Raw genomic sequence first — 72,089 nt, 5'->3', positions numbered from 1 at the left:
TTCTCGATGTTTTCAGGCGTTTTCACCATTTTTGGACGACCGACATTGCCAATACTGTCATCACGAACACTACCCGTTTTCTCAAACTTCGGAATCAATTTCTTAATTGTTACCACACTTGGACCGGTTATCTGCAGCTTGAACTTATTTACTCCTTAATGAAATTTGTCCTAAATAATATATCTCTATTTCCAACATACAGCTCAGTTCATACATACAATACCAGGAACAAAAATGATCTGCACAAGGACTTAAAAAGCACTTACTTTAGTTCAAAAATGGGTCCACTACTCAGGAACACTCATCTTCAATAATTTGCCAGCACACATAAAAAATTTAGTTACAAATAAAGATCAGTTTAAAAGGAGCCTGGAAGACTTACTAGTGGCCAACTCCTTCTACTCCATTGACGAATTTTTTAATAGAAACAAATGATGTATACACTCCTGGAAATTGAAATAAGAACACCGTGAATTCATTGTCCCAGGAAGGGGAAACTTTATTGACACATTCCTGGGGTCAGATACATCACATGATCACACTGACAGAACCACACGCACATAGACACAGGCAACAGAGCATGCACAATGTCGGCACTAGTACAGTGTATATCCACCTTTCGCAGCAATGCAGGCTGCTATTCTCCCATGGAGACGATCGTAGAGATGCTGGATGTAGTCCTGTGGAACGGCTTGCCATGCCATTTTCACCTGGCGCCTCAGTTGGACCAGCGTTCGTGCTGGACGTGCAGACCGCGTGAGACGACGCTTCATCCAGTCCCAAACATGCTCAATGGGGGACAGATCCGGAGATCTTGCTGGCCAGGGTAGTTGACTTACACCTTCTAGAGCACGTTGGGTGGCACGGGATACATGCGGACGTGCATTGTCCTGTTGGAACAGCAAGTTCCCTTGCCGGTCTAGGAATGGTAGAACGATGGGTTCGATGACGGTTTGGATGTACCGTGCACTATTCAGTGTCCCCTCGACGATCACCAGTGGTGTACGGCCAGTGTAGGAGATCGCTCCCCACACCATGATGCCGGGTGTTGGCCCTGTGTGCCTCGGTCGTATGCAGTCCTGATTGTGGCGCTCACCTGCACGGCGCCAAACACGCATACGACCATCATTGGCACCAAGGCAGAAGCGACTCTCATCGCTGAAGACGACACGTCTCCATTCGTCCCTCCATTCACGCCTGTCGCGACACCACTGGAGGCGGGCTGCACGATGTTGGGGCGTGAGCGGAAGACGGCCTAACGGTGTGCGGGACCGTAGCCCAGCTTCATGGAGACGGTTCCGAATGGTCCTCGCCGATACTCCAGGAGCAACAGTGTCCCTAATTTGCTGGGAAGTGGCGGTGCGGTCCCCTACGGCACTGCGCAGGATCCTACGGTCTTGGCGTGCATCCGTGCGTCGCTGCGGTCCGGTCCCAGGTCGACGGGCACGTGCACCTTCCGCCGACCACTGGCGACAACATCGATGTACTGTGGAGACCTCACGCCCCACGTGTTGAGCAATTCGGCGGTACGTCCACCCGGCCTCCCGCATGCCCACTATACGCCCTCGCTCAAAGTCCGTCAACTGCACATACGGTTCACGTCCACGCTGTCGCGGCATGCTACCAGTGTTAAAGACTGCGATGGAGCTCCGTATGCCACGGCAAACTGGCTGACACTGACGGCGGCGGTGCACAAATGCTGCGCAGCTAGCGCCATTCGACGGCCAACACCGCGGTTCCTGGTGTGTCCGCTGTGCCGTGCGTGTGATCATTGCTTGTACAGCCCTCTCGCAGTTTCCGGAGCAAGTATGGTGGGTCTGACACACCGGTGTCAATGTGTTCTTTTTTCCATTTCCAGGAGTGTATATTCATACTATTAGTATTGTTATTTCAACTTAAAAAAAAAAAAAAAAAGAAAGTGACATGTTCCACATCCACGAGGATCTCCTCAACACGGATCTATGGAACGAAAAACTAATCTAATCCAATCAAACTCGGTCGCAAACTTCCTCTGAGCCGCAGTAGGGCTGTTACTGCTCGCATAGTAGGCCTTTACAAGCGCTATACGTATAGATCAGGCACGCTGTAGCGCGACATTTTCACGTGCAAATGGCCGACAACAACAACAACAACAACAACAACAAATGTTCAAATGTGTGTGAAATCTTATGGGACTTAACTGCTAAGGTCATCAGTCCCTAAGCTTACACACTACTTAACCTAAACTATCCTAAGGACAAACACACACACCCATGCCCGAGGGAGAACTCGAACCTCCGCCGGGACAACAACAAGACGCGTGCGCATGCGCATACTAATTCCCATCACGCCCCGCGGCCAACTATGCAGTTTGAACGTCGTTCCGAAAACCGTTCAGGAGTTATGACAACTTTATTTCACGTAGTTGAATAATTGTCACCCGATACGTAAACATAATGCAGCAAATGATACAGTATGCGAAAGACAAACCTTCAAAGATTTTATTGAACGTGGATTTGGCAATTAGTTCGTGTGTCTAACAGTTCTCTATGGACCCTTCATCTTCGCCCAGAGAACTGACGAAGGTACCACCTATCTCGACATGCTGCAGTTGTGCCTTATGCCACAGCCTGAAACTGACAGCAGACATTTCGTTATACTTCTACATTTCCACAACTGTGTACGTGATTAACCGAATGAGACGCTGCGACGTCGCTGAATGAGTCGTGTTGCGGCCGCTGCCGTGGCGCAACCCGAGTGGCGAACATGTTCGCCCGACTTGACACCCTGCGATTTTTTCTTGTGCAGTTACGTTAAGGACAGTGTTTATGTTCCACCTTTACTACAGATTCTCGAAGACACCGCATCACAGCAGCTGCTCTTACCGTCACCCCAGATATCCTGGGTCAGGTATAGGCAAAATTGGATTATCGATGGATTAGATGTGCGCCGTTTGATGAAGAGTGGACACACTGAACATTTCTAAACATTTCAAAAAACAGTGAGCTTGTGTTTCACGCAATGTATCATTTGTTGAACTCTTCTTCACCATTTATCTGTACCTGTCGGCCGGCCACGGTGGCCGAGCGGTTCTAGGCGCTTCAGTCAGGAACCGCGCGACCGCTACGGTCGCAGGTTCGAATCCTGCCTCGGGCATGGATGTGTATGATGTCCTTAGGTTAGTTAGGTTTAAGTAGTTCTAAGTTCTAGGGGACTGATGACCTAAGATGTTAAGTCCCATAGTGCTCAGTGCCATTTGAACCATTTTTTTTGTACCTGTCGTTTTATAATTTTCCTAGACAGAAGAATGAAAACAGTGTTAAGACAACCACGGGGAAATTCAGTTTGGGTTCTGGAAAAATGGAAGAAGACACTAGGCAGTACACACTCTACGTATGTTGATTTAACGAAAGTTTTTGGCAATGTTCACTGGTATACATTATATGAAATTCTGTTATGAAATCCTGTAAGTAGTAGACAGCGCTGTCAGCGAAAGATTACGCACAACTTGTACAGAAACCAGTTGCTATTAAGGATGCGAAAGGGAGGGACGTCAATGTGCACATTGAGAAAGCTATGAAGGAAACCTAGGAGAAATTTGTGAAAAGTATCAAAGTCCAGCGACAAGAAAGTACAACTCTGCGGTTTTCCGATGGCATTACAATTCTATCAGAGACGGTAAAGAATTCGGAAGAGCAGTTGAAGAGCATATAATGTCTTCAGAAAACATGAATATGAACAAAAATAAAACATTGTGAACTGAATCAGGCGATGACGAGGGGATTACGTTAGGTAATGAGACACTGAAATTAGTGGATGAGTTCTGCTGTTTGGACAGCAAAATAACTAAGGCCGAAACAGGGGCAGAATGGCAATGGAAAGAAAAAATTGTTAACATTTACTGTAAAATTTCCTTCTGGAGGTATTTGTCAGGACGGTTGATTTACACACAGTTGAAACGTGGTTGGTAAACAGTTCAGAAAACAAGAGTGTTGTAACTTTTCAGATGTGGTGTTAGAGAAGAATGATGAAGATTAGGTGGACAGGACGGGATAACTAATGAGGAGGTACTGAGTAAAATTAAGGAGAAAGGGAATTTATAACACAACTTGACTAAGAGTAGGGATCGCTTAGTATGACGCAACCTGAGTCGTTAATGAATGCTAAACCTGGAAGAGGAGGAGAGTAGGGCAGGTGAAGGGGATTTATTTATTTATTATCAATTAAAGACCCGCTGCCTGTTGTTGTATAGCAGGTCGTACATTGTGATTTTACTTGTTAGATCACACAATTTCAGTTTTAGTACTAGTATATTTTTTTGAGAATTTTACAAAAGTATTGTAATAAAAGTAACAAATAAAAATATATATAAAGCACGAATGTACACCTACAATGTTGTTTAAACTTGTAGCTAACTTAGGTAATGATAATAAATGAGATACATAATAGATTGTGGATTATTTTAAATTAAAATAAAAGTTTATTTAATGGAAGAAACAAGAGATGGCGATTTGACTAAGATATGATGTGACCGTTCTTCTCTTTATACATTCTATGTGTATGATTACATCTGTCACATACGCTTTGACTGTGGTAATATTTAATTTATAATGTATTTATTAATTAGGGGAGGGGAACGGGGAGAGATTGTAGATGGAGATTAAGGCTTCAGTAGTTATGCAGAGAACAAGACGTTTGCTCAAAATAGGCTAGCATGCAGATCTGCATCAACCACTTTCTGAACCCAAGACGACTGCATCAACAGTTTTAAATTCGATCCCATATATTCACAATTCATTATGTCTACCGTAGATATTTAATTTTAAACCCCTTAAGAAAAATGTCTGAGTTTTTAAAATCACAGTACTGAATGATTTTGTATAGGTGAAGGGAGTGATGATCATTCTTTACGGCTGGCAGTAGGACCATCTTTGGCCTCGGAGATATGTGAGATTTTCGTACTCTCACAGTGTGTTTGTGACCGGGAGTTAGTTGTTCGGCACTATCTGAAAGCTAATAGCTGCTCTGCGATGGTCGCGCCTTTCAACTAGTCGTGTCCGCATCGAGTAACTCGCCACCAGCCCAAACAGACAAACTGTACTGACATTGCAAATAACTGTTATATACAATGACCTAGGTTTCGACACCTACTAAGAATGTCTTCATAGAATGAAATTTTGATAAATCGTAAAATTACATTGCTAAAAAGCAATGGTCAGAATTTAGAGCAGCTATGCTCATGTCAAAGGTTGTTGTTCCTACATTTGGCAAAGACTGGGACGTTTTACTTCACTTTTGATTTGAGCATAGCTGCTCCAAATTCTGACCATTGCCTTTTAGCAACGTAATTTTACGATTTATTGAGATTTCATTCTGATGATTCTTAGTAGGTGTTGAAACCTAGGTCAACGTATCTAACAGTTATTTGCAACCGGTTGGCTGTATAATACTATGTTGAAACTAGTATACTGTTGCTGAGTAACAGCCGTGAAAACTGTAATATTGACTAATTTTCAAATAGCTCTAAGCACTATGGGACTTAAACATCTGAGGTCATCAGTCCCCTAGACTTAGAACTACTTAAACCTAACTAAGCTACGGACATGACACACATCCATGCCCGAGGTAGGATTCGAACCTGCGACCGTAGCAGCATCGCGGTTCCGGACTGAAGCGCTTAGAACTGCTCGGCCACAGGGGCCGGCTGTAATACTGACAGTGAGTGGACATTTGCGAATGCACTCTGCAGAAAATCGATGCTAGGCACATAGAGTGTACAAAACTTTGTTCTCAGATGTTTGATATTTACTCGTAGTTCCTATATATTGTACACCGTAATTGAATCCTAATGTAACTAATGCTCTATCGGCACGCTCAGTGATTGGTTGTGGATCGCAGTGGGCCTACACCACTTGTTGCGGCGTCAATAGGAGAAGGCCGTACTTATTACGTATCAGTTATTTAGTTGTTATTCTAGTGTGTATGGCATAATGAGGGATACTAAAGCAATGTTTTTGTCAATTACCGTTTTAAATATTTAACTCATGTTAACTTGTTTCAAGTATCATTGGACAGTCGTACTCTTGCGCTCATGTGGTTCCAGGTGCTGTAAAAATGTGGGGAGTACGCAGTTTATTTTCGTTCTGTTTTTCTTCGCGAGCACCTAATACATCAACAATGAGTCTTCAGCAAACTCGGATGTTATTTCTGAAACCTGTTGGATCGGTAACGCTGTTTTTCAACGCTTTCCCGCGCTGTAGGTTCTCGAAATTTGTTGCGAGTAATAATGCTGACAGAGGTATTGCCAGGGGGCGGGCGGAAAAGCGCTAAAAAGCAGGGGGATTGTGCTTATTATGTCTGAGAAGGTTTTAAAAATTCCGTGGCTACCGATATCACAGATATCAGAAATAACATTTCAGTCTACCAGATTCTCGGAAAGACAAATAGAACTAAGTACATCGTCTCCGGTGACCGTCGTGTGTATTAGTGAGATTTGACGATTTTGTAAAATCTGCTGTCCGGTCGAAGGTGCATCCGATAATTGGTTCGCTTCGTGATGCTGCTGTTGATCGTCTCCTCATCGGTGTAGTTGACGGCAGTTCCAATTGTGACCTGGATTTCTAAAATTCTGCTATGGAAGGAGTTGAGAGATTACCCGACAACTGGCTGTATTGTCTCCTATTTCTGCAGTATTTGGTTGTACGGTGAAATCGCGACGGTACGATTTTGCAAAACAGTGCACATGTTGTTGCTGTTGTTGTGGTCTTCAGTCTTGAGACTGGTTTGATGCAGCTCTCACAGTGCACATATTTCACAGAAATGAAATACGCTATGTCTGCGACAGGTTTTTCTCCCGCTCATTATCGCTCGTATCTTTCACTTTCGCGCTTGACCCAAGGAGTAGAGTATTACGGAGTTCTGCCATATATTGATTCATTGTTCTGACAAACTGTACTAAATGTGATTTCCTGCTGTTCATCGTTTTTACGAATCACATACACAGGGAATTTGTCATTACTTGTTTGGCTGTTATGACACGTTAATGATGCACCTTGTAATGGTCGCCTAGTCGTAGATATTGCTAATTGCTATAATCGCACTATTTCACTCCAATTTACGGAGCTTGTTAGCACTTGATGTTAGGTTGGCGCCATTAAAATGCATTGTAGTAATCGCTGCTGCTTGCTGGATCGCTGCTGAGTCTCGATGCTGATGCTGGCTCTAAATCTGGTTGTCTAGGGTAAAAACATGAGGTCCCGTGTTTTTTTATGTGCTTTTGATGATAAAGAACGAGCGAAACCAACAAATATGTAAACATCAAATATTTATTACTCTGGTGGCCATCTTAATTCCACTGTCCACCAAAGACCATGACAACACAAAGTAGTACTTCCTTTACATGTTCTTTGCATTGTTTATCCACCTCAAACAAGAACACAGAAACACACTTTACCAAAGTGACATTCCGACTGCCTCCGACCCTTCTTGCTGCTTGTATTTATAACATTGTCAAAGAACTACTAAAAAGAGATATAGTTTATAAGTCACATGTACGTCTGTTATCATAATTTGTGCAGAAAAGTTATTAATTTGCATCGAGTGACATAATTTAACATGTTATTAAAATGACAGACAGATTTGTTGACTTGACAGAATAATTCTTTGTTACAAAAAGGCCGTTTTTTAGAAGTTTGTCAATTGACTTCTCTAATTTACAGAAATAAGTAAATAAAATGAATTATTAAGAATTACATTGGTTTTCGTCTAAAACAGGATTGATTACATGAATATTGAGTGAAAACGCTCCTAGTGAACAAATAGGTTTCACTGGGTGATTTTTATTTAAGGAGATCCAAAATACCTAAGTTGGCCACTATTTTTCGTACTTCATATTAATTATTTAAGATGAACTTAGTGTTTTTACATTATGACATTTGCTGTATCAGTGATCAAGTGATATTAACTTTTATGTGGGTCAGTTATTCAGTATAATTTAATGGGTTGACTGTTTATGGAGACATGTTGTGCAATCATTGTTAACATACACAATAACTTTTCTATAATCATAAATACTCGTTAAACTGGTTGAATTTGGAGGGTATCGCATACTTCATTAAAGTAAAGCCTTTAATATGTTCCGTTACAACCTGTAGCGCAATAATCCTAAATCGACTCTGACGACTGGAAAATTTCCGAGTAGTGTTATGTGCAAACAAACTCCGGACGAGCACCGTTCTCGCCAGGAACTGAGAGTAGCGGTCAAGTTACTGGTTCGAATTTCGCTGGTAAGCTGTACTTACTTTTATGTATTTTTATTTAAATTCCAATCTCTTCTGTTTGGTCTAACCAAACGCAAGGGTGTAGCGGCAACATATGCGGTAAGCCCGTTGGCAACATGTCCCTACGAAGCTCTGACTGGCGCATGGTGACTTGTTTGCTGCAAGCCCATCCCGGTCAAGCTCTTAATCTGGTCTATCCACCGTAATAGTGCGCGTCCTTTACTTCTTCGGCCGTCCACCTTTCCCTCTATCACTTTTCTTTCCATAACCTCTTGCCTTCTTGCAAGACAAAACTATTGTAACTTATTTTCGTTGACAAAAATCGACAGTCTTGTTCTGATGCCGAATTGCCTCATGATAGATTCATCAGTTCGATATGTTGTCCATGGTATTTCTGTATACAGAAATAAAAGCAACGTTATAGTTTATTTCAGCAAAAACATGACCTGTATGAGGCAATACAATCAGTAATTTGTTGCTTATATTGATAATAAGTAAATAAAATCGTTACAAGTTAGGAAATAGTTGCGTATGATCATGTTTCCAGAATCTCTGTTGGTCTCTATCCTGAGTGAAACCGTATAGCACAGTACGTGTTTCAACTCGATACGTAAACCTGTCACCATGCGCTAGTCGTACCGAAATAAAATATCTCTTGCGGTTAGCTCTTATACTGAATCCGCGAATTAATCCGCAGATTTCAGTATAATATCCCATATCATATTTATTTGTTTTGTTTTGGAAGAGATGAATGTCAATTCTGAGACGCACTGGTTTCCTCATTTTGTTTTTATTTTATTCTGGACAAAATTGTAGAACTTACTATACATAGCCCCACAGACAGAAATCAATGAAAATTTTGTTTTTAACAATTTTTGCGTTTATTAGAAACGGAGACTGAACAAACTTGTTTCTCAGTAATACGACTTAAAATTGAAATTCATACTGACTTTTTAGAATATTTCAAACGCCGGCCATGTGTGGCCGTGCGGTTCTAGGCGCTTCAGTCTGGAACCGCGTGACCGCTACGGTCGCAGGTTCTAATCCTGCCTCGGCCATGGATGTGTGTGATGTCCTTAGGTTAGTTAGGTTTAAGTAGTTCTAATTTCTAGGGGAATGATGACCACAGATGTTAAGTCCCATAGTGCTCAGAGCCAAGCCAATATTTCAAACAATTATTGGTCCACATATAAACATCGCAACCAATAAGTGTTTCGAAGGTGGGGGTTCCACGAAAATACCTCGTGATATACACAGAGACACGCTTCCACAAGTGATTTACGAAGAAGGACGTATCTCTTTATATTTTATGTATGAGTCACCCTTTTTACGATTAATAGCATTCGATGGAAAATTTTTGAAATGGCAACTACCCATGTTCTATTAGTTCGTTGTCTTCGTCTTTTCCTATCTTTTGGAAACCAACAAAAATGTTCTTTGCTCCATCTGCAATCCAGTGTCATAGCTACTTGTCTCCACCGACTCTGTTTCATTTTCTTGAAAAGTTTTTATATATAATGTTCCGCATTTTGAGAAAATAGTATGAAATCCATTTTTATAATCGTGCGCCATCACAGTTGCAGTTAATTCTTTTTATGTTATTTCATTTTCCCGGTATTTGTTTCGACCATGGCTCATTTTCAAGTGGTTTCTGCATAAAATCAAGCAACTATGAGTTAAACACACACACACACAAACACACACACACACACAAACATCTGTCATATTATTGTTAGACCACAGATGTAAAGAGACTGCGGACGCCTCTGTGTGAGCTGTGTAGAAATTTGAAACAAACTCCTAAGCGAGTGACGGAGGGCAAATAGCTGATTTCCTGTTATAACGCTCTACACGGAGTGGAGCCTACCCTACATTTACAATTCTTCTCATTTGTAACTGAAATAAAGCACTGATTTTAACAACTGCACGACTTGTTTATTAGTATCACACACATAACAGTATAGTTACCTTAATTTCAACGAAATGTCCAACATTAATGAGAAGGTTATCGTTTTTTCATTTGACCAGATGAAAGAGTAACAAACAGTTTGGAGCACTACAATGGCGATTCTTTCTTTAAACGAGCGACAGAATTACCGTCCTTCATTTAATTTCTGTTTTCGTACCACAGTGTGTCTTTTAGTTCACCGCTTACACAGGAGTAAATCAGTTTGGCAGGAAGCATTTAGCTTTAAGACAAATCCTCAACAATACGACTGTAAAGTTTTATTATAGTTTTACAAAAATTACTGGTTTTTGCTTAATCCATTACAGACACGGAAATAGTGTCAAGATAAGAAGCATAACATATTCAAACATATTGAGTACAGAGAATACTCTTTTAATCAGTCAGATATTAACATTCAGTCGTATCAAAGTCTTCGTAATTCACTGAGTTTCGAATCAAAGAATGACTGTATTTTCAAGAGAAGGATGTATAGTGTCCTTTATCATTCAACCCGTAATATTTAGAAATAAATAAATACTCTCAAATAAAAGAACAGTCGTATTTGGTTGGTAACGTTATCACTTCTGTTTAGTATTTTTAAAACAACTTTACTTGTGGAACGAAAACTTACTTCTTTTCACATATATTTCGATGCAACCAGATATTGCACAAGATTTTACCACTAGTTGGTAGCAAATGGATGCTGCCACTAGTCAACTGACAAAGACGTTGTTTTCAATACAGTGGCATCATTGAAATAGATATCTCCACACATTTGACAAAACATGCAATTAACATTTTAAGCGAACACTACGAACTTCGAAATAAAAAATAAATTCAGAACACAACAAAAATTCTTCTCAGTGTGTAGATAATTCAGAACAAAAGATAAGGCTACATTTAAAATTCAATAAACAGTCTTTAATGAAAAATAACAAAATGTAATAGCAAGTTGCATCTCTAGCATAAAGATAGATATTTAATATGACAGTTGTGCAGCTACAAAATAAATAAGAGAAAGAATAGCAGGATAATGTTATAACGGCAACGATATTTATCAGTAATAAATTATTTATATAGGGCGCTTCTAATGACAGCACATTAATTTCTTATTTCCTGGTATTACAAAATTTTGTCACTCGATTTACAAGTTTCGGTCTTCATCCAGTAAGATTCGAAAATGCTAACTGGTAACTCACTTTTTTTTTATTACTGGCCAAAAGAGAAGTGAATGTCGAAAAATCGTACGAATTAGTGCTTGTTAAAGGAATCCTATTAACTTTTCCTCTGAGGGCAAAAAATGGAGAAAGAAGTCTTATATTACATCATTATTCTAATGAATCAATGAAATTGTTCACGATGTTCATTAAACTACTGGGCGATTTTTTTCACTTAACAAATCCTCCAGACATTTTTGTTTTTGGGATACCGAGGAATGTTTCATTTAATGTTAAAACGTCAGATTTTTTCCTTCCATTCATAATCTTACTGTTATTTTTCGATTCTGTTCCAAGGGCATATACACGAAAATAGAAATATTTATATGCGCAGGTATGAAAGGGCGTGATACCAGTGAACCAATGTTGTAGGAGTGAAGGTTATTCTTGATTTTGAGTAGATAATTTCAATTTCTTCACAACCATAGTCAATGCATTTACCGAAGATATTCACACGAGATAGAGATAAATATGACCCAATTACCGCAGCAACGCCTACTCTAAATACACTGAGCATCAATGGTATGTAACACGTCAAACTGTAAGATACACAAACATTCTCTCTCTCTCTTACACACACACACACACACACACACACACACACACACACACACAAAGCTCTCGTATTCAGAATGCCGATGTCAGATTACAACCCTTGACTAATACAATAAAAGCATTTCAATTCACTAGTGCATACAAGCTCGCATATCACAGACTTGGTAAACGCGCTGGAGAAGTTCAAATATGGTGTTCATAAAAAACTAGAAATACTGACTGACACGGTACACAAGCTCGCATATCACAGTTTTGGTTTACGCCCTGGTAAAGTTCGAGCTGTCCTAGAATTTGGCGCCTGCTACAAGAGTAACTACGATATTGAAGCGTAATAAACTTGATTTCTGTTCAGAACAGAAATTTAACTTCTTTTCTGCAAGAGAGTGTATGCTGAAATGAAAGTGCACATGGCTTTCGTTGCAACAGCCTTTCGTTCTGAGGACAAAATACACGTGAAATTTCACCATCCATACGTTTACATACAACATAACTTGTGGAAGACGAAAATTTAACATCCGAAATCGATTTTCGCTTTCATGTTTTCCTAATGAGTGAAGACACATTGTCAACCCTTTGACAGCTTTAGCTAGCAACTAATGTTTTGGTTGGACCTACTGATTAAAAGTTGAACTGGAATTTCGTCAGAAGTCCTTTCTTACCAGTTAAAATTCCCACCCTCATACAGTTTATTATGTACGCTGCACTTAGTGGTACGGAATTTTTAGTCGTAGGTTTTAATGTTGTTTTGCTGCTATATGCTGTACGCTGCTTTGGAGAAATCTGCTGAAATGTTTGTCAAGACACGAGGTAAATGAGAATGCAATTTAGGACCAGGAATTTCTTTATATGTTCATCTGCGCATTTATTTTAGAAGTTACGTTCAAGATAGCATTACATCTTCATGGAAACAGCTTCAATTTGTGGTCATTGTTGAGCAAATCATAGTAAGTCTTTGTATAATTCAATATATTCACAGTTTTGCACAGCACACGAGTTTACCTTAGGAATTATTTTTTTATTTTCATTATTTTTTTTTTTTTTACATACTCCGCAATCCACCATACTGTGCGTGGCGGAGGGTACCTCGTACCACAACTAGCATCTTCCCTCCCTGTTCCACTCCCAAACAGAACGAGGGAAAAATGACTGCCTATATGCCTCTGTACGGGCCCTAATCTCTCTTATCTTATCTTTGTGGTCTTTCCGCGAAATGTAAGTTGGCGGCAGTAAGATTGTACTGCAGTCAGCTTCAAATGCTGGTTCTCTAAATTTCCTCAGTAGCGATTCACGAAAAGAACGCCTCCTTTCCTCTAGAGACTCCCACCCGAGTTACTGAAGCATTTCCGTAACACTCGCGTGATGATCAAACCTACCAGTAACAAACCTAGCAGCCCGCCTCTGAATTGCTTCTATGTCCTCGCTCAATCCGACCTGATGGGGATCCCAAACGCTCGAGCAGTACTCAAGAACAGGTCGTATTAGCGTTTTATAAGCGGTCTCCTTTACAGATGAACCACATATTCCCAAAATTCTACCAATGAACCGAAGACGACTATCCGCCTTCCCCACAACTGCCAGTACATGCTTGTCCCACTTCATGTCGCTCTGCAATGTTACGCCCAAATATTTAATCGACGTGACTGTGTCAAGCGCTACACTACTAATGGAGTATTCAAACATTACGGGATTCTTTTTCCTATTCATCTGCATTAATTTACATTTATCTATATTTAGAGTTAGCTGCCATTCTTTACACCAATGACAAATCCTGTCCAAGTCATCTTGTATCCTCCTACAGTCACTCAACGACGACACCTTCCCGTACACCACAGCATCATCAGAAAACAGCCGCACATTGCTATCCACCCTATACAAAAGATCATTTATGTAGATAGAAAACAACAGCGGACCTACCACACTCCTCAGGTAGGTAAGGAGCCAATGCAGTAGAGTACTCTCTGTAAAACCGAATTGGAATCCCATCAGGACCTGGCGATTTATTTATTTTCAACCCATTCAGCTTATTCACAACCCCAGGGATGTCTATCACTATGTCCTCCATACGGGAATCTGTACGAGACTCAAAAGGGCGGTATGTTTGTACGATCCTCCTGCGTGAAAGATTTCTCAAATGCTATCTTTAAAATTTCAGCTTTCGTTTTGCTGTCTTCCGTTGCCAGGCCAGACTGATCAGTGAGTGACTGGATGGAAGCCTTCGACCCGCTTACCGATTTTACGTAAGACCAGAATTTCCTTGGGTTTTCAGCAATACCGTTTTGTTTGATGTAATCATTTTTGAGAAGTTTTAGTAGACAGTCTTTGGAAGATTCAGTAAGTGAAAAGCAGACAAACGGTTTAGTCACACTGGGAAGTCGCTGTTACCTGAAACCGGATTTGGGAACGCCATATAAACGCCGCTTCTATCCCAAGTTCAAGGACCGCGTAGTCGCGACGAAGTGGCCTGTTGGCGCAGTGACTCCGCAGGCAGCGGCCACAATCGACACGGAGGTGAAACACCGGTTGGCACAGTGACTCAGCAGACAGCGGCCTCCGTCGACACAGAGGTGAAACCGATCTTTGGCGCACAACCTGGACCTGTTAGCGCGGGAAGAACCAGCCGCGGTGACGTCACCGCTGCGCTGCAGACGACGTCTAGAGCGACACGGCCTTCCGGGGAAACACCTCACAGTTGCTTTCACGTAACGGTCTATTCGCACCGCAGCCTAATGTAGTGCCTCAGACTTCCAGACACAAAGTAAACATTTCAAACTAAAGTAGACTTATGTGTCTTTCCGGTGACGCAGTATTTTGAAACGTTTTTATTAGGTCGCTTTCTTGTCTATTCGGTACAAATTTTGCAACTGATTTTACGCTAACTTTCCCACAAGCTAAAGGCTTGAGACTTTTAACGTAGCTCAGAACTGGACGACATTGCGATATTGAGCAGCTTTCTTGGCTGGTGTGTGGCGGAGGGTTTTCCGTATACCGCTGTTTTTTTTTCCCCTCTACCTGTTCCAGTCGCGAAAGCTTCGTGGTAAGAACAGTTGCTGGCAAACCTCTATGTGAGGTATGTTGTCACTAATTTTTATCTTGACCGTCTCGTCGGGACATAGACGTAGGAGGAATGAATATATTTGTTGACTCAGGTGAACAGAAACTGAAATAAACCTGAAATTTACAATATGTCTGCTGTAATCTCATCAATATGTTTGAAATCGATTTAAAAATTTCACACGCACAAGATCAAAAACAGAAATTAATAATTTAACTACAAAACCTTTTTAATATAATAAGTTTTTAAAACGGACTAAAAATACAAAACGATTTCTCCCAGCCCCGTATACGTTCCTAACCTCATACAGATAGTCCTGAAAATTGATGCCTGTTAAGTTTTGATAACTATGACAATACTAGTAAAATTTAAAATGAAAAAGGTGGGGGGCAACAGAAAATGACAGTAAAGAGTGTAGAGAGTAATTGTCGGCGAGAAAAATCACACAACAGTTGATATCATTTGCAGAGAAATGAAATTGTTACTAACTTACGTGAACTATTCATGGATCAAATATCTACGAGGGGCTTATGAAAAGTCCGTGCAAAGTCCGAGAGATGGCACCATCGGCGGGTATCGAGGTCATGTTTAGTTAGTAGCATCTTTGGAAAGAACGCACACCAAGTTTGTCATATTGGTCTATTTCTTTGTGTTTTGCATTCGTGTGAATCAAGGAAGTCGAGTGACTGTCAAAAAATGGACGAAAAATAATTTCGTGTGGTGATTAAACATTACTTTATGAAAGGAAAAAAGCCTCAGGACACTAAAGAAAAACTTGATAAACATTACGGTGACTCTGCACCTTAGATTAGAACAGTTTATAAGTGGTTTCAAAATTTTCGGAGTGGCCATACGGGCACAAGTGATGCTGAACGTTCTCGACGCCCTATGCGGGTTACGACTCCAGAAATCATTGATAAACTCCATGATATGGTGACGGATGACAGAAGAGTTAAGGTGCCTGAGATTGCTAGTGCTGTGGGCATCTCGAATGAACGGGTACATGACATTTTGCACAAACATTTGGACATGAGAAAGCTATCCGCAAGATGGGTTCCGCGATTGCTCACACTTGACCAAAAACGGAATCGTGTGAGGTGTTGCAAGGATGGTTTGAAGCTGTTCCGGAAGAATCCGCAGGACTTTAAACGTCGTTTCGTCACTGTGGATGAAACATGCAGACATTACTATACTCCTGAGACCAAACAACAATCTAAACAATGGGTTACCAAGGGAGAATCTGCACCAAAAAAGGCGAAGACCATTCCTTCGGCTGGAAAGATTAAGGCGACTGTCTTTTGGAATTCGCAATGGATAATATTCATCGACTATCTGGAAAAGGGTAAAACTATTACAGGTGCATATTATTCATCTTTACTGGACCGATTGAAAACCGAGCTGCAAGAAAAACGCCGGCGATTTGACCACTAAAAAGTCCTTCTCCATCACGACAATGCACCAGCACACACCTCAGCAGTTGTGGTCGCAAAATTATTTGAAACAGGATTACAACTCGTTTCACATCCACCCTATTCTCCAGATTTGGCTCCCTCTGTCTACTATTTGTTCCCCAATTTGAAGAAATGGCTGGCGGGACAAAGATTTTATTCAAACGAGGAGGTGATTGCAGCAACTAATAGCTATTTTGCAGACTTGGACAATTCCTATTATTCGGAAGGGATCAACAAATTAGAACAGCGTTGGACGAAGTGTATAAGTCCAAAAGGAGACTATGTTGAAAAATAAAAAAAGTTTACCCTAAAAATGCAAGTAGTTTTTATTTTTGCACGGACTTTTCAAACGCCCCTCGTATTGTATGCTCCCATGGTTTTCGTTTTATATTTTAAAGTATTGGTCATAGCTATTAAAAATTCACAAACACGAATTTTCAGGACTATCTGCCTGTATTGATCTCTATGGGGCTTGGAGAATATATTTCATATCTTTTAGTCCGTTTTAAAAACGTGCTATATTAAAAAGCTTTTTATTTAAATTATTATTGCGTGTCGTATCGCAAATATATCTAACTCAACGGTTCTCTTCCAATGTCGTAAGTTTAATTCTGCTGCTTGCTATAAATTACCGATTTACGTAGCGGTGCTTTCTGTAGAACGAACATAGAATATAACACTACGACAACGTATGTACTGTTACTTGTGTGAAAGAAAATTATGCGTACTCAGATAAACACGCCACTGCGTTTTATAGACTCAGAATTGTAAAATGAACAACTCAAGAACTCAGCATGAAGCTACGTTTCTTGTTTAAATGATCATTAACTCAAACACCAACGCAATCAAACCTGAATACCAAACTTCCACTACACCTGAACAGATTGCTGTCATCCATTTTTCTACGCCATTTGTATATCCTAGACATGCATCATGAACAGATGGTGGGTGAGCGCAATTGTAAAGCTACTGAAGGAGTTTCTCCTACTTCTCTCGTTGAAGCCTTCTGTGGACTATGCAGCTATTTCAGTTTATCACTTAACGTTTTTTTCAACTCCCTTCGCTCCATTATTCCTCTATACTGCCACTGTGATTACTTATATTTCCCACCTCTCGCCTCGCTTTCGAGCTGTTTTCTCTTCTTCCTCACATTAGGATCCTCCCATCTGTAACGCGTTTATTCTGAAACTGTCCCTATCTGTTATTTCTTCTCCTCTTAAGTCTTTTCTTTGTAAATCTTTCAAGGAATAATCTAGCATGTAGTTTACTTACCTTCTTTAAGATAACTGAAGAAACTGTAAATCCTCAACGCACGATTGATCAAGAGAAGCGGTCAGAGTGTAAAATTAATGTGCGCTCTCGCTCTAGAAACTGAAGGATTCACTACATAATCGTATGAAGTTGGTAGGTTTTAAATCGCGAATGTAAGATTAAAATACTGCTGCAACTCATCCTTCTCGCCGACATTTCGCATTCTGAACGAGTTACTACAGGCATACTTGTCATATCGCCACTTGCAATATAACTGAACTTCTCTCACAGCTGATGTCATTATGCAGATGAGAATGTTTACTGATTCAGCACATAAGTACTCTTCTGCGTCAAAAATTGAAAGTCACATGAATTATTGATGGAGGCAGCACATCATTTCGTGCATTTTCGTTCACAACACTTTATTTGAATAATGACCAGGATGCCTCTGTTGATTAACAAGCGCCGGTCCACGACAGTGAGACACGCGTCACTGGGCTATGGCTTGTCCCCACGAGCCACTTAACACTGTAATTAACCCAACTTCTTGGAATTCGGGTAGGAGCAGAGAGGAAAATTCTGTTCAGCCGTTCTCACTTGGCTATTGTTCTTTTTTTTCCAAAGAATTTGGAGCATGTCGAAGTAGCACTTTCAAAAATGTTTTTTCGCACTGTATTAGACACCCTTGTCGAAATAAACTGCTACTCTGCCGCCACTTAGCTTGACTTCCGTAGGATGTAAAACAATAATAGGAACTACAGAACCAGCGTAAGGCTACATCAGTTTTTACTGCTTCTCTTGATTCACGAACACTTTTTTCTGCGCTTAATTTTCGATTTTCAAGACATAATACATTCCTAAAATGTCTGAAAACTTCTCGTCAAAGCGTGTGTCTGTCTGGCGCTTTGATATCCTATTCCGCACAGCTTTGAACAGGGTCAGACAGCCAGCTGTAGGACAGCTAGGTTTTGTCGTTAATGAAGTTATGTCGTTTTTTAAACGGGTGTCCCACGCACGTATGCTGGGTGTTTCACTTACGAGGTAGCCGCGATGTCCAACGGCGCATGGTACCAACACCCGCGTAGAAAGTTTCCGATCGTTATTTCAGCACGGTGGCTGTTATGGCTGCAGTTCTAGCCGAAAAAAGGAGCAGGTAAGCTAGGAGCGTCTGCAGAATGCAACTCTGAAGAGATAAGATATAAATTAGAAAAGTAAGGAGTAGCCTTGGAAAGATATCTGAGAAAATCGCTACGCCATTAAGCACTTCAGACTGGTGTGCATTTGTGTAGCGACTGTTCACAAAACTTTGCACAAAACTCAAACTGCAACACTACAAAGCAGCCGCAGTATCTCGACTGACAAATTCATATTCTGCTGATCGGTGTCAACACTGCAACTGGCTATTGAAATTTGTGCACGATGGAATTTGGACTACTGAACTATCTCTGTGAGACTTCTTCAATGATGTGTGTTTCTGCATTTTTTTTATGATATAAAAATAGTTCTTTCTTCAGTTGTTGGTTCTCTTAGAAAAAGGTTGCAGTATATGTTCGCATACCAACTAGAAGTTGTATTTTGGTGACGTCATGCAGAGGCTCTGGAAGTAACTAACAATGATTTTCAGAACTCCAATGTCGATTATTTTGCGTAGTCACGTTGCCCGACAAATGTAGTCGTGAAAATCGAAACGCTACCTGACACAAGGTCCGAGCAAAGGCCGGAGTATGATACAACGCTGGACACCGTTGCTTATTACGTTGTTAGTGGAACTCATGGCTGAAACAGGCACGCCACCTGCCGCAGGGTCTGCGGAATGGCAGGAACGTCACGCTGTGATCGGAAGCTGCCTAAATGTTGGATACTGTACTTAAGTTGTTTGTGGAACCTCTGGCTAGAGCTGGTACGCCAACTGCCACCTACCACAAGGTCTGTGGAACGTCAAGAGCACCACTCGGTGATCAGAAACTGTCTATCCGGTACTGGTTTCCGTTCAACGCTGGACACGGTGCTTATGTCGTACGTGGAACACCTGCATATTACATCTGCGAATAGTACGTGTGAATAAAATAATGTCGCGACTCTAGTGTATGCAGCAGAATTTGTCAATGGAGGACATCACCCGTTGAAGTAGCGTGTTCCTTGCCGCCCGTGGAACATGGTTTCTCGGAATTCTGATCGCATGTTTCACTCTAAAGTAGAAAGTCTCTCTTGAAGCGTCTCCCACAGGAGTTTGTGACATTTCGGTGGTTCTCCAGCGCTGCCTATACAGTCCTATGGCGTATCGCACTGATATTATTGACAACTCCTGTCTACCGTTGAACCGACTTCGTAATGTTAGAGACGAACGAAAAATGACGCATTTTATGCAGCTGCCTTTGTGGGTGACCTCTACTCCCTTAGGATTGGTGCAGTAAATCTGAGTCACATCTGTCACCACTAACGCAAGTTGTATGTGAATTGCCAAACTCAAGTTAGATGCTGGCTAACCTGTATTCTCGGAATAGCGCGGGAAACAGGTTGCATCAGCTCGGAATAACGCCTAACTGGAGTATAACTAGGTGATAGGTTAAACGGCGATTTCGGGCTGGGTTAGCTAGGTTATATGGAGAATAAGTTTCATAGGTAGTCACAGATAACTATAGAATCAATCTGTAATGCAGATATGTTGCTAATTATTCGTCAGAATGAAAAGGCATAAGAAAGTGAATCCTTAGACCAATTATTATGCAGAATACATCGAATCGAACTTTATATAACTACATTTTCTCTGTCGATCGAGGAACGAAGCTGAACTCAGTTTTTTCGATGTTCTGAATGAGAAACTAGGTAATATGACGGAAAGAATCTGCTCCTGTGTCTTCTTGTACAATTCTACTGTTTTAAATATTTGTAGTACGTGGCGTCAGCTCGGCCACATGTTTTTCTTACCACTGTTTCAAATTTCAATTCGTTATTTCGTTTGAGAACCAAGAATACAATATGTTTTAGTTTTGTCTAGTAAATAAACTGAGCACAAGTCCATTCGTGCCAAAGAGCCTCAGACGTACATCCTCCTAAATATTTTCGTGCCTCTGTGTTACCATTACTACAGTATTTTTGCAAACACACAATGGTAAAAAGTTTCATATCAGCGCACACTCCGCTGTAGAGTGAAAATTTCATTCTAGACAATGGTAAAATTATCTGAATATCACAACTTTCGCCAGGCTATACGCAAGTTCGAATTGCGTTGGCAACCTAAACGAATGGGTACGCTATCTGAGGAGTAGCTAACTTGGGAATAAAATGGCATCTACAATGCGCACTCGCACTTATACCACAGTTCCCTTCTGCAATAGCGATTCCTGGCTTTATATCGCAAGTGTAGAACTGGTCCTTCGATTCTTGACGGTTGTGAACAGTTCCAGTAAAACTGATCGACAGTCCAGTCATACGGGTTAATGGGACTCCTTGTTGATTCAGTGGGTGTCAGGCTATAAATTCATAAGCTGGGGTTTCAATGGCTTAGTCAGACTGGCGCTACAGCCTGAGAATACGCAACCGACATTTTCCTAAAAAGAAGACAGGAAAAGAACGTCACGGGGACGAAGAAGCTGCCGACACTTGATGCCAAAATGTTTCAGATGAGCTAATGTTAGTGAAACGGCTCAGGCAGATCTATTTCACGGATCTTGCATTTATGATGTGCCTTTCATGCATTAAGAGCACATTTTATACCATATATTACTCTGTCAAGTTTACATTCAGCCTCTGGAGGACAGATGATCCAATGTGTTCATTTATTTTGCTTACATATATCTTTTCCTTTGCCCACACATACCATACAAGTCCATGAATGAAAAAAAATGCGTGCAAGTGGATTTCAAATGTTCTCCCAGATGGGCAGCCGCGCGGGGTAGATGCGCGGTCTTAGGCGTACGAGGTGCGGCTAGAAAAAAACCGGACTGATGCTGGAAAAAACATTTATTTACAATTATTTACAATTTCATGTTATCTCCTTCAATGTACTCTCCTCCTCGGTCTCTACACCGCTCCATACGAATTTTCCACTGTTCATAGCAATGCTGCAGATCATTTTCGGTAAGTCCATACATTACTTCCGTCGCTTTTTCTTTTACTGCTTCAACAGTCTCAAATCTAGTTCCTTTCAAAGCTGACTTGACTTTAGGGAAAAGAAAAAAGTCACAGGGGGCCAAATCAGGTGAGTAGGGTGGATGATCTAAGATGGGAATGTTGTGTTTTGCCAAAAACGTCTTCACTGACAACGCACTGTGAGCTGGGGCATTGTCTTGGTGAAGGATCCATGACTTTTTTCTCCACAAATCGTTCCGTTTTCTCCGTACTCGCTCACGTAGGGTAGCCAGGACGCTAATGTAGTAATGCTGATTCACTGTTTGTCCCTCTGGTACCCAATCAATGTGCACAATCCCTTTGATGTCACAAAAAAAAAAAAAAAAAAAAAAAAATCATCATTGCCTTGAATTTCGATTATGACATTCGTGCTTTTTTTGTCGTGGAGAACCAGGAGTTTTCCAATGCATCGATTGGCGTTTAGTTTCGGGATCGTAAGTAAAAAACCACGATTCATCGCAAGTAATAACATTTTGTAAGAAGGCGGGATCACTTTCAATGTTTTCCAGGATGTCAGAACAAATCATTCTTCGGCGTTCCTTCTGTTCAATTGTGAGACACTTTGGAACCATTTTTGAACACACTTTGTTCATGTTGAAACTTTCATGAAGAATCTGCCTAACACTTTCCTTGTCAACTCCTGTTAACTCAGACACTGCTCTGATTGTTAAACGGCGATCTTGTCGAACAAGTTTACCGATTTTTTCAATGTTTGCATCAGTTTTTGCTGACAATGGTCTGCCAGTACGAGTGTCATCACTGGTGTCTTCGCGGCCATTTTTAAATCGTTTAAACCACTCAAACACTTGTGTTCGCGATAAACAATCATCGCCGTACACTTGTTGTAACATTACAAACGTTTCACTTGCAGATTTTCCTAGTTTGAAACAAAATTTGATGTTACCACGCTGTTCTTTCTGTACACTCAACATTTTCCGACGCACAGACAAAACGTCAACTACTTAAAACAGACGCCACGGGCAGACAGAGTGCAGGAGGCAGATGAAACTCGAGCAGTAGGCGGAGCGAGAGTCACGTGACAGGCCACGCGTCTTTCAGCCTTATTGGATTCGTTTTATTGTTTCACCAGTACTAGTCCGGTTTTTTTCTAGCCACACCTCGTATTGTCACAGTCGGCGCGGCTGCCCCCGTCGGAGGTTCGAGTCCTCCCTCGGGCATAGGTGTGGTGTGTGTTGTCCTTAGCGTAAGTTACTTTAAGTTAGATTAAGTAGTGTGTAAGCTTAGGGACCGATGACCTAAGCAGTTTGGTCAAATAAGATCTTTTTACAAATTTACCCAGATGGGCAGAGTTCGCAAATGTAGCCTGTAGCTCTTGCCAATTTAACGTTGTGGGGGCGTAGGAGGAAAAGCAGTGGTCGAGTGCAAAAGGTAAATGATAGTCCCACACATTGCTGGTGTGTCGTTGGTCAGACGTGGTGGAGATCTCTCTCCTCCACCAGTTCGAAAAGAGCCGAACTGTTAAGTGATCTGATGCGCTCTCTTAAGCTGTCTTTGTCGGGTGTGGGTCAAGGTGATAGTGTGGCTTGTAGAAGTGTTTAATACATGGAGTTTTACCTTCGTTATGTTAGGAAAGCATCTCGTGATCCGTTTTACGATTTTTGTTCATTAAGTTCCGTGAGGTAAGGGTACTTTGAAGGGAGTTCTGAGCCACCACCACCTGTCGTCCGAGTCCGATGCCTGTGAAGTCTTCCTTTCTGACAATTTGATTGGTTATTATCAGATATACTGTGTGGAGAATACTGTGTTAAATTCATTTCAGTGTTAACTGGTGAAACTTTGTGACATACCGTTATCTCTGTCAATTAGACCCTCACGTGTTTGTGATTCCACAGTTTTCAGTTAACGTGGCCATGAAATGATGTCCCTAACGAATACCTACATACGTGGAGAATTATTAATCGTTGACTATTTTTTTTATTTATTAACAAAACGTTTGGGATCGCACATCTTTGACACGACACCAATTGCTGTCTTCTCTGTTCATTCTTTGCTTGCCACATTGGGTGTAGATCATAGCACTGACTTTCACCCACTCTTGTGCAATATGAATGCGAGTGAATTTACATGATACTTACCCCATAGTCTGTAACTTCGATGTCTCGACCATGAGGCCGTTTAGAGAAAAGCGATAAGCAGATTAAGAGATGTACAATAAGATAAAGCCTGGTGCGTTTTCCGTAATATTGCTTTCACTGAAATGCTTGTTTAGATTTGCGCTATCCGTTGTGCAAAACCATTAATTGGCTTATTTGTGGGATCATATTCAAATATATTAATCATTCTGTGATACAAGAACTCTAGGTGGTAAATGTAATGTAACCAGAAACTCATGTTACACGTCAGTACATGAGCGAAAATCAACTCGCTTTATTTACCGTCCCTTGTCTGAATATTTTTCTGTTATACGCCAGTACACAATTTTATAACACTGCCGTTTTCATGTGACGACCCTACGCAGGATGTTTATATTATCATGACTGTCAGAACCAGATCTCGAAGAAGACCAGTTTTGGTTCCGAGGAAAACACCTGAGACAATATCAACCCTGTATCTTATGTTAGACGATATACTGAAGAAACAGATATCTAGATTTTAGCATTTGTATAAATAGAGAGGTTTCGACAGTAACGAGTGGGATTCATTCTTTGAAATTCTGAAGGTGGCAGGGATAAAATACAAAGTGTGAATTTTTATCTACAGCTAGCTCAGCAACCAAGCTGTCGTTATCAGAGATCAATGGCATGAAAAGGTGCAGTGGTTCAGAAGGGAATGAGACGGGGTTGTAGCCTCTCCCCCATGTTATTCGGTCTACATATTGTGCAGTTAGTAAAGAAAACAAAGGAGAAATTTCGAGAGTTAATTAAAGTTCAGGGAGAGGAAAGAAAAAGCTTTTGAGGTTAGCTGATGACATTGTAATTCTGTCAGAGTCGGTAAAGGACTTGAAGGTCAGATGAACAAAATGGCAAAATGGAGAGTGCCTAGAGAAGAACGTCAAAAGTAGAATGAGGATTATGGAGCGTAGACTCTCAGCAGCAAGAAAAGCGTTCCTCAAAAGAATAATTTTTTAGCATCAAACACAAAATTTAGGAGTCGGGAGTTTTTTCAGAAGGTATTACTCTGAAATATAGTCATGCGGAAGTGCGTGCAGGATACAAAGCTCAGCCTGGTGTGAATTGTGAAAGCGAACAGTAAATGTCACAGACAAGAGCCGGATGGAAGTTTTTGCAATGTGATGCTACAGAGAAGTGCTGGAGACTTAACTTCTGAGGTCATCAGTCCCCTAGAACTTCAAACTACTTAAATCTATCTAACCTAAGGACATCACACACATCCATGCCCGAGGCAGGATTCGAACCTGCGACCTTAGCGGTCGCGCGGTTCCAGATTGAAGCGCCTAGAACCGCTCGGCCACTCCGGCCGGCAAAGATTGGATGGATAGATAGGATAGCTACTGAGCAAGTACTGCACGGAACTGTGGAGGTACCAGTGTTATGACACCACTTGAATGAAAGCAGGGATATGTTGATAGGACAAAGAATGCTTAATTTGGTACTGGAGGGAAATGTGTCAGATAAAAATTGTAGAGGGAGACCGAGGTAAGCAGGTCCAAGTGGCTGTAGACTGCGACAGTTATGGAGAGATGAAGCACCGTTTATGAAATAGAATAGCTCAGAGGGTTACATATACCAGTCGTAGGTCTGAAGACAATAACAACAATAACCTCCCAAGTAATTGTAATTTTGTCAGAGACAGCAAAGGACTTGGAAGAGCAGTTGAACAGAATGGACAGTGTCTTGAAAGGAGGATATAAGATGAACATCAACAAAAGCAAAACGAGGATAATGGAATGTAGTCGAATTAAGTCGGAGGATGCTGAGGGAATTAGATTGGGAAAGGAGACACTTAAAGTAGTAAAGGAGTTTTGCTGATGGTCGAAGTAGAGAAGATATAAAATGTAGACTGGCAATGGCAAGGAAAGCGTTTCTGAAGAAGAGAAATTTGTTAACATCGAATATAGATTTAAGTGTCAGGAAGTCGTTTCTGAAAGTATTTGTATGGTGTGTATCCAAGTATGGAAGTGAAACATGGACGACAAATAGTTTGGACAAGAAGAGAATAGAAGCTTTCGAAATGTGGCGCTACAGAAGAATGCTGAAGATTAGATGGGTAGATCACATAACTAATGAGGAGGTATTGAATAGAATTGGGGAGAAGAGGAGTTTGTAGCACAACTTGACTAGAAGAAGGGATCGGTTGGTAGAACATGTTCAAATGGTTCAAATGGCTCTGAGCACTATGCGACTTAACTTCTGAGGTCATCAGTCGCCTAGAACTTAGAACTAATTAAACCTAACTAACCTAAGGACATCACACACATCCATGCCCGAGGCAGGATTCGAACCTGCGACCGTAGCGGTCAATAGAACATGTTCTGAGGCATCAAGGGATCACCAATTTAATACTGGAGGGCAGCGTGGAGGGTAAAATTCGTAGAGGGAGACCAAGAGATGAATACAGTAAGCAGATTCAGAAGGAGGTAGGTTGCAGTAAGTACTGGGAGATGAAGAAGCTTGCACAGGAGAGGGTAGCATGGAGAGCTGCATCAAACCAGTCTCAGGACTGAAGACAACGACAACAACAACAACAACAACCTCCAAAGATATGTATACCATTAACGAATATCTACCGTACTACTGAGAGTATAGAGTGATAATTATTCTGTGAAAACTTATCAGGTTTTGCTGTAAGGAATAAAGAAGCTCCGATGAACATTATCGGATCGGTATGAATCGTTTTTGAAAGACGCTGTAATAAACAAATGGTCCTATGTTAACAACAAAACATTTTTGCAAAAAATAAGTACCGAAATTCAACGGCCGACAGTTTGCTATCACGGCACAGGAGGCGCACGCATCACACAGTGAGCAGTAGCTGGAAGAACTACGGTAAGCGAACAGTATGGCACAACTATACAACTGACCAGTATTTATTTGCGGCTCGACGGTTAGCGGCCTACATAATGCAGAACACCGGGCCGTGTGTAGTTGCTGCCTCCGCCACCCTCTCTCTGGGGTGGTCGGCTGCAGCAATGTGCCAATGGCTGTGCGGTTCATCGGATCAACTGCATCACAGGTTCCCCACTACCCTACACGTGCTCTCTACGTACCAGAACGTATATGTCAAATAAAAACCAGTGATTTCCTCACTCAAAGACGAGTTGTTTGTGTGCTAGCGGCAGACGAGATTTCCAACGCCTCTCACGAATCGAGTTGCGATATTAATAATAACTTCGAGTGTCACAACGGCCGGGTGCAGCTCTTTCTACTGGACACTACTTCGACGGCTTAAGGCCAGGTTCTCATCAAATGAGCAAAAATAGGCGGAATTTGGCATTTTTTTTTAGATAATGTAAAGACATATAAAGGATCTGTTTGTGGATTATGACTGGTCATACTTGCAATTTTATTTCAGATTTTTAATAAAAAAAATGACGCCTGTAATTATGGTTTTATCAAGAACCTCAGGAGTTATCTGAAATCAAAAGTGGATAACATCAATCGACCCTACACTAAATTTATGGAAGCTTATACCTAACCAGACTGAAATAACCTTAAATTGAACAATATGGTGCTACCTCGAACTTCGAGTTCGATTTTTTTTCGCTCTTTATGGCTTTACAAAAAGTGGCTAATATTAACAAATATTACAGGTATAAGCTCCCAAGAAAAGTGTTTACTTTTAGGGCGTCAGAAGTAGAAGTTATGAGGTTGAACCGTTTTTATTTTATGCTACACGCTGTCGTGAAAAATCGTTTTTCGAGAAAAACCTGTTTAGAGTTTAGGGAGAACTTTCATACGTATTAATAGTTCAATCTTCTTAAAAACTACAAGTTATTATATATCTCTGATGTTGCTCAACACAAATACGAAGATAGATTTTCAAAATTCAAAATGGCTAATCCAATATGGCGGACCAAAAATTATATTTTGACCAAAATTTGACCAAAAATTTTGTTTTCGTTACTTATGATTAGTCCACAATACCAGGAGCGTATATTAACCCTTCCTCTAACTCGAATTGTTCCTGGACAGCAATTCCCTCTTTCGTCTTGGCGAGAAAAGCCAGTCTGGTAGAGCTGCGTATCTTATGTTTGGCAGCCTACACTCGTCGTTAGTCAGCATTTTCAGCGAATCTGTTTTCATGCATACCCAAATATAAATCATTTTGTGAACGTACGTCACGGCACCACAAGTTTTCTACCTGAGCCGGAGGTCTCCGGTTGAAAGTGTCCCACGGCGAACAATGGTCTGTAGAAACTTTTGTAACGCACGAATTAAAAAACTTTTTCGTCCCAACAGTCTAGACATATACACCTTTGAAAAATGCAATAAAAATCGAATTTTCGACCATTCTGAATGAGAGCCTGGAATTAACTGCACGATATCGCGAAATCGTTCACGTAGGAGAATCGTACAAATATATCGTCGTTTGACCATCGAACAGACTTCCGTATGGAAGACATAGTAATAAGCATCCCTGGCGTACAAAAACAACTGAAGGAGTTGAAAACAAAGAAGTCACCAGGTCCGGACTCCTGTGCACAACAAGGGCAAAAGAAGACCTACAAAATCACAGAACAATATTCCCAACATCGGCTTGCTGCAGAATCCTTAAACATAATCTTAGTTCGCATATAATAAATTATCTTGAGACCGAGAAGCTTACGTCCACGAATCAGTATGCTTTTAGAAGGCATGCCCTTTTCTCACATGTCGTATTGCGAACAACAGATGAAGGGCAACAGGCAGATACCTTTATAGATTACCGGAAAACATTTGACACGATGCCCCATTGCACGCTGTTAAAGAAGGTACGAGCATAGGGAAAATAATCACGTATATATGAGTGGCTCGAAGACTCCTTACGTTATAGAACTCAGTATGCTGTTCTCGACGACGAGTGTTCATCAGAGATAAGGGTATCGTCAAGAGTGCTTATTATTTCGTGAGATATTTGGCCCGGTCACTATCAATGGACCACCCTGCATACTTCCCTTCCCACATACCTGCAATGACACCAGGCGGCGCTTTATCTCAAAGTGGGCAGTGGGCAGTGCATTTTTACGAAAAAGCGCTCAACGAAAATGGATCACAAGTGTTTACTTGTTTTGTGCAGACCTTCAGAAAGGACATTCTAATATTTAAATTTATGTTACATGTTAACGATTTCCTCTTTTTCAGAAACATTTTTCTTGCTATCGCCAGTCTACGTTTTATATTCTGTCTACTTCGGTCACCATCACTTATTCCGCTTTCCAAACAGTACAACAAATCTACTAGTGTCCCACTTCCTCATTATTCCTTCATCATTACCTAACATAATTCGGCTACATTTCAATACTCTTCTTTTACTTTTGTGGAAAAGGGCCATCAGACTCCAAGATCACGTCAACATCGAGGTCATTACAGGCGGTACTTATTCTTGCTCATCCTATATACTCTTCTCATAACATGAATCATTCCGTTCATTTGTTATTCTAAGTCATGTCCTGTCTCTAACAGAATTACTACGTCGTCAGAAAACTTAAGTATTTTAATTTCTTCTCCATGAAAATTAATTTCCGTCCCAGAATTCTAATTAATTCCCGTTCCATAATTCTTCTTGGTTTTCTTTACTACTTGCTCAGTGCACAGAATGGGTAATATCGAGGACAGGTTACAACACTGTCTCACTCCCATATTTACTTCTGCAGTCTGGTTTGTGTACAACCTATAAATAACACTTGACACACTGTATTTTACTCCTGCTACCAGCAGGATTTTAACGAAGATACTCAAGTGAAAATTGTCGAAAGCTTTCTCTAAATCCACAAATGCTATAGACGTAGATTTCACTTTCTTCGTCCTTTCTTCTAACGTAAGTCGTGAAGTTAGTATTGCCTCGCGCGTTTCTACGTTTCTCCTGAACCCAGACTGACCTTTCTCGAGGTCAGCTTCTACTAGTTTTTCGATTCTTCTGCAAATAAGTGGTGTCAGTATTTTCCAACCATGACTTATTAAAATTGATAATTTGGTAATATCTCATCTTCAGTACCTGCCTTCTTCGTGAACTGGGATTATTACATTCTTCTTGAAATCTAAAAGTATTTCGCCGGTCCCATAATCTTGCACACCAGGTGGAATTGTTTTGTCATGGCTGACTCTTCCAAGAACCTCATAAATTCCGTGGGAATGACAACCACTCCATGGGACTTAGTTCCACTTAGGTACAGAGAGGAGTAGCGAAGTGGTTAGCACACTGGACTCGCTTTCGGGAGGATAACGGTTCAAACCGAAGTCCTGCCATCCTGATTCAGGTTTTACGTGATTTCTTTAAATCACTTAACGCTCGGCCGCTTTCCTTCTCCGTTCTTCCTTAATCCGAGCTTGTGCTTCGTCTCTAATGACCTCGTTGGCGACGGGATGTTAAACACTAATCTCCTCCTCCTTTGACTTAGGTCCATCAGAGCTCTGTCATGTTCTTCACGCAATATTCTATTTCAGTCATCTTCAGCTACTTTCTCTTCCCTTCCTACGATACTGGCTTCAAGTTCATTTCCCTTGTATAGTCCTTCTACATATTCATTCAGCCTTTCAGCTCTCCCTTCATTGCTTTATACTGTCTGCAATCTCAGCTCTCGATATTCATATAGCCGCCTCTCTTTTTTCAAAAAGTCTCTTTAATTTCCCCACATGCGGCATCTACAATGCATGTCAAAGAAGTGAAATGTCCAGAAAGGGAGGAGGAAACGAAATGAAACTTTATGGGTTGGAAGGGTATGTGATGTTTTAGCAGTCAAGCAAATTTACAAAGAACTTGACAGTATGGGCCCACTTATCAGTATCATGATGCATCCCATCTGGCCTGGATGCATTGACTGATTCGGTTGGGAATGGTGTCCAAGCCGTTATATCCTCTCTCGAGGCAACCTGTAACGTACCTGTTGTAACTGGTCCTTGATACCGGACACTTACACTGGGCCATACTTGACACCCGAGCTGGTCCCACTGAAGTTCTATTCGGGACAGATATGGTGATCTTGCTGGCCACAGGAGTACCTCAACGTCATCCAGAGAGTGCATAGAGACACATGCTGTGTGTGACGAGAACCGTCCTGCTGTAAAATGGCACCGCGATACTGTCGCATGAGAGGTTACACATGAGGGCGCATGATATCCGTGACATACGGTTGTACCATCAGAGTTGCCCCAATCACTACCAGCCATTACCTGAAGTCATACCCAATGGCTCCTGACACCACAATGCCAGATGTGATACTGCCTCTGCGAAACACTAGCAGAATGGGACCTCTTTCCATGTCGCCGACATACCTAGCGGCGTTGATCACAAGGGCTGACGCTGTGGACAATGCGACGCCATTCATCAGCAGTCTATGCTTCACGATCACAGTACCATTTGTAACGCAGCCGCTTGTGCTGTGGTGTTAATGGCTGCTGACGCATTGGACGGTAATTCCCTATTCCGGCTGCTGTCAATCTCTAACCAATGGTGAGGGATAACATAGAATGTTGCAGGAAGATCATTATTTGTTCTCGGATGGTAGTAGCAGATGAGAAGGGGTTACGAAGCGTCTGGGGCACAAAACGCAATCCTCCATTGTAATGGTCAGAGGAGGTCGACAGAAATCTTGACGAAGAGTATGCCAGCAGAAACGTTCCTGTGCAGTTCAATATCGAGCCACTATGACGTCTGAATGCCCCACAAAACAGAATATGGCACGATTCGATCAGTCGGTCTGGTGGGGATCCTCAATCAGGCCTCTTCCAAACTGTCAGGTGCTTATAACACTGTCTCGCAGGAGTACGTGCCATCTCCATGGCCCTCATGGCGTTCCCTCAATATCTGACGCTGTTCATGTCTGTTGTGTACTCTGCAAGACGTGGTAACAATACTTAACATGAACTAGACTAACGCAGCGTGATGGCCGTTTTACCTGTCACACATAACTGCAACTGTAATCATTTACACACACGCCGACGGTGTTTACGTGTACGGAGTTACACTGACATCCGACCATGAATCCTTGTGCTTCAATTTTTTTTTTTTTTTTTTTTTTTTTTTTTGTCAGGCAGTGTCCACTGAGTTGACAAAACTCATGTGGCACCTCCTAACGTCGTGTCGGACCTCGTTTTGCTCGTAGTGCAGCAACTCGACGTGGCATGGACTCAACAAGTCGTTGGAGGTCCGTTGCAGAAATATTGAGCCATACTGCTTCTACAGTCTTCCATCATTGCGAAAATGTTGCCGGTGCAGGTTTTTGTCCACGAAGTGACCTCTCGATTCTGTTCCATGACGTCCCTGCCGGCGATCTTAGTGGCCAAATCACTGTCCAGAAAGTTATTCAAACCAATCGCGAATAATTGTGGTCCGCTGACATGGTGCATAGTCACCCATAAAAGTTCCATCGTTGTTTGGGGACATGAAGTACATGAATCGCTGCAAATGGTCTCCAAGTAGCCCAGTCAATAATCGGTTCAGTTGTACCAGAGGACCCAGTTCATTCCGTGTAAACACAGCCCACACCATTATGGAGCCAAAACCAGCTTGTACAGTGCCTCGTCGACAACTTGGATCCATGGCTTCGTGGGGTCTGCGCCACAATCGAATCGTATCATAAGTTCTTACCAACTGAAATTGGGACTCATCTGACCTAGCGACGGTTTTCCGATTGTCTAGGGTCCAACCAATATGGTCACGAGTCCGGGAGAGATAGTGCGGCGATGTCCTGCCATTAGCAAAGGCACTCGCCTCCATCGTCTTCTGTCATACGCCGCACTGTCCTAACGGATACGTTTCTTTCACGCAGTGTTTCTTGTCTGTCAGCACTGACAACAGGCAAACGCCGCTGCTTTCGGTCGTTAAATTAAGGCCGTCGGCCACTGCGTTGTCCGTGGTGGTAGATAATATCTAAAATTTGCTATTTTCGGCACGTCCTTGACACTTGGATTTCGGAGTATCGGAGATAGATAGGACAAAGTGTGTGCGGCCATAATCACGTCGGAACCGTTTCACACGAATCACTTGCGTACAAATGACAGCTCTGCAAATCCACTGCCGTTTTATACCTTGTGTATGTGATACTACCGCCATATCGCTATCCCATGACTTTCTCAATGTATATTTACCCTACTCATGCTTACACCCACAACTTTGCCTTTGTCCTCCAGCAATTTGTGCTTATCCATTTGCCATATTGTTTCAATCTCACGACAGTCTATTCTTAACGAAATTCTGCCTGCGGCAGAGAAACTAAGATAGACGATCTCTTAATAGCTAAGACAACAGACTGCATGTTCTACTGGCATTAGTAATTCTTCCAGATTCACAGTTATAGAAACTGAGACTCACAGACGTTACAAATTAAAAAAAAATGGAAGAATTGTCATTAGCCTCATCATGACATTTAAATTCTTTAGATTAGTATATACAGCAGAAGACTAAGTCGAATACAGGAAATGGAAATGAGCGTTTGACGTCATTGGCCGGGAGGCCCCTTACGGGACAGGTCCGGCTACATTGGTGCCGGTCTTATTAACATTCGACGCCACATTAGGCGACCTGCGCGCCGGATGGGGATGAAATGATGATAAACACAACACAACACCCAGTCCCTAAGCGGAGAAAATCCCCGACCCGGGCCCGTAGGACGCCAATCCGTCACGCTGACCACTCAGCCATCGGGACGGATACTCGAATACTGAAAAGTAGCTATAGGTGCTAATTGCGAATATGTAGTTACGTACTGCCGCTGACGTCAGGGTGAAATACTGTCCTATGGTACAATATTTCACCCTGAAGTCAGCGACAGCACGTAACCACACATTCGCAGTTATCTCTTAAACTGCTGTGGAACCACGAGAACTTTTTTGCTTTCATTGTCGTACAATTTCTAGCGTGCTACAATCAATGGTCTTCCGACTTCCAAATAATATTATCACGCCACTCATTAAAATCACAATAAAATTAGTCCACAGCATGATGTTCAGGTAGCTAGAAGGAAGTAATTTGCATTAATTTAGGGGCCATGGAATCTCATGACAGAACAATGGCGTGATTATTTCATCGCAAACTCCATGATCACCCGATAAGCTGCCTACGACATGTTTGTCCGCAACACGTCTGCCACCATTCATATGATGTCTTACATCATTTGTTAGTTTTAATACGTTGCGCGATCGAATATGGGATTGTAACGAGCATCGAGCTACATGCTGTTCCTTCTAAAAATCGGACGTAAGAGAGACTCGGGAAGTGAGGTCCAGCTTTTAAGCACATGCAGAGTGCTCACGAGCGAGACGAGGTGCTACAAAACGGTCTCTTCGTGGATGTCAGTGGACTGACGGAAAAGGCATGCTTTATCTTCAGTTGTGCGAACGTGAACCGCTACAAGCGCCATAAAATCACTCAATAAAACCGTCCGGTACGTGTTTCACGTCGTCAAGCACGTCAGACGTGGGTTTACATCGTACATGGTGCTCGCCTAAAAATGGTGCATGACACGGAACGTGCTCCTTGTCATGACTTGTGACTGTAGCGCAGTTATCGGCTGTATCTGGCTGACACATCACACAGTTCGTTCACAGACAAATAAATGATTTGAATTTCATAAAACTTGGATTATTTATTCAAGAGTAAGAGATTCACAGATTGAGCCAAATTGTGCGAGTCAGTAACGCCTTGGTACACCCATGGTTCTTACGCAAGCAGTTATTCGACATAACATTGATTGATAGAGATGTTGGATGTCCTCCTGAGGGTATCGTGCCACATTCTGACCGAATAGCACGTTGTTGTTGTTGTTGTTGTTGTCTTCAGTCCTGAGACTGGTTTGATGCAGCTCTCCATGCTACTCTATCCTGTGCAAGCTTCTTCATCTCCCAGTACCTACTGCAACCTACATCCTTCTGAATCTGCTTACTGTATTCATCTATTTGTCTCCCTCTACGATTTTTACCCTCCACGCTACCCTCCAATGCTAAATTTGCGATCCCCTGATGCCTCAGAACATGTCCTACCAACCGATCCCTTCTTCAAGTTGTGCCACAAACTTCTCTTCTCCCCAATCCTATTCAATACCTCCTCATTAGTTACGTGATCTACCCACCTTATCTTCAGCATTCTTCTGTAGCACCACATTTCGAAAGCTTCTATTCTCTTCTTGTCCAAACTATTTATCGCCCATGTTTCACTTCCATACATGGTTACACTCCATAAAAAATACTTTCAGAAAGGATTTCCTGACACTTAAATCTATACTCGATGTTAACAAATTTCTCTTCTTCAGAAACGCTTTCCTTGCCATTGCCAGTCTACATTTTATATCTTCTCTACTTCGACCATCATCAGGTATTTTGCTCCCCAAATAGCAAAACTCCTTTACTACTTTAAGTGTCTCATTTCCTAATCTAATTCCCTAAGCATCACCCGACTTAATTCGACTACATTCCATTATCCTCGTTTTGCTTCTGTTGATGTTCATCTTATATCCTCCTTTCAAGACACTGTCCATTCCGTTAAACTGCTCTTCCAAGTCCTTTACTGTCTCTGACAAAATTACAATGTCATCGGCGAACCTCAAAGTTTTTATTTCTTCTCCATGGATTTTAATACCTACTCCGAATTTTTCCTTTGTTTCCTTTACTGCTTGCTCAATATACAGACTGAATAACATCGGGGAAAGGCTACAACACTGTCCCACTCTCTTCCCATTCACTGCTTCCCTTTCGTGCCCCTCGACTCTTATAACTGCCATCTGGTTTCTGTACAAATTGTAAAGGTCGTAAGGTCAGTGTTGCCTCACGTGTTCCAACATTGCTACGGAATCCAAACTGATCTTCCCCGAGGTCGGCTTCTCCCCGTTTTTCTATTCGTCTGTAAAGAATTCGCGTTAGATCATCAAAACCCCTATAAGATGGAGGACCCTGTCCAGAATGCTCCAAACGTTCTCAATTACGAAGAGATTCGGTGACTTTCCTGGTCAAGGTAGGGTTTGACAAGCACGAAGGCAAGCTACAGAAAGTTTCGTCGTGTGCGACCCGGTATTATCTAGCTGAACTGTAATACCAGAATGAGAAAGGCAACAAAACGAGACGTAGAATATCGTCGATTTACAACTGTACTTGGCTGCCGCAGAGGAGAACCAAAGACGTTCTGCTATGAAATAAAATGGCAAAAATGGTTCAAATGGCTCTGAGCACGATGGGACTTAACATCTGAGGTCATCAGTCCCCTAGAAGTTAGAACTACTTAAACCTAACTAACCTAAGGACATAACACACATCCATGCCCGAGACAAATGAAATGGCACCACAGACCTGGTTGTTCGGCTCATGGTGGGCGACAGCTAGGTTGGCATACTGCCGCTGTCTGGGGTGTCTCCAGACATGTCTTCGTTTGTGATGGAGGCTCAGTTCGAGGTGAGACTCATCACAGACGACAATTTTACTCAATTAAGTGAGACTCCAGGCAGGATGTGCCCGACATCACTGCAAAAGGGCTTCTTGGTGACAGTCAATAGCAATCAGTGCAAGGGGCGCCGTGAACTCAGCACCCTTTCTGTGAGCCGCCTGTTAATGGTCCTCGTAGTCACCGAAGCACCAGTTGCACAACAGATCGATTATAAGGATGAATCCGGGCCTCACGTCCTGTCGTCACTTTAGATCGACTGCTTCCTTCTTGGTGTTGTCTTCGGCTATAGTTGACCCATTCCTACCACCGCCGTCGAATAGCGGTATCGCTTCTACTCAAACGTCGAGCGTCTCGCTGATTACTGCAACCGGCATCTTTGAGCCTGACTACTCGTCCTCTCTCAAATGCTGACATCTGCTTATACTGTCTGTGTGGCACAGTTGCTGTCCGACTGAGTACACGGAATGAAATTCGCAAAGACTTTACGCCCTGGTATTGACATGTTATTTACCAATTGTGCGGTGAACTTGAGGTTCAGCATCACATATTCATGTAGCGGCCGCCGAAGTTTACAGTTTTGCATTTCCGTCAATACCGGTATTAATAGCAGTTTGTGACCAGTCTGCGTAATACAGCCATTCTAAATTCATGTACACGTTTTTGCGAGACATCGTCGCCTTTCTAGCAACGATATCCACTTGCGATTCCTAACCTACATTGTCATTAACCTGCCGTATTGCTCCAATAAAATTGCCGCCTGAATTCCTTCCATAGTTCACTGGTCTACATCAATTTTTCGATCATGTTGTCAGGCCGTAGGGGCCGAGCGGTTCTAGGCGCTTCAGTCTGGAACCATGCGGCCGCTACTGCCGCAGGTTCGAATCCTGCCTCGGGCATGGATGTGTGTGATGTCCTTAGGTTTAAGTAGTTCTAAGTCTAGGGGACTGATGACCTCAGATGTTAAGTCCCATAGTGCTCAGAGCCATTTGAACCACACTGCAGCAGTTATGTACTCTTATTTTTTCAAGTTTATCACGATGCGTTTCGAGAATTTATTCTCACTGTCAAGTGCAAATATTTAAATAAGAATGTTGTGTGTTGTTTGCATGTGGCCTATTTTGCCCCTCTTGCACTGTAGTCGCCTCTTTGATGTGCATTACGCAAAAAACCGCACACATGCAAACCATAAATCACAAATATTTTCAGCTTCCAATTCCAATTCCAATTAGCGATCAAGGAATTCAAAAAAACCAGGTAGTGATCACTACGTCTTCGTGCCATCTGATTAACGCATTCTGTGCAAGGCAATCATTCAGGTTGAAATAAATGACTTTTAGTGTGATCTAATCTTCAGAGCTACTGGGATTCCTACCAAGGAAAGAAAATGTTTAGCCACCGTTTCTATGGGACAGCCGGGCAATGAAAAAGCACTGGATAACAAGAAAATGCCCTGCCAGGAAGAAATTTAAAATTGATTGGGAGAATATCAACCACGAGCTTCTTCTTTCAACAATAATTCATTTCCTCGTAGGTATCACAAGTGTTAGGCCAACATAGAAGTTACACAAAACATGGGTGTTGTCTGTTACTGTGGGACAACTGAGCAATGAAAGAACTCTGAATGAGAAGAGAACGCTCCGCCATAAAAGAGTTTAAAATTTATGAGAAGAATATTAACGACGAACTCTTTTTAAAAAATTAATTCGTTTCTTCGTAGATAGCAATGTAAACGTATTTGTCCGTCGCTGACATAGAAGACCGCAAACCTTCTTTCCTTCCCGTCCGGGCAGGCTGTGCAGTGACTAAGAGTACATGTAAAGCTTACTGGGACGGGGTAAATGTTAGCTACAATGAAGTCGATAATTCGATTGTAATATTGGCATTTTAATTTGATATCCTCCACAACTGTCAAACTTTAAAAAAAAAAAAAAAAAGTGGATTTCTTTGTCCACCCACACACTCCTGAGAATGGAACATTAACAATTTGCAATTACGCGCCCCTATTACCGGCAGCTGCGTTGATAAATACTCGGCACCTCGCGAGGATAACTAGCAGATCAAGAATATTAGGTAAGTTGTTGGAAGTGGTTAAGCGTTGGTGAAAATCTCGCTTCTGAGCACACAAAGAGCTCTAACCGCAGAACTCTGCACGGAACACGCGTTGGTGCAATGCTGCGATACAGACCACATATCTCCCTTCGAAGACGATGGCCAAGACGCCGTCTCCAAGTCCGCACTGCTCGATGGCTGAAGGCGGAGTCCTCTCTTCACAATTCTTCCGTCTCCCACGCGTACGAAAACGCGCCGGAAGAATACTCAGTTTCGGCCAATGTCGGACGCTCTACCATCGCCGAAATCCCTCCAACGGCATTTCTGAGATCTACCCAATGATCGAGTAGGTCATAACGCCCCTAGGCAAACGAAATTCCCGTCTTCATCACGTGTCGCCCAGCACAAGTGGCTCCGGATGCCGGGCTACCCCCAAAAGCGCCGTATTGTCCCGCGTTTCCTGTGACCGTTACCTGCTGCCCACGGCGGCCCGGCGAGCTACGGCTATCTGCAGACTTTATATTCCACAATTCTCAACTTCTGACACTTTCCAAAAATGGTTCAAATGGCTCTGAGCACTATGCGACTTAACTTCTGAGGTCATCAGTCGTCTAGAACTTAGAACTAATTAAACCTAACTAATCTAAGGAAACACACACATCCATGCCTGAGGCAGGATTCGAACCTGCGACCGTAGCGGTCGCTCGGTTCCAGACTGTAGCGCCTAGAACCGCACGGACACTCCGGCCGGCTGACACTTTTCACCAAGGCTTTATGTTAGTGGCTCAATCATGCAGACATGCTGGGAATACTGCTCGAGAGTGCCTCATATTTATCATAATTCAATGGGGTCATGATCTGATGCCATTGCCAGTCCCTCTATTATTAATACTAATGTTGGCAAGCTAACGTGTAAGTGCCCATGTCCTGGCCACCTTACAGCACTACCGTTGGGCCAACAAGGGAGTTCCACGAAATGTCGATGTTCCTGTTTCTACGGGACAGCTGCGGAATGAAAGAGCACTGGATAAGAAGAGAACTCTGCCAGGAAGAAATTTAAAATTGATGAAAAAAATATTAACCAAGAGCCTCTCCTTTAATAACTACTTGTTTCTTTGTAAGTACTACTACTGATTTTGGATGTGCTTAAATTTGGGATCACTTTGCTACGCCCCCCCCCCCCCCCCCCCCCCCCCCAGGTAGCTGAGTGGTCCGCGCGACAGACTGTCAATCATAAGCGCCCGGGTTCGATTCCCGGCTGGGTCGGAGATTTTCTCCGATCAGGGGGACTGGGTGTTGTGTTGTCTTCATCATCATCATTTCATTCCCATCGACGCGCAAGTCGCCGAAGTGGCGTCAAATCGAAAGACTTGCACCAGGCGAGCGGACTGCCCGACGGGAGGCCCTAGTCACACTACATTTATTTATTACTTTGCTACTTCAATGTTTCATCCAAGTTGGACTGCCATAAGCTCGGCTCAAAATGAAACTGAACAGTTGCCAAATCGATCCAGTGAATTAAACATCGTCATTAGACTGTAACAGTGGAATGAGAGAATGCTTGTTGTAAATAAGCGAGGTGGTCGGCGGAGCCAGATGACGTCGCACGTTGTTTAGCAGTGTGGCAAAAGCCAGCTGCACGTCCGAGAAGTTACCGTTTTACTTTATCGCGCCAGTGCAGCGTTGCAGACCCCGCTACAGTGGAGTGGGGTGGGGGCTGGAGGCGTGAAGCGACGTGATAAAAGCACCTCTTCGCCCGCCGCTGTTCGCACTGTACCCTCCGCAAAGAGCAGGCGCAGCAGAGATGCCTTCGGTGACCATCCTCCTGGGCATCGCCCTGGTGCTCATTCTGGGCACTAGCGACGCCAGGCAGCTGGAGCGCTGCGAGATCGTCACTGAGCTGAAGAGGAACGGGATCAACAGCGACCTCAGAAACTGTGAGTCCAACTAAAACTGTGCAGCGGCTTTCCTTCTCATCAGTAACCCAACATGCTTCTAACATTCTGCGTGGTGTCTGTTTGTTCTAAGTCGTGTCTCCCTACCACTTTCGCGCAACGACGCTCTGAGTGTGTTTTTTAGGGAATTGACTAGTTTGAACCTGGGACCTGTTGCTGGTAAGGAGACGCCAGACCACACATGACATGTAGAGTTCAGAAGAGTTCAGTGAGACTAGCGATGATATAATCAAATACTTAATGATTTCAGCGTCAGCTCCACTGAACTCTCTGTAAAAGAATCTTAATTCTAACTAAATTTAGTTGAAGGGGTTCAAGGCGTTCCTATTTTTAGTTAGCTGGTAAAATAACGTCGAAAAAGCAGTTAAGTTTACCACTGGAAATTTTATTCTCCTCACAAAACATTGTTTATAAATTGCACTATTGATAGAAGTAAATATTTTAATACAGGATGATAAAAACCAACTGCGTTCAACAAAAATGTGAACGAATATTCCCTGAATGGGTTTCCAAGTTCTACAATGGATCAAAGGATGACCTATGCCACATCACATCGATAATCTAGGTTTAAGTTAAGTTTCCTAAAAGAGAAAACTATCAAAATGGTCTACAGTGACCCTCAATTATCTTTAATTACTTATCTAACTCCCGGGTTCGATTCCCGGCGGGGTCAGGGATTTTCTCTGCCTCGTGATGACTGGGTGTTGTGTGCTGTCCTTAGGTTAGTTAGGTTTAAGTAGTTCTAAGTTCTAGGGGACTGATGACCATAGATGTTAAGTCCCATAGTGCTCAGAGCCATTTCAACTTATCTAACTTGTAAATTTCAGTGGCTGATGTGGCTTCTCGAACAGAAAAATCATCGAGTTTCAGATTTCTACTTCAAGTAGCAAATGTGAACACCATGAGATTTAATTGACGATCGACGCTAGTATTACGTAAAAAGGGGATGTAACAGATGGGACTTCTGCAGTTCTGAGTGAAGCCTTATGCGCTCAAAACTGTGGCATCGCGTGCGTTCATTACCTTGTCGGTGTTTAGGCAGCGTCAGGGGGCGGCGGGGGGTGCAGCTCCACACCTCGCCGTCTCGGAAGCAACTCTCCCCTTACTTCTCCTTACTACAATTTACCGAAGTTGGTTTAAAAAAAAGCTATCTGGTTGTGTTTTCAACTGACCAATCAGGGTCTCAATGTTAACCTTAAGCTCCGCCTACAAAAATTCTGTCTATCCAATGAGAAACGTTATACTTTTCGTGGTGGGGCAATGTTTTTAACGTTTGCAACGTAACAGAGACGCGAAAAAGTCTCCCGCTAAAACTTGCAGCTGGTGTGGCCCTTTTAGTGTTATCGTAAGATCTATACTGTTCTTCTGGAGGGCTCTATCTTTTAACATGAGCTGGGGGTGGTCTTGGCGATTGGCTGGCGACGTGGGTGTCCGTCCCTCATCGTAGGGCCTTCTAGCTTAACAGGGTTCTGCTCTCGGCTTCTGTTCTCGTTTCTCCCCTCGGAACTGCGTCTGTTTCACGGTGGGAAGGTATGACATGCATTTAGGCGTTCTTGTGTTAGTCTGTGGTATTCCATTTGCTCACTCGTTGATCGTATTACTTTGGTTAATTTAATGTCAGGATTTATTCGGAGCTATGTGACATACTGCCGGATTTGCTTTTCATGTCAGGGTTTTCATGGAAGGTGTTGGATTTGCCTGACACCTTACATGCTGACGAAATAATGGCTTCACATGGGCTCTACGTCTGCAGTTTTACTTACCTTATCCTGTTACACGCTCCGCTTCGGCTTTTATATACCAAGCGAAATTTGTGACTGTGTTGAGAATTTCGTGATAGAACGCAACGAGTTATCTTGAATGGAGAGTCGTCGATAAATGTACGAGTAACTCCAGGTGTGCCCCAGGGAATTTTTGTGTATTAATGACCTGGCATACAATATTAACACTAACCGCAGGGATTTTCATACAAGGGCGGTTTTAGGGAAGACAAACGGTCGATTTCGGTTTACTGGGAGAATTCTAGAAAATTGTAGCTCATGTTTTAGGAGACCGCTTACAGAACAGTTACGCGATACATTCTTGATTACTGCTCGAGTGCTTGGTATCCCCGCAAGATCGGATTAAAGGAAGACATCGAAGAAATTTAGAGGCGTGCTGCTACATATATCAGGGGTATGATCGGTCAAGACGAGAGTATCATGGAAATGTTCCATCAACTCGAATGGGAATCCTTGTAGGGATGAAGGCGTTCTTTTGCGATACAATATTCAGAAAGTTTAGTGAAGAGGCATTTGCGGCATACTGTGGAGCAATCCCACTGCCGCCAACATACAGGATGTATCAAAAAGAATCATCTGATTAAAAAAACCACAACTATTATATTATTTGAGACATGTAAGAGAACAACGTAATGTTGTAAAGAGCAAACTCTCGAGTTTTACATTGTTCCCGCTAGGTAGCAGCCGTGTGCGTCCACTTCAGTTCTAGTAAAAATGGTGTCGGGACAATAGAAAATGTTTTTTGTTCTACGATTTGCGCAGTGCGTGTCACAGCGTGACTTTCGTACTGGGTTTGGGTATGGTGTGGATCCTCCAATAGCACAAAGCATTAGACTATAGCATGAAAAATTCCGAGAAACTGGTTGTTTGAGTAAAGGTAAATCTCCGGTCTGATTCGAACAATTTCTTTACCAGCAGGATGGGGCGCTCCCTCACTGTCATCTGGAAGTGCGGGAATTTTTAAATCCTCCCTCTCTGTCATCTGGAAGTGTGGGAATTTTTAAATCAAAGGATTACTGAACGATGGATCGGTCGCACTGGACCAAATGATTCAGCCTTACATTACTGGCCTCCAGTGTTACCGAACCTGACTGTGTATGATTATTTCTTTTATGGGTTTATAAAAGACTACGTGCCTCCGTTACCAACAACAATGAATGAACTGAGACGTCGCATAACAGCAGCTGTGGAAGCTGTAACTCAAGAGACGCTCGCTGCAGTGTGGGAACAATTTGAATACCGCATTGAAATATGCCTTGCATCTCAAGAGGGGCATATTGAACGCCTATGAAAAGGCATGAAAAAAAAGAAGCTTTTTGAGTTTCCCGTTCATCAACAAACAAAAATCATCGTATATGTTGTTAGTTTCTGAAATATAAACGTTCCAAATCGGATGATTCTTTTTGATACACCCTGTATATCTCGCATAAGAATGGAAAATACAATGTAAGTGCGAAGTATGTATTATGCAGATATAGATGATGCTCTTATCTGTAAAGAAGGACTGTTTGTGCTTCACAAAACGAAAAAAAAACTTCGTATCGCATGATTACAAATCCATTTAGTCACAATTAGAATCAATCAACTCAAACAAATTCTTGGGTGTAGAAACTTGTAGAGATATGTAATGGAATAATCACATTGGCTCAGTCATACGTGACTCAGGTGCCATTTTGCCTACAAACACTCATGCGACCCGTCCTACAATATTGCTAAAATGTCTGGGACCAGTACTAAATAGAACTGGAATACTTAACGTACACAAAAAAATGCAATACGAATTGTTGCAGGTTTCCAAAATGAGATTTTCTCTCTGCAGCGGGGTGTGCGGTGATAGGAAACCTCCCACCAGATGTGTGCCGGGCCGAAACTCGAACTCGGAACCTTTGCCTTTCGCGGGCAATTGGTCTATTGGCTAGGTCAATTGGTAGAGCACTTGCCCGCGAAAGGCAAAGGTCCCGAGTTAGAGTTTCGGTCCGGCACATAGTTTTAATTTGTCACTCATTTTTTGATCCGTGGGGAAAGTGCACGTAGATACTGGAAAGACTGAACTGGAACCCCCAACGTATCACTTCTACAGTGTCCGACGAGACAACATTACACTAATTACAGCGCGCACCGCAGAGTTTTAGCAATCTTTCTTCCCATGCTCCATACGCCAATGAAACGGGAAGAAGCCCTGATAAGTGGCACAGTGCGAAGTACCCTTTGCGAAGCACTTCACACAGGTTTTCTGAGTATAGACGCAGATATACAGGTTTTCTCCTCTAGTGACACCGAAAGAAAAGTGCTTCAGGTTTTATTTAGTGTTCGTGTTCCATTATTGTGTCATCCTGCAAAATATTCAACAGTTTCACCTACTCGACCTCAACTGATGCACGTGAAATATAGTGTATCGCAATTAATAGCGATACCTCACACTAGTGAAAATACACGATAATAGAAGCCAAAATGTTCCGAGTAAAGGTAGGTCCTCAAACGACCATTTGCGAAACAGACGTGACTGTTATGTTAGGAGCTGCCACAGACTTCACTTTGAAACATTCCGTTAGTACAAATGTATCAGAAATATAAATTTATCGGTTAAGTCCACACATATATGGGCTCAAATTTCACCCACTACTTCTACCATTTTAACAAAAATACAATACTGCTTCAGCAAGTTACAGTAGTACCTGCTAAAGGAGCTGTTCCACGTGTTGCCCTTGCAGTTGGCTGCAATACTGCACTCGGTCTGCTGTGAGTTAGGGTTTCTTTCAAACATTCCCGGATAATCTTGAAAACATTGACAACACTGTACAGTTCGCTGCTGCAATATCACCAGAAGCACTGTACATTTCACTTTCGGCATGATCCCAAAGATAAAAATCCAGATATTGGGGTCAGATGACCTTGGAGGCCAACGTACAGGCACTGCTAGACCTATCCATTCTGCACCATATTGGTGCGTTAAATGTTGTTTTACATCAGCAGCAAAATGTCACGATGGCTCCTCGTCCATCCACCACATCCCTTAACCATTAGACTTGGATGAAATCTGCGCCCTGTTAGAAGTTTACATTTCAAATACTGACTAGCACAACATTTCATACTGAAGTCAGTGGTGGCTCTTAACTACATTCGAAATTACCTCGTAAACGCTTAAATTGCGGGTCGTTGTTCACCAGAACGATATTGTTCCTATTACTGTATAGTTTCACCGTGTTCGTTTTCGCTATTAATTATGATACGTCTTCTATAGCCAACACTCCAAAATGCGACCACTGTGATAATTGTACTGGTTTCGTTATTATTACAATGCACAACTACCAAGTTTCTCGTTTCTTCGTCGACCCTTTAGTCGACCCTTCAGTAAGTGATCATAGATCATAGCTCATATATGATCGTTCTTTCCCTCTCGTGATTGCGTTTGGCGTACTGTTGTGTGATAACATTCTGTTCTTCTTCTGAAATGAAGCTTACTGCTCAGGTCAGAAAGCTCGCGCACCTGAAAGCAGAGAAACTGGGGCTTATATAATTGTACCAGAGACTACCAGCAAGCGGAAGACTTTTCCTCTGTGCTTCTTTAAATATTATAGTTTTGAACAATGGCGCTTCGAGTCATGGACTATGGCTGTAGATCACGATCATAACTGCCGAGACGCACTGTAGCCAGCGTCCCACTCTGTGTTTGACTCGGTCATTAACGACTAGGCGCTAACGACGGTTTGTTTCTGGGGGAGTATATTACGCACCTCGATGAAAGAGAGCTGCCATTATGGCTTTCCAAAATTTAATCTTCCGTATCAAATATAAATGATTTTTTTTAATTTTAACGCATGCTTGAAAATTCAGCTACTTTCTGTGGACACAGTAAATGGAAATATGAACTCTTCGGATAACTGAGTAAGTGTTGGTCGTATATTCTTAATAAGAATCAGTTTTTCAAGCGTAAACTGTAATATGTGACCATATAAAGAAGAGGATCAGTGAATCGAAATTCGAACAACGGAACCACTTCGAGTATGACGTCTACACAAAGATATTTTTACTGACAACAATATGAAGACACAGACTGTTTAGATTAACGAATAACTATTGGACGTTTCTTTTTAATGAGGGTCAGTTTTCCAGATTTTTTCAGTCGGCTTTTTATCATCATATCAGTCTTCTGTCTGGTTTGATAAAGCCCCCCGCAATTGGTTCGACGTCCGCTTCCTTGTGTAACAGCTGGCCTGTAACTCTGCGACTTTGTTCTTTCCTCGTTTTCCCACTGCCCACGATTTGCTTCTATACAACACTGTACTTAAATAAGCCCCGTGTTTGATACTACTACATTTCTTTTGACGAGAAATGCTCTCTTTGCTTGTGCTAATGTATAAGCTACGTCCTCATTGCTTCGCCCGTCACGTATTATTTTGCTTCCGAAGCAGAATAATTTCTTCACTTCGTGCACTGCGTTGTCTCTAGTTGTGATATAATGTTCATAGTTAATCTCATTTATGTTTCCCTCCCAATATTTGGACTTTTTTCTAGTTTATTCTCAGTGCGTATTCTGTGCTCAGTAAACTGTTCATTCCATTCGACATGCGCAGTGGTTAGACACTGGACTCGCATTCGGGAGGACGACGGTTCAATCCCGCGTCCGGCCATCCTGATTTAGGTTTTCCGTGATTTCCCTAAATCGCTCCAGGCAAATGCCGGGATGGTTCCTTTCAAAGGGCACGGCCGACTTCCTTTCCCGTCCTTCCCTAATCCGATGAGACCGATGACCTCGCTGTCTGGTCTCCTTCCCAAACCAACCAACCAACCAACCATTCGACATGTCCTGCAATTCCTCTTCACTTCCACTGAGGTTGGCAATGTCATTAGTAAATCTTCGCATCTGGTGTCGTTTCACCCTCAGTTTTAACCGCATTTTCTAACCTTTTCTGGTGCCTTCACATTGTGACAGAAGTCGTGAATATCGATCAGCTTAGTAGGAGTCGAGCAGCAGCTTACTACAAACGTGCTATAAGGATTGGCAGAAAAGCTGAACCTGTGGAGAATGTTTTTGTTTCGCGAAAGGAACGAATATACATTTGTTAGAACTCAAATGGATACTACTTTGATGGCGATCGTAACTAATTAAACATATCTGACAAGTCCGCGTATTTGGTAAACCGCTTATTTTTTACCACTCAGTTGATTGACTGTGATGAAACTTGCCACCGTGCAAGGACACTTAGAGAAGAGTCTGTGGTAACTTAGGAACTGGCGAAAAAAGTGTGGTGATACTGTATATTTCTCAAGCAATAACTACCACATTTTTGATAAAATAAATTTTTTTTTTAAGTTTTAAGCCTGAGTGCTGGTGGTGGTGGTTAGTGTTTAACGTCCCGTCGACAACGAGGTCATTAGAGACGGAGCGCAAGCTCGGGTTAGGAAAGGAATGGGAAGGAAATCGGCCGTGCCCTTTCAAAGGAATCATCCCGGCATTTGCTTGAAACGATTTAGGGAAATCACGGAAAACCTAAATCAGGATGGCTGGAGACGGGATTGAACCGTCGTCCTCCAGAATGCGAGTCCAGGGTGCTAACCACTGCGCCACCTCGCTCGGTGCCTGAGTGCTATCATCCCTCCTGTTGAATAAAGCTGTTTCTATCAGACTAATTTTACTGAAAGATTTGTCGCAAACTTTGACATTTAGATGTAATTTTCGGACGTTAGATGTTTTCAAGAAACTGCCTAATAGCTCCACATTAATTTTGACATTTCAGCGAAGTTCATTGCAACGTAGAAAGAGCGGCGTGATTGTACAAGGTCCAGTCACGGTAATGTGACCACTGCCCATGTTCGACGTCAACGTGCAACAGGTGGCAGCACTAGGGTTCAAATGGTTCAAATGGCTCTGAGCACTATGGGACTCAACTGCTGTGGTCATAAGTCCCCTAGAACTTAGAACTACTTAAACCTAACCAACCTAAGGACATCACACACATCCATGCCCGAGGCAGGATTCGAACCTGCGACCGTAGTGGTCGTGCGGTTCCAGACTGTAGCGCCTTTAACCGCTCGGCCACTCCGGCCGGCGGCAGCACTAGCAGCGGAGGGTATACAAGGCTTATCCGTGGGGAGGGGTAGGGGGGCGGGGTGAGTTTGCAGGACACCGTACAGTCGTTGTCGTCATGTGAAATTTGAGTGATTTATCTGACGTCCAAAAGGGCATAATCATTGGCTTTCGAACCAAGGATGGAAGCACTTTCTCGAAAGGGATAAATCTGTAAAATGCTCGTGTGCCACCATGGTTAAAATATTCCATGCATGACAGAATGGCGCTATCCTAAACAAGCGCCGAGGCAACAGTGGTGCAGCAAGGGCCGTAGATGACAGGGGTGAACAATGGTTGTCGACGTGTATGCAGGTGAAAAGACGTGCAGCTGTGAGCAACTGACCACCAAGATGAACCAAGGGGCTACCAACAGTGTCTCTTCGACTGCTCAGTGAATGTTGCTGCGGACGCGCCTCCAAAGCAGGCGGCTGATTCGAGCACCCATGCTGACTGTTGTTCATCAGCGACGAAGGCTGGAATTTGCACGCCAATACCGTAACTGGACGACCACTGAGATGGGACGGGTGGCATCTGAGGTCATCAGTCCCCTAGAGCTTAGAACTACTTAAACCTAACTAACCTAAGGACATCACACACATCCATGCCCGAGGCAGGATTCGAACCTGCGACCGTAACGGTCTCGCGGTTCCAGACTGAAGCGCCTAGAACCGCTCGGCCATACCGGCCGGCGGTGGCCTTTCCAGATGCACCAAGTTTTATACTCCATCAGACAGATGACCACGGACATATACGGCGTGGAACCCCTGAAAGCAAACACTCTACAACAATTGTCAGAAGTGTCCAGGCCAGAGAGCATTCACAGGATGATCTAGTCATGGATCAGCACAGGTATGCATGTATCCTTGGGGACCATGTCTACCCCTACGTGCAATTTGTTTTTCCTCAGCACGATGGTATCTACCGGCAGGACAATGCAATGGGTCACACAGCTCACAGTGTACCTGTGTGGTTCGAAGAGCACCAGGAAGAGATCGCCACAATGCTCGGGTCACCAAACTTTCTGGATTTAAATCTCGTCTAGAATCACCACCTCGCTCAGGCTATTTGTGCCATGGATAATCAGCTGAGAAGGCTAATATACAGAGTCACGTCACTGGAGTCGGTATGGCCATGTGCCTGTCGGTCCTTCCAGAACATCACTGACTCTCTTTCTGCACATCTCACAGCGATCTGTGATGAAAAAGGCGGTTGTTCAGGCTGTTAACAGGTAGTCACATTTATGTAATGGACGGTGTAATACGTGTCTGACTGTGTTGATGAAGTCACCACTTATGTTGGTCAGAAAGAGATGGGAAGTACAAGTTCTTTCCAACTTAAATATGTCCATATAGTCTTGGGATTATAAGGAGCGAGTTCTCAGCTCAAAAGGAAGGATGTTTATAAACAAATGGGTCGTTCCATGCAGGTGTCGGTTGCAGATAACGAAGGTAAGAAAAAAATGGTTCAAATGGCTCTGAGCACTATGCGACTCAACTGCTCAGGTCATCAGTCGCCTAGAACTTAGAACTAAGTAAACCTAACTAACCTAAGGACATCACACACATCCATGCCCGAGGCAGGATTCGAACCTGCGACCGTAGCGGTCACGCGGTTCCAGACTGAAGCGCCTTTAACCGCACGGCCACACCGGCCGGCAACGAAGGTAAGATGTTTCTGGAATACACCGCAGTATTTGTGCCATACCGAAGAACATAGTGCAGCCTTAGGACACGACCAGTGTCAGGGAACACAGCAGTTCCTATCCTCAGCCGATCATCCATATATACATTAGTACTGGGACGAAGCCAATTTTAGTGCAATTTCTTTGTGAGTGTTACAAACATTCATGAGCAAATTATCGCCCTCTCCCTCCACTTAACCAGCTGTTTTGCTAATTGATTTGTGACCTCCTGGGTGTGACTGATGACCTCCTGAGGATAAACTGTCCTTCTGAGAAACCACCCCTCCTTTCCCCCATCCTGCCCTCCTCACCCTCCCCTTTGCAAAAAGGGACATTTTTTGTCACTCCTCCCCACTTCAGTTCTGAGCCACTTTTCCCCCTCCTGGCAAATCCTGCAGGCCTCCACTCAATTCTCCAATTGCCCCTCCCCTTCCCCGTCTGGAAATTGGCAGGAAAAAGACTCAGTCTGTGATTAGTTACGTCCTGTGCTGATCTCATGAGCCGGCCGCGGTGGCCGAGCGGTTCTAGGCGCTACAGTCCGGAACCGCGCGACTGCTACGGTTGCAGGTTCGAATCCTGCCTCGGGCATGGATGTGTGTGATGTCCTTAGGTTAGTTACGTTTAAGTAGTTCTAAGTCCTAGGGGACTGATGACCTCAGATGTTGAAGTGCCATAGTGCTAAGAGCCATTTGAACCATTTGATCTCATGACATGAAATAGGTGGTAAAGTCAAACAATAAATTGTTTATTTATGTAAACATTAATTTAATTAATTAATTAATAATTGGTAGGAAATGCACGGCTGTGGTTAACTTGTTCGTACGAGAAAAATAGTCCACTCTTGTGATGTTGGAATAGTGACATGAAAAATGGCGGGAAATAGAAATAGTCGACTTGCACTACACTATAAAATTAATTATTTAACAGTTTACAGGAGACAAGACAGGGGAAAAAAGCTTTAGGTGGGGGGGTCTAAGTCACATGGATAGCTTAAAACACTCACCATCACCGTATGATGATTAATAAGAAATATTTTCAATGTCTCAGATCCACATGCCAACATTTGCAAATCAAGTAATTAAATTTCGGCCAGAAATAGATTGTAGTGCTACATATATCCGTGATCTCGCATGAACCGACACTTGGAAACAAGAGCACCCTCCTCCACCAAACGTTTCCGCCAAACTTATCTGGAGAAATAAAAAAAATCGCACTCATAGTCCCAAAGCAAGCAACGTCTGCCGACTGTAGGAGTGCCAGGAGCCGAAGCTGCACTATCAGAGTGTGAACTAGAGACCAACACCTGTCTTAGTTCTGTTTGAGCTTTCATCACGTCCAGTCTTTCTGCTTGACTGTGTGAAGCAATTATTATATCTACCACAAAAGAAGAAATCTCACTGCTCTCGGGGGGAGGGGTGGGGGGGGGGCAGTGTGAATGGAATAACAAGATTTCCGATGTGTAGAAACAGCCCACCAGTTGCGTTAAAAACAATTTTTTCAATTTTTAACGCACCTACTGTGCTCTTTCTTCACATCGACATTCTTCAAAAACAGTTGCTGAAAATGACGAACAAAAATCTAAATTCAAAAAGAGTCTTTGCGGTGGGAGGAGACATGTGAGCGGCTCCCGCTGCTAAGTTTAGCTTCACCAGACAATTTTAACAGTACAGCTGCTACGTCGCTGGCGTTTGCAGAAAAAAAAGAAAAAAAAAGACGTCAACATGAAGTGTTCCAGACAAATGCGATGTGTGACGAAACAGACAGCTTTTATTGTTCCATTTACAGGCAGTTACCATTGTTACCAAGTTTGAACGTGCATCCTTTTTCTTCTTCTTCTTCTTCAAATCTTGCTCTAAGGGGGTAGGCTGGCTGCTAGCTTGATGATTTACAGAATATCTAATAATAAATCAGTACTTAAATATACAGCTCTAAAATCGGCAGTATATTTACTAAGTACGGCCGATACTTTTTCCGCCGATATGTCGATACTTCTTTGCGATGTATCGAGCGCCAATAATGATATTTTTTCGAATATCCGTATATCGGATTACCGATATTTTTAAAAATATCAACAGTACTATTCCAAAGGTGGAACGCCATTAAGCAGGTAGTCATGTTTTGGCTCGTCGGTGCATTTCTGTGCGATAATTAACTACTATAAATCGGAGTTCATAAACTGTTAAATTTTAATGCCTGCTGTAGGAAGATAAAACTTGCAACGAGGAAGAAAGAATCAGAAAAGAGGCAAAATGAAGTAGCGGGGAGAGAGAGAAAAGAAGAAACAGAGGGTTAGAACGTGTATAGGAGCTGGGCACTAATTCAGAGACTGCACATTGTCGTGAAAATATAAGAGATAAGTCAGGTTGCTCATGAAACTGGGGAAATGTTTAACTTGTCGGATGAGCCGGGGCTGGATGTTGCTTCGTCTAACAGCAATGGAGGTCTCAGCATAAGCACTTGTGGTTATGATGAGAGGCAGAATGTAATTTAGAATGTAGTAATCGAGTCTCTTGTGAGTGTTGTTGACGTGGGAATGGTGGACGCATATGCAGAATTACGAGAGAGAAAGAACGATCATGTATGAGCTGTGATCTATGATCACTTGTTCATCTTCGATACTGTGAAATACATCTTTTCTACTTCAAGCTCTTTGCTTTCAGTAATTTGGGAGAAGGTAGTATTGATCACAACAAGAAAAAATGTCTAGTAAACATGGGCTCTAAATTCATAGATGTATACCTAAGAGTTATGAGCACTTGCTCTGTAGAAGAGATGTGTTTCACGCAAGCGAAGGTGAGCAAGTGCTCATTGCTCTTAAAGTATGCATTGTAGACCCTACGCTTCCCGCACATTTTCGATACTGCCTCCTTTTAAAATGTGACAAACCGAAGTCTTTGCAGTAGAAGAGATCTGTTTCATAGAGGATAAAGAAGTACACATAGCCCTTAAGGTATGTATTTTAGAACCCGTGTTTACTAGACATGTTCTTCTTGTTTTGGCGCATGGCGTTATTACCGAGATAATCGCCAGCATGCCACTTCATAATGCACTATAAGGAGCGTTCTATAAACAAATAGTATATCTGAGTGGTGGCTCGCAGTTGAGCTGATATCAGTCTATCTATACTAATATATTCCACTTGAAGTATTACTAAAGTTATGTTCTCTATTGAGTTGCAGATTCAACTGCTTTAAACACAATGCACAGCCAGAGCGGAGATACGTGGTCATTTCTCCCACTACTTACACCTAAACTCTCACTTGAGGCAGATACGAAAAACTGAACGGCTTCCACAAAATGTCTGATACATACACGTATGTTGACGCAGGTATTAAAGTCAACTTCTTTTCTGTTGCGTTGGGCATATAATTAACAACGTGTAGGTCCGATAATTCAAACACAGAACGCATTGCACAGGAGGAGGAAGACAGATGCCATTAAGTGCATGTGTACTTCTTGTTGGTAATTCAAAAATGGTTCAAATGGTTCTGAGCACTATGGGACTTAACATCTGTGGTCATCAGTCCCCTAGAACTTAGAACTACTTAAACCTAACTAACCTAAGGACATCACACACATCCATGCCCGAGGCAGGATTCGAACCTGCGACCGTAGCAGTCGCGCGGTTCCGGACTGCGCGCCTAGAACCGTGTTGGTAATTCGTTTCCACTTCTAGAAACACGAATGTGCAGTACTAAACCAAAAGACGAATCGGAGTTTGAGTCCTCATTTAGCATTTGTTCCAACTATTCAAACAACCATGAATAATGTAGATGCAATATTGTAAATGAAATAATTATACGCAGAGTGTCTCAGAAGTATTTTGACAAACTTTGGGGGGTTACAAAGGGTGCAGTGAACAAATCAAGGATAGGAACCCGTATCCGAAACGTCATGCAACCACGCTACAGGGCGTCGAAGTTATAGGTACGAGCGCCTGCCAACTAGGCCACCCCTCGGCAGCAAACATTGCTTTGCACGCTGGTGGACCGTAGGCGGAACATCTAGCAATTTTGTTTGTTATTCAGCTATTCAGTGATACCGCTATCGCTAGTGGAGAAGGTGGAACTAGCCGCTTCGTAGGAGGCTTCGTCTCCTACGAATGCGATGCTCTGCTGCCTCGGCGGATGACGGTTTCGGGCACAGGCTACGTCCCCCGTATGGTCCGTCAGCGTACAAATTTACGTTTGCTGCCGAAGGGGTGGCCGAGTAGCAGGCGCTGGAGCCTACAGCGACGCTCTGTAGCATGGTAGCATGAAGTTTCCGGACACGGATTCCTAACCTAGATTTGTTCCTTAACACACCCTCTACAAACGCTCGAAGTTTGTCACGACATTACTGGGATACGCTGTATAATGTTACCAGTAAAGAGTGAGGATGGACGCGAAAGAGAAAAACGGAAGTTGCGGATTATGGGAAAATATTAAATTCCTCATCGAAAGCACACCTAGCTTTGCAGAAACTACAATATCCACCAGTAATAGAGCTACAAATAAAACAAATGCTAATTATGCATCACAGAAACAATACCTAAACAAAAATTGTTCGTTACAACTTTCACAGAAACATCATTCAGCAAATTCTTCATTTGTGTGGACATAGTGTACGTAGTTGCACTATAATTTTTGAGGGTAATTTTGGTTTGTCGTTGCAGCTACAAAAATGCGTGATTTTTTCACTAGACATGTTTCGCTTTACTGAGGTAAAGCATCATCAGTGGTCTGTAATTAAGTTATTTAAATTTTGATTTGCTTTTTAGATAAAAAAAACAGTTCGTTAAGAATAGGTTAATTTGTACTTACGGTGATTTTTCGGCTGATTTCTCGCTTACATCGGGAAATGCGGTCTGCTAGCACATGGATGTTTTTCAGTTTTTGACACTGATAATTTTCGTCTAATTTTTAGATGTTCTGCAGCACTATTCATTTCTCACACCTACTTTTATGCACACCACTGTATTCTGTTTCTTTTTGTACTTCAAGTATGTGTTGTTGTTTGTGTTTTGTAGTGTTGCCAACATAACCTTTCCGATACTTTGTCTTTGACGAATAACATTTTTTTAAAAAAAATTAGGTTGTTGTATGTGTGTAATTCAATTTAATTATGTTTCTGTGTATTTATGTGCTGTGTAAGAGTAGAGAAGCAATAGCGATGTAGAACTTTTTGTTTTTAATTTTTTTGGGGGAGGGGGAAACTATGACGAGTGGACATGAGTATATAGCAGTATGAAACTGAAAGTCTTGGGGGAGAGGGGGGGGGGGTTGTGGGAGGGATTGGAGGATGGAAAAAGCTCTTTTCTACTTTATGTAATTCTATATAGAGTCTGGTTTACAATATTTATATGGTCATTGAGCAACTGTTTATTTTGTGTTAATGCTTTTTGTATGTAGAAAATTTCTTGCAATGAGAGGAGGTGTCTGTCTTTGCTGATTTTAATGTTCTTCATATCGTTTTCAATATTGCGTGGTCTATGGTGTTCTTCTTTTAGATGATCCAAAAATATTGAATGATTTGCACCGTATTTGAATGCTCTGATGTGTTCTTTATATCTTGAGTTAGATGTTCTACCAGTCATTCCAGTGTATATCTTCTCACAATCTCTGCAACTGAGCTGATGGATACCACACTGTTGGTATCTGTCTGGTTTTGATTTTAGTTTTGGGATGTGCTTTTGTCTGGAACTGTTTGTTTTGTAAGTAATGTTTGTGCCCTGTTTTTTGAATATGTTTCCTATTTTATGAGTGAATTTTTTGTGGTACTTCATTGTATGCCATATTTTTGTTGTAGTGCAAGTTGTACGAGTTAGTGTGGTTTGATTAGTTTTTTCAGTATTTGTTTCTTTATTTTTTTGTTTACTTTGTCTACCATTGTTTCTCTGTGTTCATTTTCTAATGCTATTTATTTTATAATGGCTAACTCTTTCTGGTAATTAGAGTTGCTTTGGGGGATCCTGTTCAGCCTGTTTAACATGTATCTAATTGCTGCTTGTTTATGGTTCTGTGGGTGGTTTCAAGTTGCATTTAAGAAAATGTCACTTGTTGTGGGTTTTCTGTATATGTCAAATGTGTGTTTATTATTGTCATTTCCTATGGTTATATCTAAAAAGTGTGTATTCTTGTTCTTCTTCTAGTGTGAACTTTATGTTTTTGTGTACAGTATTTATGTCTTTGTGTAGTACTGTACTCTATATAGAATAATTGATGAAATTACATGAAGAAGAAAAGAGCCTTTTCCGCCCTTCAACCCCTCCAACCCCCACCCCACTCCCCAGACTCTCAGTTTCATTTAATTTCTCGTTCCTCACCTTCTCCTGTAACTCACACTCCATCACAGTGCTATATACTTATGTCCACTCATTATAGTTTCCCTCTCCCCTAAAACAACAAATAAATTTTAAAAATTAAAAAAGAAAAAAAATCTCTACATCGCTATTGCTTCTCTACTCTTACACAGTTCATGAATACACAGAATCATAATTAAATAGAATTACACACATACAACAACCTAATTTTTTTAAAAATGTTGAAGAACAGAGACTAAGTAGCGGAAAGGTTATGATAGCGACACTACAACACACAAACAACAACACATACTTGAAGTACAAAAAGAAACAGAATACACTGGTGTGCATAAAAGTGTGGTGTGAGAAATGCATAGTGCTGCAGAACATCTAAAAGTTGGACGAAAATTATCAGTGTCAAAAACTGAAAAACATCCATGTGCTAGCAGACCGCATTTCCCGATGTAAGCGAGCATTTCCCGATGTAAGCGAGAAATCAACCGAAAAATCACCGTAAGTGCAAATCTACCTTTTCTTAACGAACTGTTTTTCGATCTAAAAAACAAATTAAAATGTAAATAACTTTATTACAGGCCACTCATGGTGCTTTACCTCAATAAACCGAAACGCGTCTGATGAAAAAATTACACATTTTTGTAGTTGCAACGACAGACCAGAAAAGCCTCAAGAATCATTCAGTAATTCTTTATTCCCGTGCAGCACCTTCGTTAGATCTGCCAGTGAAGCAACAGTTGAGACTGACTTATGTACGCTGTATTTCCAAATTACGTGAGGTGTATACTAATATTACATACTAGGTCGATCATCCGTTTGTCCCCGACAAGTAACGGGTTCAGGCTTTATCTTGTGTGCAGGGGTATGCCTTGTGGAGTCTGTGAGCGGAGGCAGAACTGACAGGAAGGGACCCCGCAACAATGACGGCAGCAACAGCTACGGCTTGTTCCAGGTGAGCTGACAACTGTGTCCATGTGGAAACTCTATTCGCCCACTTGTCTTTTACTTCTAGTTGTCAGTACGATATCTGTTTCACTGTTGACTTCTTTTGTTCCACAGATCAGCAGCAAGCACTGGTGTGGCGTCGGCAGGGTGGGTGGTGAATGCCGTGTTAAATGTGAAGGTAAGAAACAACATGTGTTTGACATAGCGCGCACAACATCAATATAATTGGCGTCCATTTCATAAATCACTGCATGGTGGTAGGCTCCAAAAATATCGTCATCTGTTTGTCTTCCACTGCCAGCTTAAGGACTAAAGCCTTCAGCGGCAAGTATCCATTTTGGTCCGGCACTTTTTCTAATATCACCAACCCACACTACATTACGTCGTTCTCTCGGTCTATATTCTGAGGAGGCGTTGTCCATACAGCGCGATATTTCGGCTAGATAACATATTACCACCCCCAGGCGGCATTAGTGTAACGTTCCGTCAAAGACAAAGTCACCAGGGCCGTATATACAGGGTGGTCCATTGATCGTGACCAGGCCAAATATCTCACGAAATAAGCGTCAAATGAAAAAACTACAAAGAACGAAACTTATCTAGTTTGAAGGGGGAAACTAGATGGCGCTATGGTTGGCCCGCTAGATGGCGCTGCCATAGGTTTAACGGATATCAACTGCATTTTTTTATCCCTCAGGAAATCATCCAACAACTCCATCAATCAGTGCTAAGCCGAATAAGTGTTTACATAAGGGCTATGGATGGACCAACTAGTTATTGACTATCTCTCAAAAAATGGTTAAAATGGCTCTGAGCACTATGGGACTTAACTTTTGAGGTCATCAGTCCCCTAGAACTTAGAACTTCTTAAACCTAACTAACCTAAGGACATCACACACATCCATGCCCGAGGCAGGATTCGAACCTGCGACCGTAGCGGTCGCGCGGTTCCAGAATGAAGCATCTAGAACCGCTCAGCCACTCAGGCTGGCGTTAAGTTTTAAATGAAAATCAAACGCTCTATAAGTTAAGAAATTCAAAGCACGTTCCCACACGTTACATAATTCTTATTGCGTATAATAAAATGTACTTTGAAAGTAACGCTTTTAAAACAACCAATTACAATATTTTCCCGTTACCTTGTAGAATTCGTTTCAGCAGTTGCCAGAGAGCGCCAGAAAACGGCGTTACTGTGCCTGCGCAGCTATGATGACGTAGGTAGCCCGTATGTTCGTACGTATATGGCATTAAGAGATCTTACAATTACGTCATAAACGAAGCAGGACATCAGAGGATACTACAAGAGCATCGGAATTTCGTAAACCATATTAAAATGCATAATTCAATTTAAAGATCATATTCGTATATTCACAAAGAAGTAGGCCCCAAGATCACACTAAACTTTTCAGTGTGATTTTCGGAATGCAAATTTTCTTGGGGTACCAGTTCTGTATTACCTCATGTTTAGTTATTTATTATGGCATAATGCCATACGTCCCCAAAATAACAACGTGCACTTGAAATGCAGCAAACAGTTGACACTAGCCAAAGTGTTTCAAATAAACTGACTGCCCCTGCGGAAAAGATTAATTAAAGCCAAGCTTTTTAAGCAAATCGACAAAAATAACTTCATTGTTCTGCAAGGCAATTAATACCCGACTGCCAAAAACCTGGAAATAAAATAAAATCAGAAAACAAACTAATAACACATTTTAGCCTTCAATAATTACGTGAATATTTTAATTCCCTTGATAGCTTCCTGCCACAGAAATCAATTTTCTTCTTGAAAGCTGTAAACCGAGAGGAAATAGCAAAATCACTAAACGTAAACAAGGTTCACGTGGAGCTACTCCTCATCCCACTAAAATTCAGACTGCTCTGCGCACGCGCGAATCTGGCAGCTTTGGTGCGCCAGAAAAATGCTTCCGGATAGCAACTGGCTGCTTGTTGCTACTGCTAATACAGCTCGTGTCTATAAAGTTACCTTGCAGACAGCTAACAGCCGCACCTCAAGTAACCAGACGCGGGAGAAGGGACTGCTCATACGCAGGTTAACCGTACATGCACAGAAGATCGCTGACAACTGCTCAAACGAACCTAATGTCAACAACTCTCACGTCACGTCTATCGGAAGCAGTTTGTTGTTATGAAGTATCGTCCTAAAGCCATTGACACATTTTGCTGTTGGCAGGCGCTTGTGTGAGCGATGTGTTTTGTTGCTGTAAATGGCGCATTTCCTTTACAACCTAAGTTTTATTTATTTTTTTCCTCGTTTATTTTTTTAATTATTTTTTTATTTTTTGCTGCAGTATTATATTGCAGTAACAGGTGAAAGGTCTCTGTTGGATACCTTTCATGTTAATTTCTTAAATATGTTGTCATTTACGGCATAAATTCCTCTTCTAAATTTACTGTGGTGTTTCTGACTATCTGGGAGGAGACTGAGCAGTGGAACGTGTTACTTTTACACATAAACAAGAACGATCTGTCAGACTACTACACTTTAAAACACAGTTTATATGTAATTCATGTCACACAGTCTCATACGGAACCTACATCCGCTTTCTTTTATATACTGTATATGATAAGATACTGTCATCCCCCTTCCCTTCTGTGTGAGAGGATGAATGAGCAAATGTGTTTCTAGTTGCATGCTGGATGGTAGCAGACAGGCCTGTCTGCTAGAGAACAGCAGGACCAACGTCGGAACAGGTAGCTACGCTTTCTAAAAGCAAAGAGGATTCTATCCTTAGTATGGTCCTGTCCGTCCCTTGTCATGTTGGTATAGGAAGCTGCCTCTCTGGCCACTTCCGTTTGTATTTGTGAGCCACCCTCAGGAAGGGACCAGGGCAGTTTGTCCGCGGCGAGCGTCTGAAGTGGTAAGATCTCCGGCTAAGCGCGTGTCTGCTAAGTCCGTAGGACAATGGATTTCTTAACGTCAGCCTAACTGAAAATTTAATCACCTTTATTTCAGGTTTAGCTCTAAAATATCTAATGTTATCTTAAATTACAACGCAGTGTAATTCGCGTGTGAACTTCAGAATATCTTCCGGTAGCTGCTTTGTCACTACTTTGTGAGTAAAGTGGAACCACGTGTTGATCAGTAACTCTAAGATCATCAATCTTAAATGCGAATGCTCGTGTGATTATAACGTCTCGTCTTGACAATATTTTTCAATGTAGCAACTTTTCCTTATGCTCAACCCACGTGGGGTGTACTTTGTGAGACCAATACCACGTGCTTATACAATTGTTTGACCCATCAGGTTAATAGCAAGACGATAGTAACCAGTTCGAGGTTTTTCTTTAGTAAATTGCGTTTCGATGTAATTTATTTTAATTATCAAAATTATTGTGGAGTTACACTCTTTGTGTAAACCAAGTTGACCACGTGAAGCATGTGGTGTACGCATCAAAGTAGCCCTCAGCTATTCTTTTCGGGAAGATTTCACAGAGAGTTAGTATGAATTTAGTATACCAGTGTGTGGTAATTTCATGACGGACAGGATTGCGCTACGAACGTAACTTCTTTGGGTGAAAATTGAATCGGTTGGTTGTGGTTAATTTCCTCTTGCATATGTTTCAACGTTCTTCGTGTGTTATTTTATGAATGCAGTGTTGTATGTAGTCTCCCAATCTTGGCTCCCTATTTAATATGTTCCGTAAGATTACAAACTCACATTTTCACAATCCTAAATAAGGCACCAGTTTAGTTATGAATCAAGTTGAATATGCTCAAATTTCAATGATCAATGTTAAAATAAATTTCCAAATATAAACTGATTTATTTCTTTTTATTTAAATTCTCTTTTATATATCTTTCACAGGCTAAAGTAAAATTCTTTGTTAGTGTATCAGCTCTTACCAGTAAAAACTACAAAAATTTAACTGAAAACTAAAACAATGAAAAATTCCGGGAATTCTTAATAATTCCCGGGATTTCCCCGGTTTTCGCCCACATGAAAAAATTCCCAATTTTTTCCCGGATTTCCCGGAGCGTATACACACTGGTACACGCACATCACATCTACAGATTTGCGTCCAACTTGGATAGGACCTTCGTGGTGCATCGCTTTTGTTGTCTGAGAGTGTATATGTGTTAGAGGTATACAACTGCAAATATGCCCGAGACAGGATTCGAACCTGCGACCGTAGCGGTCGCGCGGTGCCACTCGGTTGTCCGTGGTGAGAGGTAATGCCTGAAATTTGGTATTCTCGGTGCTCTCTTGACACTGTGGATATTCCTTAACGATTTGTGAAGTAGAATGTCTCAGGCGTCTAGCTCCAACTACCATTCTACGTTCAGAATGTCTTAATTTCTGTCGTGCTGCTATAATCGCGTCGGAAATCTTTTCAGATGAATCACCTGAGTGCAAGTGACAGCTCCGCCAATGCATTGCCCAACTGTTACGTAGTTATGTTGATGAAATTGTTAAGACATTAAAGAAACTCATTGCATTTGCTTACCTCGCTATTTGTATTTTCAAACACTATTACAAAAAAAAATCAAGAAAATGGAAATGTACACAGAAATACCAACGACTCTTGAAGACTTGAAATCCTAATATAAGGGCCTGTGCTGCAGTAATTCATCGTTAAATACTGTCTGCCTGGAACTGGCTTATAGCTTGCATCTTTGATCAAGGCCAACAATTTGAGCATTTAATAGGAAAGCAATATTAATAAACATATGAACCATACCTGAGATACTTGTCTTCAATCCGATCATTGGTTTGATGGAGGTCTGCACGATAATCTATCCTTTGCAACCCTCTTCATATCTGCATAACTACTGCAATCTACATCCATTTCAATCTGCTTACGGTAGTAGGCCCATGGCCTCTCTCTACAATTTTCCTCCACATTCTTCCTGCCGTTACGAAACTGACGATTCCTTGATGCCTCAGGATGTGTTCTGTCAACCGATCCTATCTGTAAGTCAAGATGTTATCATCAGTTTCTTTGTTCCTCAATTCGACTCAGTTCCTCTTCGCTAGTCATTCTATATACGCGTCTGATCTTCAACTATCTTTTGTAACACCAGATTTCAAGAGTTTCTACTCTCTTCTTGTCTGAACTGTTTATAAATTTGCATTCGATGTTAACAAATATCTTTTACTCAGATACGGTTTTCTAGCTATCGCGAGTCAACATTTTACAGCATCTCTACTTTTTGCTGCCCAAATAGCAAAACATATCTAATACTTTTAGCGTCTCATTTCCAAATCTAATTTCCTTAGAATGAACTGATTTATTCGACTTCTGTCTTTTAAAGCTATTTTACTTTTGTTTATGGCCATGTTACACACAGTTTTCTAGGCGCTTCTGTCCGGAACCGCGCTGCTGCTTCGGTCGCAGGTTCGAATCCTGCCTCGGGCATGGATGTGTGTGATGTCCTTAGGTTAGTTAGGTTTATGTAGTTCTAAGTCTAGGGGACTGATGACCTCAGATGTTAAGTCCCATAGTGCTTAGAGCCATTTGAAACACACAGTTTTCAATATTCCATACATACCATTCAACTCCTCCTCCAAGTCCATTGCCGTCTGTTACAGAAATACAAAGTCATCGGAAAACTTCAAAGTTTTTATTCCTTCTTCGTGATCTTCGAGACCTTCTCTCGGTTTTCTTTGCACCGTGAGAAAGTACGCATTGTATAACACCAGGGAGAGGCTATACGACTGTGAAATTGTGAATAGGCTACAACCTCGTCATTACTCCCTTCTCAATTACCGCTTCCCTTTCATATCCTTCTACTCTTACGACTGCAGTCTGACTTCTCTATAACTTTTAGAGAAATTTCCGCTCTCAATGTTTCATCACCACTAACTTCATAATTTCAAAGAGTGTATTCGAGTTATCACTGTCTAAAGCTTTCTCTAAACCTACAAATGCTATCCGTGTAGGTTTCCATTCCTTCAGTCCATCTTCTACAATAATTGCCTCGCGTGTTCCAACATTTCTTCAGAACCCAAACCGATCTTCGCTGATGTCGACTTCTGCTAGTATTTCCCTTCTTCAGTAAGTAATTTCGGTCAGTGTTTCGCGATGGATTAGGATTTCTTACATTCTTCTTAAAGTCTGAGGAAATTTCCTCTGACTCATATATACTGAAGAGCCAAAGAAACTGACAGCGCCCCCGCGGGTAAGCAGAAGTACCGCAACACGACGTGGCATGGACCCAACTAGTGTCTGAAGTAGTGATGGAGGGAACTGACACCATGAATCCTGCAGGGCTGTCCACAAATCCGTAAGAATAGGAAGGGGTGGAGATCTCTTCTGAACAGCACGTTGCAAGACATCAGAGATTTGCTCAATGATGTTCACGTGTGTTGCGTTTGGTGGCCAGTGGAAGTGTTTAAAGCCTAAAGAGTGTTCCTTGAGCCACTATTCAACAATTCTGGACGTGTGAGGTGTCGCATTGTCCTGCTAGAATTGTCAAGGTCCGTCGGAACGTACAATAGATACGAATGGATGCACGTCGTCAGACAGGATGCTTACGTACGTCACCCGTAGAGTCGTATCTAGAAGTATCAGGTTTCACTCCAACTGCACACGCCCACACCATTACAGAGCCTCCACCAGCTTGAACAGTCCCCTGCTGACATGCAGGGTCCATGGATTCAGGAGGTTGTCTCCATACCCCTACAAGTCCATCCGCTCGATACAATTTGAAACGTGACTCGTCCGACCAGGCAACATGTTTCTTTCCAGTCATCAACAGTCCAACGTCGGTGTTGACGGGCACAGGCGAGGCGTAAAGCTTTGTGTCGTGCAGTCATGAAGAGTACACGAGTAGGCCTTCGGCTCCGAAAGCCCATATCGATGATGTTTCGTTGAATGGTTCGTAAGTTGACACTTGTTGATGGTCCAGCACTGAAATCTGCAGCAATTTGGGGAAGGGTGGCACTTCTACCACGCAGAACGTTTCTTTTCAGTCGTCGTTGGTCTCTTTCCTGAAGGATCTTTTTCGGCCGCAGCGATGTCGGAGCTTTGATGTTTTACCGGATTCCTGATATTCACTTTACATCGTGAAATGGTCGTACGGGAAAATCCCCACTTCATCGCTTCCTCGGAGATGCTGTGTCCCATCGCTCGTGCCCCAACTATAATACCACGTCGAAATTCACTTAAATCTTGATAGCCTGCCATTCCATCAGCAGTAACCGATCTAACAATTGCGCCAGACGCTTGTTGTTTTATAAAGGCGCTGCCGACCGCAGCGCCGTCTTCTGCCTAATTCCATGTCTCTGTATTTGAATACACATACCTATACCAGTTTCTCTGGCGCTTTAAAAATTTCGAACACCTGAATTCTGAGGAATGTCGTTGACTGCAAGTATTTTATGTCAGCTCAGGTATTACTTGCCTACGTCAGAAAATTAAGACACGGTGTCATGTATACCTTTTATAAAACTGCAGCTCGACATAAACTTCAAGACACAAAAAATGATGCACCACTAAGGAATTATCCGAATGGAACGGAAATTGATAGAGGTGATTGCATGTGCAGACGAACAAATTACAATTTCAGAAAATGCATGACTCATTCAAGAGAAAAAGCTTTACAAACTGGTCCACCTCTGGTCGTTATGCAAGCTGTTATTCGGCTTGACATTGACTGATAAGAGTTCTCGGACGTCCTCCTGAGGTATATCATGCAAAATGCTGTCCAATTGGCAAGTTAGATCGTCAAAATCCCGAGCTCGTTGGAGTGCCCTGTCCATAATGCTCGAAACGTTCTCAATTGGGGAGTGACGCGACGACCTTAGTAGGCAAGCATGAAGACAAGCAGTAGAAACTCTCATCGTGGGCGGGCGGCCATTATCTTGCTGAAAAGTAAACCCATGATGGCTTGCCATGAATGGCAACAAAACGGGACGTACAATATCGTCCACACACCGGTGTGTTGTAAGGGTGCCGCAGATGACACTAAAGGGGTTCTACCATGACATGAAATGGCACCCCAGACTCCTGGTGGTCGGTCCTTATCGCGGGTGACACAATGCTAAACCAGTACTGTCCGGGCGACAACAGGTATGTCTTCGTTGGTCATGGGGACTAAGTTCGAGGCTGGACTAATCACTGAAAACAATTCTGCCCCAAGCAATGAGATTCCAGGGCGAATATGTGTCTGAAGACGTCCTGGACAGCGGTAGGATACCAAATTGACTGTCGCCCGCCATGCGGCACGACAACCATGAGTAAATGGTATCGGGTGCCGTTTCGTTTCACGGCAGGAGCTCTTGGGTCGTCGTCCGCGGCAGCCTTAGAACACAGTGGGACGTCGAAAATATTGTATGCTTTTTTTTGTTCCCTTTGACGGCAAGCGATCTTGGACTTACATTTCAGCGAGATACTGCCCTCCTGCATACGGCGAGAGTTCCTACTGCTTGTCTCCATGCTTACCGAACCCTGCCTTGGCCACCAAGGGCGCCAGATCTCTCCGCCCTTCAGAACACAATTCCTCAGGAGGACATCTAACAATTCTATCAAACAATTCCAACCGAATACCTTCCTGCATAAGGGCCAGAGGTGGACCAAGGCGTAACTTACTTCTTAATTTGTGAAGCTCTTTCTCTTGAATAAATGATGTAATTTTTCTGAAACTGTTATCATTTGTTTGTCTGTACATGTACGACGGTCATTCCAAAAGAAATGCACACTAATTTTTTTAAATCAATCTTTTATTCTACATGTTTGAAAGTTTTAAAATGTGTATATACATCGTTTAGGAACAATATTTTCATTTCTCCATATAATTTCCATCCCTCTCAACTGCCTTACGCCATCTTGGAACCAGCACCTGTATACTCGCATGGTAAAATTCTGGACCAACCTGTTGGAGCCACTGTTTGACAGCGTGCACAAGGGAGTCATCATCTTCAAACCTTGTTCCACGAAGAGAGTCTTTGAGTTTCCCAAAGAGATGATATTGACACATGGAGCCAGGTCATGACTGTAAGGTGGGTGTTTCAGTGTTGTCCATACGAGTTTTGTGATCGCTTCCATGGTTTTTTGACTGACATGTGGCCGTGCATTGTCGTGCAACAGCAAAATATCCTGCTTTTGTCGATGTGGTCGAACACAACCCAGTCGAGCTTGAAGTTTCTTCAGTGTCGTCACATATGCATCAGAATTTATGGTGGTTCCACTTGGCACGATGTACACAAGCAAGAGTCCTTCGGAATCGAAAAACACCGTAGCCATAACTTTTCCAGCTGAAGGTGTGGTTATGAATTTTTTTTTCTTGGATGAATTTGCATGATGCCACCCATTGATTGCCTCTTCGTCTCTGGCGAAAAAAGATGGAGCCATGTTTCATCACCTGTCACAATTCTTCCAAGAAATTCATCTCCACCATTCTCGTACGGTTCCGAAAGTTCGCTGTTTTTCTTGTTCCTTTGTGACCCACTGTCAACATCCTGGGAATCCAGCTGGCACAAACCTTTTATAACGCCAACACTTCCAGCATTCTGCAAACACTTCCTTCCCCTATCCCAATGTAGCGTGACAATACGTTCACTGTGATGCGTCTGTCAGCAGTCACCAATACGTTAACTCTCTGCACATTGTCTGGAGTGTGTGCAGTACGAGGCCTGCCGCTGCGAGGACAATCCTCAATATTGCCGTGCCCGCTTTCATCACGTAACCTGCTTGCCCACCGACTAACTATAATGCGATCGACAGCAGCATCTCCATACACCTTTTTCAACCTCTTGTGGATGTTTCCCACTGTCTCGTTTTCACAGCACAGGAATTCTATGACAGCAAGTTGCTTCTAACGAACGTCAAGTGTAGCGGCCATCTTCAAGACAAGCTGTGACGGCGCCACTCACGGGAACAGGTCGAACTAAGTTTGACAACAAGCGGGAAGGATGTATCTATACACCGTAAAACTTTCACACATGCAGAATGAAAAGTGTATTTTTACAAAAATAGTGTGCATTTCTTTTGGAGTAACCCTCGTACATCATATCTACAGATTTCCATCCCATTCGAACTATTTCTTGTTGGTGCATCTTTTTTTGTCTTAACAGCATGTTTTTTTCGTTATATGCTAGATACATATTTGTGATAGCCTATCTTATCTGCTTCATCCTGATGAACTGAAGTTGCTGGTTGGTTTGTGCAGATTTGCTGAACAACAACCTGTCGGACGACGTGCGGTGTGCCAAGAAGATCTTCCAGGAGCACGGCTTTCGTGGCTGGAGCGGCTGGAGGAGAAACTGCGACGGAAAGCCGCTGCCCAACATCTCGCGCTGCTGATTCCGCACTCCACTGGGGCCGAACGCGCCTTGTTTTCATCAGAATCTATCTGAAACCCTGCACTGCTGTGTCGAAGATTCTGTGCTTCAGTATTTTGTCCATACAGAATGTTAGCTGCAAAATATATCTTATGTTCTACACGAACAAAGTTATCTACCAAATCCATTCTTCTGTTGTTTGCATTGCATGTTAACTGCCAAATATATACTATCACAGTGTTCATATTTTCTTTTGTTTATAAATGATTTATCCGTTCCTTTATTTATGACAACCGCCAATCTTTAGTATGATAGATTTCGTAATATACAACGTGAGCTAATGTCTAATGTTGCAGACTACTGTCGCTGTTGGCCACGGGATCGATTTCACGTAACCACATACAGTAAATTTAGAACTTAACATATGTCATGTTGAAGGGAGATGCAATATTTTACTCTATACACTGTGTACAGTACGGTCAATGTTTATCGACGATTTAATATTGTGTGTCGGAGCAGGACTCGAATCTAGGACCACCTGCTTCTCGCAAACAGTGTGCTACCATTTTTTTCCATTTTTTGGTTTTCGGTTCTTTCCGCTTTGAAGAGAAACTAGAGTGCTGTTTGTAAATTCCGTATTGACTCATAACTTTGCTTTGTAGGAAAAGTACTAATAGTACAGTGTTGTCTGTTCAGTAGGACACACAAGGCATTAAGTCGTGTAATTTATCAGGTAATGGATGGAAGCGTATATATCTGTTAGGGCTGTTGATAAAATATCGATATTTCTACACATTATTTTTTGTAAACGGTATCATATATCGGCAATATTTTTCGCCGCTATATAGATGCAGAGATGGTAATATCGAGTGTCGATATTTTTATTTTATATTATATTTTTTCGCAATTTTCCATACATATTTGAAGTTGTTCTTTTGAAATTGTAGAAGAACATAATTTTACGTTCACTGTGTGAAGGAGTTTTACTACTTTTTGAGCTTCATCACGTCCAATCTTTTTGACTGTGTGAAACGAGTATAGAGGGCACGAAAAAGAAGTCCGATTGCCCTTTGGGGGGGGGGGGGGGTGAATACAATAACAAGATATCCGATGTGGAGAAACAGCACACCAGCTGCGTTAAAAACCAATTGTTAACGCAACTAGTGTGCTATTTCTTCACATCAGCAGTCTTCAGAAACACTTGCTGAAACTGATGAAAAAAAAAATTTAAATGACAAGATTCGTCTTTGGAGTGGGGGGGAGACTTCTGAGGGGAAATTGTGACGTAATCGGCGCTCGGCGCTACCAATAGAAACTGCAAAGTTTAACTTCACCACGCAATTTTGACACTACGACTGGTAGGTCGCTGGCGTTTGCAAAAATGAAAAAAAGCAGGGGAGTAGACATGAAGTGTTCCAGACAAATCCGATATGTGACGAAACCGAACCACAGTCTAATATATCGAAGGACCCATCGGACACGTTTTGCTGTTACACTTACTTGCAGTTACCATTATTAGCAAAGCGTTTATAGTAAAGCTTTAACGTGTATCGTTTTCCTTTCAATTCTTGTTCGCTAGCTTGTTGATGTATAGAATATCCATCAATAAACCAATACTTATATAATACACCTGTAAAACTGGTAGTATATTAACAATGTGCAGCCGATTTATTATTTTTTTTTTTGTCAGTACGTCGATTTTTTCAGTCGATATACTGATAATTTTTTCGATATATTGAGGGTAAAACATTTTATAATTACAGTCCATAGTCTTGTTATATGTTTTTAGGTGCGCACGGGTTCCTTTGGTTGCTTGACGTTGGAGAGCATGACTGCAACAGTGATGGGGGAGTATTAAAAAGAGTGGAGTATGCGACGTTGACCTGACAGAAGTGTGGTATTCCACACGACACAATTAGACAGAGCGCCAATCAGAGTAGCGTGGTAAGTGCTGTGGCGTGGCACAATGCTTGCTTCTACCTTGCAACTCCAGATGGAATATACACAGTCTAATGGGGCAGCGGACTGACGTGACCTAAGTGCCAGTGAGTCGTATGGGACATCACGCCAAAGCTACATGAATGCGGCACACTCCACGTCTGTAATATATGTATAGTGACAGTTTACTAACGTTGCTGTTTATGTTATACGATTGTATCTGTACCCAGGAAAATTAGACGTGATCCTGAGTTCAAATTTAATTTTTGTTGGTTCAAATGATTCAAATGGCTCTGAGCACTATGGGACTTAACTGCTGAGGTCATCAGTCCCCTAGAACTTAGAACTACTTAAACCTAACTAACCTAAGGACATCACACACATCCATGCCCGAGGCAGGATTCGAACCTGCGACACTAGCAGTCGCGCAGTTCCCGATCGTAGCGCCTAGAACCGCTCGGCCACTTCGGCCGGCTTTTGTTGATCTTGTGGAGAAAAATCCATCTATTTACAATAACGGAAATGCTGAATACAGTAACAAAAACGCTAAACATAAAGCGTGGGAAAGTATTACGAATTAGACTTCACAGACGGAAAAAATAAATAAAATTTATTCAATCTTTAGTGGATGCAGTGAAGATGAAGAACTAAAATAAAGTGGTTTTCCATAAAACATGTCTGCATATCTTTTTACTGATTTGCTGTCTCTAATTTAATGTCAAAAAAAAAGGTTCTAGGTCCTCTCTGTGGCTGACATTGTCGCTCAGTCAGACGCAGCCGCCTGTCCTGTTTCAGAGGAAAATTCGGGCAGCCACAGAGGGTGGGATTATTGGTGGTTGGTAGCGCCAATGTTAGGCGCGTTATGGGGTGCTTTAGCGACATAGCTGAAATGAAGGGGAAGAAAGCGATTGTGCGCTCCGTGTGCATACCGGGTGGAGTCATTCCAGACGTGGAACGGGTCCTTCCGGATGCCATGAATAGCACAGGGTGTAGCCAACTGCGTAGTGGCTCACGTCGGTACCAATGGTGAGTGTCGCTTTGGTTCGCGAGAGATTCTCTCTGGTTTCGAAAGGCTAACAGAAGAGGTAAAGGCTGCCAGTCTTGTTTGCGAGATGAAAGCAGAGCTCATCATTTGCAGCATAGTCGACAGGACCGATAGCGCCCCTCTGGTTGGAGTGGGGGATCTGAATCAAAGGCTCAGACGGTTCTCCGACCGTGTAGACTGCAGATTCCTCGACTTGCGCCGTAGGGTGGTTGGGTCTCGGGTTCCGTTGAATAGGTCAGGAGTCCACTACACGCAGGACTCGGCTACACGGGTGGCAGGGGCTGTGTGGCGTGGATGGGTGGCTTTTTAGGCCAGAGAGTCTCGGGAAAACACAAAAAGGGGTTCAGTCTCAAACACAGGAATGTATATCTAGACACCGAGGGTATAACAGTTCGAAATTTTCGTAGCTGTGTTGGGGTAGTACCAGAGCTCCAAGCGCTAATAGAAAGCACTGATGCTCAAATCGTTATAGGCACTGAAAGCTGGCTAAAGACGGTGATAAGTTCAGCCGAAATTTTTCGGAAGAACCTAACGATGTTCCGAAAGGATGGGTTAAACACGGTTGGCGGTGGCGTGTTTGTTGCTGTTGGAAGTATTTTCTTTTGTCGCGAAATTGAAGTAGATTGTTCCTGTGAGTTAGTATGGGGAGAGGTCATTCTTGGCAACCGGAATAAAATAATAATTTGGTCCTTTTACCGACCTTCCAATTGAGATGATGCAAATGCTGAAAGGTTCACAGAAAACTTAAGTCTAATTTAAAACACTTACCCGATTCATACAATTATAGATGGTGGTGACTTTAATTTACCCTTTACATGTAGGCAAAAGTGCATGTTTAAATCTAGAGGTACGCGTAAAACATCATCTGAAATTGTGCTAAATGCATTCTCTGAAAATTATATCCAGCAGTCAGTTCATGAGCCCGCGCGAATAGTAAACGGTTGCGAAAACACACTTGAACTCTTCGCAGCAAATAATTATGAGCTAATAAGAAGCATCAAAACGGATACACTGCATTGTCATAGCGAGAAAGAATATTGTAAACCCCAAATCCTCCAACAGTAAACGAAAATTATACCTATTCAAGAAAGCAGATAAAAATTCAATTGAAGCCTTCCTGAGAGACAATCTCCACTTCACCCAATGAACAATGTTAGTGTAGACAAGATGTGGCTTAAATTCAAAGAAATAGTGTCAGCAGCAATTAAGAGATTTATGCCAAGTAAATTAACAAACGACGGAGCTGATTCTCCTTGGTACAGAAAACGGGTCAGAACACTGCTGCAGAAAGAACAAAAAAGGCATACAAAGTTTAAATGGACGCAAAATCTCCAAGACTGGCGATCTTTTACAGAAGCTCGAAATTTAGCGGGGACTTCAATGCAATAGTTTTACAACGAAACTATGTCTCGAAACCTGACAGAAAATCCAAAGAGATTCTGGTCGTATGTGAAGTATGCTATGCTAGCGGCACGACACAGTGAATACCTTCTCTGCGCGATAGCAATCGAAGTACTACCGACGACAGTGCTGCCAAAGCAGAGTTACTAAACACAGCCTTCCGAAATTCCTTCACCAAAGAAGACTAAGTAAATATTCCAGAATTCGAATCAAGAACAGATGCCAACGTGAGTAACGTAGAAGTAGATATCCTCGGAGTAAATCACTTAACAAAAGAAAGTCTTCCGGTCCAGACTGTATATTAGTTGGGTTCCTCTCAGATATGCTGATAC

General features: G+C 42.3%; 1 protein-coding gene across 1 annotated transcript; it reads left to right on the top strand.

Moving 5' to 3' along the window:
* The first annotated feature begins 40,122 nt into the window (after positions 1-40,122).
* Positions 40,123-67,605, top strand: LOC126262920 (lysozyme-like). Its single transcript, XM_049959837.1, has 4 exons — positions 40,123-40,339; positions 57,045-57,136; positions 57,244-57,307; positions 67,262-67,605. Exons 1-4 carry the CDS (start codon positions 40,207-40,209, stop codon positions 67,393-67,395), a joined length of 423 nt encoding a protein of 140 aa, XP_049815794.1. The 5' UTR covers positions 40,123-40,206; the 3' UTR covers positions 67,396-67,605.
* Positions 67,606-72,089: the final 4,484 nt, after the last annotated feature.

The sequence above is a fragment of the Schistocerca nitens genome, chromosome 6 (genome assembly GCF_023898315.1).
Source record: "Schistocerca nitens isolate TAMUIC-IGC-003100 chromosome 6, iqSchNite1.1, whole genome shotgun sequence".
In the NCBI taxonomy this organism is placed as follows: domain Eukaryota; kingdom Metazoa; phylum Arthropoda; class Insecta; order Orthoptera; family Acrididae; genus Schistocerca; species Schistocerca nitens.
The sequence above is the reverse complement of the archived record's forward strand: the minus strand, read 5'-3'. Positions and strand labels throughout refer to the sequence as shown.

What these genes read in the sequence shown, in the direction of transcription:
- LOC126262920 (XM_049959837.1), top strand. Translation starts at nt 40,207, where the DNA reads ATGCCTTCGGTGACCATCCTCCTGGGCATCGCCCTGGTGCTCATTCTG. An exon ending in CAACAGCGACCTCAGAAACT is followed by an intron (nt 40,340 to 57,044) that starts GTGAGTCCAACT and finishes TCTTGTGTGCAG; the next exon opens with GGGTATGCCTTGTGGAGTCT. An exon ending in ATGCCGTGTTAAATGTGAAG is followed by an intron (nt 57,308 to 67,261) that starts GTAAGAAACAAC and finishes TGGTTTGTGCAG; the next exon opens with ATTTGCTGAACAACAACCTG.